Source organism: Passer montanus, unplaced genomic scaffold (assembly GCF_014805655.1).
Source record: "Passer montanus isolate IOZ18808 unplaced genomic scaffold, ASM1480565v1 scaffold12, whole genome shotgun sequence".
NCBI classification, from domain to species: domain Eukaryota; kingdom Metazoa; phylum Chordata; class Aves; order Passeriformes; family Passeridae; genus Passer; species Passer montanus.
The window spans coordinates 12,250,953-12,320,087 of record NW_024358722.1 but is presented as its reverse complement, the minus strand read 5'-3'; the positions used below and the strand labels follow the sequence as shown (position 1 = coordinate 12,320,087).

General features: G+C 42.0%; 2 protein-coding genes across 5 annotated transcripts; one reads left to right on the top strand and one right to left on the bottom strand.

Annotated features, from left to right (window-relative positions):
• Nucleotides 1–19,862: 19,862 nt before the first annotated feature.
• DTL (denticleless E3 ubiquitin protein ligase homolog) lies at nucleotides 19,863–40,828 on the bottom strand. Of its 3 annotated transcripts, XM_039697889.1 has the most exons (15): nucleotides 40,709–40,828; nucleotides 39,774–39,890; nucleotides 39,401–39,462; nucleotides 39,189–39,309; nucleotides 38,653–38,718; nucleotides 36,976–37,088; nucleotides 36,239–36,312; nucleotides 35,191–35,294; nucleotides 34,149–34,253; nucleotides 32,176–32,288; nucleotides 28,612–28,701; nucleotides 26,720–26,858; nucleotides 22,090–22,955; nucleotides 21,062–21,201; nucleotides 19,863–20,612 (listed from the first exon to the last, which is right to left on the bottom strand). In XM_039697889.1, exons 5-15 carry the CDS (start codon nucleotides 38,681–38,683, stop codon nucleotides 20,588–20,590), a joined length of 1,800 nt encoding a protein of 599 aa, XP_039553823.1. In that variant the 5' UTR covers nucleotides 38,684–38,718; nucleotides 39,189–39,309; nucleotides 39,401–39,462; nucleotides 39,774–39,890; nucleotides 40,709–40,828; the 3' UTR covers nucleotides 19,863–20,587. The 3 variants fall into 3 exon arrangements, with proteins under 3 accessions (XP_039553823.1, XP_039553822.1, XP_039553824.1); XM_039697888.1 differs by lacking the exons at nucleotides 21,062–21,201; nucleotides 40,709–40,828 and having other exon boundaries at nucleotides 39,774–39,865; XM_039697890.1 differs by lacking the exons at nucleotides 36,239–36,312; nucleotides 36,976–37,088; nucleotides 38,653–38,718; ... (2 more) ...; nucleotides 39,774–39,890; nucleotides 40,709–40,828 and adding an exon at nucleotides 36,043–36,153.
• Nucleotides 40,829–41,051: 223 nt separating this feature from the next.
• INTS7 (integrator complex subunit 7) lies at nucleotides 41,052–67,805 on the top strand. Of its 2 annotated transcripts, none has more exons than XM_039697922.1 (20): nucleotides 41,052–41,156; nucleotides 41,282–41,411; nucleotides 42,379–42,525; nucleotides 44,995–45,132; nucleotides 45,752–45,798; nucleotides 46,715–46,914; nucleotides 48,095–48,217; nucleotides 50,779–50,896; nucleotides 51,844–51,978; nucleotides 52,546–52,643; nucleotides 53,313–53,552; nucleotides 54,239–54,376; nucleotides 55,105–55,311; nucleotides 58,891–59,085; nucleotides 59,835–59,938; nucleotides 60,322–60,390; nucleotides 61,438–61,570; nucleotides 62,820–62,918; nucleotides 63,710–63,895; nucleotides 64,725–67,804. In XM_039697922.1, exons 1-20 carry the CDS (start codon nucleotides 41,066–41,068, stop codon nucleotides 65,010–65,012), a joined length of 2,886 nt encoding a protein of 961 aa, XP_039553856.1. In that variant the 5' UTR covers nucleotides 41,052–41,065; the 3' UTR covers nucleotides 65,013–67,804. The 2 variants fall into 2 exon arrangements, with proteins under 2 accessions (XP_039553856.1, XP_039553857.1); XM_039697923.1 differs by lacking the exon at nucleotides 45,752–45,798 and adding an exon at nucleotides 46,166–46,212 and having other exon boundaries at nucleotides 41,054–41,156; nucleotides 64,725–67,805.
• Nucleotides 67,806–69,135: the final 1,330 nt, after the last annotated feature.

The window sequence follows — 69,135 nt, the reverse complement described above, 5'->3', positions numbered from 1 at the left end:
GGATTCCACTTTTCCGGTCCTTCATGGCGTCTAATTTTGACGTGGAGTCTCTCTGACTGCATGGCATCCCTTGCAGTCTAGTCCCACTCACATGATAATGGAACAGGGTTTTGCAGTGGCAGCTCTCTATGAAACATTTTCTGAGCCTGAGTGCACCTGTGGCAGCCACTGATGTGGTGTCTGAATACCTCAAGCACCATTACCACCAGCTCCAACTGCTGCTGCTTGCTTAGACACAGGTTTAAGAAGTGTGGTGTATTTTGGGGCTGTCTGCAGTTTGAAGCGACCCACAACCATGTCTGACTTGCTTGTGTCATCTTCCTTCTTTGTGCAGCAGTTGGGGAGCTCAGTGTCTCGTTGGCTTTTGCTGTCAAATCCGTGTGGTAGAGGCACAGGCCTTCCTGCAGAGATTTCACATTCACCCACAGCTGCTGGTGCTGTAATTGCTCCTTTGCTAACAAGCGCTGTTAGTGCCTTATTTGCTGTCTCTGTCACTGCCAAGGAGCTGTACTAGATGCCACTTATGCTGGGATTACTGCTCTTCTCAGTAATCATTAGACTTTCTCACTGCACATGCTTGTAGGATTTTTCACTTTGCTTCTTTTATGGAAGCACCTACAAGTGCTCCATTGAAATATTAGAGTTGTGGTTTGAATCCCGTATACAAGTCCCATAAAAAGAAGTTGTCCCTGCCCCAGTTGAACAGCTTACAGTGGAAATAAATTTTTAAAAAAAAACAACAACAACCCACTGATTGGACAAAGTTAAGCCATTTCAAGCCATTTCAGTACTGCATTTCTGACATTTAGCATCCCTCTCTGAATTGTTGGCAGGATCAAGACTCTCTGAGAGTGTGAGTGCTGGTTCCGGAGAGGCTAAGAAAAAGGGGAACAAATAAATTCATCAGTTATCCAAAGAGTTCCTCTTAACTGCACATAAACCATAACCCAAGTATCACACTGTCATTAAGTCCTATCCACTTACCCACTTCATTAGTTCAGGGATTGTGTTGCTTTTAATCTTCGTGATCTGGGTCATCGCAGGATTCAGGCTGATGTTTGAGTCACTACGGAGCTTCAGTTTCCTGCTCCTGCCACTGTTTTGCAGTGTGTCTGTTCTCACTCAACTGGAGTAAATATGAAGGAAATCAGATTTTTAACCTTGGCTTTTTTTTCTGTAGTAGTCGCATCAGTTAGGTCCTTGCCTTGTTTTTTCCCCTAGGTTGTTTAAATGACTGACACGAAATAATCAGGGATCAAGCACCCACCATACTGAACACTGTGCAGCCCTTTGCTTCCCCAGCTCCCAGAGATAAAAGCTTGAGAGTGTTTCGGCAAAAATGATTTGTCTTGTCTGGAGCTGCAGATTCATTCCCTGAGTGTGTTTTACAGCAGCCTGGTACCTACCCCAGCTGCAAGGTGTACATCAGTGAAATGCAGGCAGCTTTCCAATGTCCTTCTCACGCTTCCCTTTTGGAAATACAACTGTTTCTGCAGCTGACACAACGGGCAGAGACATCATCTGCAAGTTTACAAGTCCAAAGAGTTGTAGGACTTCTTCCCAGACAGTCAGGCTGTGGCTAACATAACCAGAGAGTTCTCCATACTAATTTGTAATAGATGAGCCTGGGCTCTCAGACTTCTCATCAAATGGCCAGTGCCAGCTGTAGCAAGAAGACGTGCTCAGAGGTGGTGACTGTCTTTGCTTCAGATGGAAGACTCTCCATTTTTGCCTCCAGCTTGTGACTGCCTCAGAGAAGGAGAGGTTGATGTGTGCACAGGGCTTGAGGGGATGCTGACTCCCTTCAGGAGGCACGGAGGAGTTACTCCAGTAGTGATTTCCTGTTGTCAGTGTTGTAGTGTGTTTTTATACTTTGTAATGGTTTTGGTTTTGGTTTTGTATCCTCTTATTTTTCCCACATGGTTTACCCCTGATTTTACCTCCTCCCTTTATCTGTGTAGTCCCTCTGCTTTGTTGAGATCATCACCAAATCCCCACCCCGGCTCTCTGTCAATCACTCAGCATCCCATCCTCTCTATGTAGAACTTTTGGTCCAGGTCATCGAGTGATTAGTCAGAGGCCATGTGCTACCCCATACGCTATCCCAAATGTCCAGTCCCTAACTGTTCATCCCTGAAGTTTCTTTATGGGCCAGCAAAATTATCTACCTTTCGGTTCACACCTCCCTTTAAATGTAACCTTGGCTCCTCTCCCAGGCAGAAGCCTGGGAAGTGTGGGCGCTTCCTGAGCTCGGAATAAAACCTTGGATTAGCCTCTGCTAAGAGTCGGCCCTTTCATGCTCTACCGATGCCTCTAGCGTCTCCTGTGCTGCAAGGGTGACCAGCCTAGCTGCCTTCAGTCCCCTTGGGGCAGGGAGAGTGTCCCCCCTCTGTCTGCCGAGTCGGGGCTGGCCGGGGTCCCTGGGGGGCTCCCAGAGAGACGGAGACAGTCAGGAGTAATTATGTCGCTGTTACCACAGAAGTAGGGAAGATAGATGTACACATGTAGGTACCTTACCCAGATTTGTGGGGTGGCTGTTTATTTCTGATTCAAATGTCTGATAAATCTGAATGTGCAAGAACCTCAGAGAGAACCAACGTGGGGAAAAACAAGATCTGCACTTAGGGAAACCTCTTTGCAATGGAAAATAGGCTGGTGAGGTAGTCTGGTGGTAAGAAGAAAACTGCCTCTCTCAAACTGTGTTTGTTCCCTACCTTTCTATATGAAAATGCAGGAATAAGCAGGTAACAGTATTGCTTAACTCCCACCTGTCCTGCTGGAATAACCGGGCTCATGCTGGCCTTCTGCTCCAGCTGGTTTGTTAACCCAGCTCACAGGAATAAAGAGGAAGTGAATGTTGTCAGGAAAAATGGTATTTAGATGATCATACACATAGGTTTGATCCGAAAATGTTGCAAGTCAAGCCTGGAATCAAACCTGGGAAGAGGTTTGGCAGCTGCAGCAGCACACAGAAAATTGCAGCAGGGAAGGTAAAGGGGGTTCATGAAAAAGAGATCTCCAAAGAAAAACCCAGGAGAACTGATAGAGAAATAAGCAAGTTCAAGTAAATGTGAATTTAGTTGGGACTTCTACCTAATTGACACAGAAGTTTTATTAACAAGCATATGATTTTTCTTCTGAGATAGATAGATAGATAGATAGATAGATAGATAGATAGATAGATATACATATAGCCAGTAAAATCTGCACTCTGAATATGAAGGTATAAATAAGTATGCACTCTCCGTGTAACTGGACTAAACTGTACCAGTATACTTGCTACTGTGTCAGAAAAGCATTATGTTGCTCTGTGTTAGCATAATTAAAGTAGCAGAACTGGTAAGCATAGATGAATCCTTGAAGATCTTGGAGTGTTGTTTGGAGTCATGTGGAGCTGCTGGCCTCATTTGTATTGCATTGTTTTTTAAAAATGTTTTTCTGTTTTGGTGTTTTACCCAAAAATATTTCCTTATTGCCTTATAATCCCACTGAGAGTACTGTATGTGCTTAACAGCATATGTGGGTTTGTTTCTGAAGGGTTTCTTTTTTAATGTGCCGGGCTGCTGAAGCTTTGAAGAGAAATGCTGAATCACTTTTTTAATGAGGTGTGGAAAGTGAACTGTGGGAATAAGTGGACTTGGCTGGACTGCAACTTCCCTAAATCCCATGGGAGTTTTGAGCGTCTGGCAGATGCAAGAGTCCAATGTTAAGAATATCTCAGAAACATGAAGTTCCTGAAGGAAATACTAATCATCATCATATGCATTCTAAACCCTAGCAGCTCCTGAGTTTTTTACCCTGTACAAGCATTTACCCTGTACCTGCTGCTTCAAAGGAAGTATGCCTGAAGGGAGTAGTTTGTAGCTAGAAGGGAGTAGTACAATTTATGGACAATAAAGTCCATCAATATTATAAGGCATTAAAAATATGCTCTCAAACAATGAGTAATATTAACATTAATTACCTGTCTCAAATAGTGTAGCTTCAACAAAAATGTATAAATGTATGGGGGAAGATTCTGACCTCCCTCATCCTTTGCCAAGGCAGAAGCAAGATTCTAAACACCAGGGAGAGGAATAGCAGAGGATTGTCATGCCTCAGCGCTTGGGAAAGATAAGCCAGACTCAGAAGTTACGAGAGGCATTTCTACACACGTCAGTGCAGAGGGGGGACATTTCTCTGAAGCAGCTGAAATATTTTATCTGTTTAGGAGGAGTTATAGCAACAGTAATCAATGAGATACTGGCTAAGAAACTCGTGAAGTAATCTGGAGGATTTTAGATGGAGACAAAATATTCCTTGGGGGCCTGGAGAAATATGCACAACCATCTTTCTTTGAAGAGAATGAGAAACAGCTTTTTTTTTCCTGTGGTTCAAACAGTGCTAAAAGCAAATGGGCCTTGTCTTTGCTCCAGCTAAAAGGATCTTGCTTCTCTAAGCAGGAATATTTGGATTCTGCCTGGGAGGCTGGCACAGCTTTGCGTGCTCCGTGTGTGCTGAGTGCGCAGCTGGATACCTGCGAAGTGCTGGGTGACCACAGACTTATTTCCATGTATACTACAGCATTCCTGGGGGAGGAGAGGCTCTTAATAAGCCTTTTCATAATGGACGTGTAAGCATGCAAGCTTTATTACCTGCCAGCTCACCAGGAAAGTATGCCATTCCTGCACCAACGGATGTGTAACCAGGGCTGTCTAATTATCCTGTGCTGCCAGAAGCACTGGCTTGCTCTGTCCTTGGGCTTTTCACTGCTATACACAAAGCAGGAGCCTCTTGCTTGCTCCTCTGAATCACTTCTGGTGTTATTGCAGCCGCTGGAGAAAGGCAAGGACATAGCAGGAAAGAGCTGGGCACGCTGCTTTATGAAGAAAATTGAGGAGACGCCGATGTCAGTGGAAATCCTTGACTTAAAAAGTCTGTGCCTGCAGCGTGTATGACACTTGAGATACCCTTTAAAAAAAAATTAAAGGACTTTCTGCGAACATCGTCCATTATAGTAGTTAAATGGCAGGATTTAGACACAGAGGGTTTTTCTCTGCCTCCTCTAATGCTTGCAAACTAATGCTCTGAGACAGACCTGCAGTGTTGCCTTTTCAGAAGCTGTGCAGAAGAAATCTGATTACAGAAACACTATTAGGAGCTTGAGGAGCAAAAATAAAATACAGCAAAAGAAAGCTGAGGGATTAAGAAGAAAAAGAGAGTATAAACTACAGCCAAACCAAAGCCACAGGAAATGGAGTCTGAATGTAAGAGCAGGCTCTAGACAGAAAGGGATTTGGCAGGAGAGAAATTGTTGCAAAGAGTTGAAAGAAAAATATGAGGCCCAGTCCGGTAAAACAGTGGTCATGATGAATTCTTATCTCTGCAAATGAACCTATTTGCATGACTCTGCTATTATTTTGTAGGTCTAGGATGTCAGAAAAATATCATCTGTTACAAAAGGAAAGGTAACACTGGAAAGGTAACCGGGTAAGAAGAGGGCAATGTATAGGGTAGAGGGATTGCTTGCTTAAAACTCCCTTTGTCTGGGCAGCAAGGATCATATCCACGGAAACAGGTAGTGGCTGTTCTTTACCAGATGGATTGGGTGTTTGTTGGGAAAACAGTGCCTCTGGTTGTGACAAAAAGGGGTACATTTCACATATGCTTATTTGCCAGTTCTTCTGTTTCTGTCAGGGTACTCTTTGTGATGCTGGATTCCTTCCCAGCCTCCTGTAGATTTTGGAAAGTCTCCCAATCAGCTGCCATGTAGAAGGCTTTGAACTTAAAATGAAAACAGCCAAAATGCACCCAGAGCTGGGTGGAGCCTTCCAATCCTTGTTCCATTTCTTTCTTCCTCATTGGGACCACCAGGAAGGTGTCAGGTATCATCTGGGGACTAGCACTGTTGGCAGTGAGGAAGAGTGGGGATTGCAGCACAAGGTGAAAACTTTTGAAGATAGAGGCTTGGATGTTTAATTGTAGGCCAGTGCCTGATTAGTTTTCAGGATGAAATTAAATCTCTCTGTGGAAAGGGAGGCTCTTGCCCACAACTTGGGTCCAGCTGTGCAGGGTCTGTTGAAGGGACACCTATTTCAGAGCCATAAGAGTGTGTGTAAAGGCTGAAAAGATACTTCTCTTACTGTGGAAAAACAGGTATCATTAGAAAATTTTTGCAGAGAAATCAGCAAACTACCTTCCTTTCAAGGAACAGACACACTGCTGAAAAACATGCCATTTATGCATCAACTGCCCTCTGACAATAAATGTGTCTGAGGTCAGGAGAAATAGAACTGCAAACTATGTAGCTGATAAGGACAAGCAATTAATTTAGCTGAGGTGTGTAGTAGGTAGGTCTTACACCAGTGGAAGTTGTGTACAGTAAAAGCTGGCTCATAAAACAAAAAACTCTGGGCAGCTACTTGGTAAAGTAGCTTCATTGCCTTTGGAAGCAGTCATGGCACTGATACATAACATATTTTATTTGTTGATATGTCTGATATTTGCATAGAGGGTCTGAACTGGAAAGACAAAGAGGTACACTGAGATGTGATTAATACTGCCCTCCATATCCTTGATACAACCAGAGCTTTGTTTACTTCTCATAGTACATTTGAGATGCCATTCTCACCAGCCTGAGGAGCTCCAGCAAGTTGTTGATATGAGTGAGAGAGCACAACAACTCTCTTTCTTCACTTCCTTCCTTCCACTCTTGCATAAAGCTGTGGTTGCCAGCACAGGAATAAAAATAATGCACACTTATTTTTGGTCCTTCTTTTTAAAAACTTTATTAGGCTTTTTGCCTGATGCAACAGAATTAAGCTTCAGTTCACTGCAGGGACCCTCACAGTTGCAGTAGATGGTGCCAAGTGCTGCACCTCCCAAGGGGAGGCGTAGCCAGCCCACGTGTACCTCTCTCAGCTTGCCTTGGGATGGAGGCTAGAAGAGGTAGCAGCAGTGATATAAAAAAAATCTCCAACCATCTTATAGGGATTTCTTGCAGCTTCAAAAGTGGCTGGTCTGTGGTAAAGGATATCTCACTTAGGAGGGGTTTGAGCCACACAGGAAATTCAGACATCACAGGGATGAGCACTCCATTGTTGTTGGGTTTGTGGAATTTAAATATCCAAGATAAGAGCTTTGTTCCTCTACAAAATACAGGGAGGGGAAGCAGGGAGGGGATTTTACACAAACACAGCTACCCTCTTTTTTTTTTCTGAGTGCATTTCAAAAAATCTTTTAGTTTTGTTTAAAAATCAGGTTGTCTGTGCTAGTCAGAAAAATGCCTTGTTACTAGAATTCTATCACTTGCTAGATACAGATATCTTGCATTGAGATAATGGGCTAATTTACTGATTTTTAAGAATTCATCCTTCAGAATATATCGTTTACTGATCCAAGCCTAACTTAAGGACATATGCTCTAATCTGTCTTTTATTTCAATACTGTTGAAAGGTTTAAGATTTGTTGAGTATCAATATGTTCAATTTCAATACTGTTGAAGGATTTTTGTTGTAGATTTTAGACTTGAGATATTATGTTGCTTTCCTTGATTACACTTGTCCAGGTATCTGTGTGAGGAAAGTATATTGCTTGGCTTGGCCAATCCCAGTTTGTTGTCCTCTTTGTATCTCCTATCAGTTCATAGATGTTCCTAAAAAAGCAGACACACTCCTGGCCAGGTGGTGCAGAATTGAGGTGACAAACACAAAGCTATTCAGAAGATTCTTGGCTTAATCTCTTACTGTGCATCTTGAGGATGCATTTCACTCCATATCCTTTAGGAAATACTAAGTGTTCTACTTCAGCCACCCAGGCTGAAGTAGAACACTTTGCCAGCCTCAAACCGTAACAAGAAGCAATTTTGGCACAGTTCAGAGACGCTAAAGCAACTTGGGAAAGGAATATCACCTTCAGTAAAGTAATCAAATTCAGCAGATTACCTGGGATTTATTTTTTTCCTACTGAAGTGTCCTCTGCTTGTCACTTAGATACTGTACAGTATCCAGGAGGAGAAAAACGTCTCCACTGAAGAGATCTCTGAAATACAACAGAAGAGAAGATAATTCACTGAGAGCAGTCATGGACAGAAGCTGCAATGCAGTACTCTGTTTTACTGGTATTTAACTTCCTGTAATGTGTGTGGGCCAGGCCCTGGTGACTGTAGGGACATCCTCTGCTGCACCAACTGGGAATTGTTTGAGTCAGCAGCATTGATTACGCTTTATGTAAACACAGTAATATCACCTAATATGTCATGAGGGAGAGGATGATTTATTGATGGTAGTGATGCAACAGGAATATTTTGGTGCCACCAACCAGAGAGGAGAGCCAGACTGCTGCTGCCTCTGGACAGATGTGTCAAAAGTGCCCTTTGCTTTCCCAGCACATCTGCTCAGGAGAGAACCATCTCACTATAGGGCAGCTAATCTCACTCTCTCAAGGCTTTGTCTTAAAAACAAGTGTTAATCATATGAGAGATTTGCATACTTGGGTTGGAAAAAGTGCATAATTCAGGACTTTCTAAAGCATGCAGTGTATCTGTTTCAAACTACAAAACATTTGTAAGATCAGTGGTCAGGGATTTATGAAATTATTTATTGTGTCAATGACCATTTAGATACTTCATATCAATGGATTATTCTTCTCTGTTACAGGGGGAAGATTTGTTTTTACCCATGGCCAAAACCTGAAGTCATTATTAATTTTATTACTTAGTCAAAATTCTTATTAAAGGCTTAAGCATTTGGCTTAAGGCTCAGTATTTCAAAGGAGAATGTATTTAGAATAGAAAACAGAAGGAAGATCTTTGTAAACATCCGGATGTGTCTTTAAATTCATTCAACTGACACATTAAATCTTTTGCAATGCAAGCAGGGAACGTTAATTCAGACATAATTCCCACCCTTCTTCCCTGCCAAGAGATGGATCTGTTTACTCCTTGTGGAGATAACTTTGTTTATGCTCTCCCAAGATAGCCTTAGCCTCTCCCCTCATACCACCTTCATCAGATGTGAGCCCTGCTAGCCTGCTTTACAGACCTGTGTGATGCTTATCACCTTGGCACCCAAAGGATCTCAAATAGCCTCTAAGAAGAGAAAACTCCAGCGACAGAGGCTCTCGATTGTGCTGTCAGTGAACAAGTGATGTGGTCACTGAGGAAGCCTAAAATGAAAATAAACAGAGTACAAATTTCAGGTTGGCCCAAGGGCCCCTAGAGGAAGATTGGAGGAGCACAGTGCAAACCCATCAGCAAGCATTGCTGGTATGTACTGGGCATTCATATTCCCTCCTAAATCAGTTAGAGAAGTTGTATCTGTACAAATACAGGGTACCAGCAGATTCTGCAGGCATGTGTTCATGTCTGATTAGATACTTCTAAAATATGGAAGTGGCTTACCTGTAATAGATTATACTTTCATCAGTCAATTAGATTTGATAATTCCTTAGTGCAGGAATTGTCTTTGTTGTGGTACATATATGGATGACAATTTAAAATTTAGTAATGTGTGGTAGGAGATCTAGAAATGACTGTAATTTGCTGTGTTTTCTGAAGTCTTAAAACTTCCGCAAACTGAGACTACAGTAGCTCTACATTTGTAGAGTTGTGAGCTATTGGATTTGAGAGATCAATTTTCAGTGTTTTCTCATGTAAATTACACCACCTGCCATCCTAAAAGCACATTTTCCCTCTCCGTCCATATATCAAAGCGTAAAAAAGACATTTTCCTCTAAATTCTCAAAATTTAATTAATGAACAGGTATGGTTTAGGAAGGAGTCACCTAAATTTCACTTAGTCCAGTTTCTTGATAACAAAAACAGAGAATGGTTTTCTTCAGTATCCAAACCAGCATGAGGATGAAGCACCTTCACTTGGTGCAGTTTTAATATTTTGAATTCACACCATCCAACATGATCTATCGTCTGATTGCTCAGAATGCTATTTTATTATTCCACGGTGTATTCCCCCTATTCCAAACATCATTACCTGAACTGACACTCTTGGATGTTCAACCAGTGATAAACGTGTATAAATACTAATTTAACCTCAACTGCAGATGAATCTGAGCAGATCTCAAACACTAGTGGACAGATGTGAGGCAGATCCATCATTCAAATAAAATGTGTGTTTGTTAGGTAACCTCCTACTCAGGACCTTGTAAAAGCCATTAGCTGTGTTCAGATGAGAATTTTTGCCTCTCTCATATTCACCAAACAGTTGTTATACATATGGACAGTTGATTTACCCACAATTTATTAACCTGGACAACACTCGCATATTTCAGGTATTCCAAAATAAGTCTTTTCTATGTGATCTGGGAAAAACAGGTAGCAGAGATTAATGGTCTTCAATACACAATTGCCATTTGTAATATGCACCACACATGGAACATTTAGTGTCCTTTTACTCTCTCTTGTAAGTTGCAAGGATGAGTGCTCGGGGCTGTTGAAGTGTCAGATATTTATATTTATTTATTTATTTATTTATTTAATTTATAACTGGCTGTGATGCATAATTCTGTCTCTTTGTGCATCTATTAGCACAGCCTCCCACTGCTAGTTTTTTGGCAAGTGATTATGCATATTTTCAACATCCAGCTACACGAAAGGGATTTTCCCACTGGAGCCAAGATGAGCCTTTTGGGAGCAGGGCATGTTCCTCTGGGGCTGCCCAGTGGCCGTGTGGAGATGCCGGGCTGGCAGCTTGGCATGCCTGGGAGAGCAGTGCCAGCGGCAAGCGGGTGACCTCTGGATGCAGTAAAGGCAGCCAAGATCAGCACTCTGCCACCTCATTTGGGTCCGTGGCAGAGTCACAGGCAGAGATCCTGTAGCTCCCAAGCGTGCTGTGCCTGGCCTGTGCTGTGTCCGTGGTGGTGCCCAAAGGAGCAGCCTGTGCAGGACCCCCAGCCCGGCTCAGAGCAAACACATCCAGTGTGCTCGGTCACTGCCTCTACTGAGGGGCTTTTGCCAGCTTGGAGGAGAGATAAAAAGTGAATTTGGTTTCCAGAGCAGCCTGTAGGTCACCTGTAATAGGTCACCCTTAACAAACAGCGTTGACACGGAGCTGGAACAGGGGCAAGTGAATGAAACTTAGCTCTCTCCTATTTGAGCAATGGAATTTATTCCCAGCTCTGACCTTGTGCAAACTCTGTTACCATATTTATCGCATGGAAAGAATGACCACAGCCTCTGCCAGCGCTGTGGGCAGAAGGTCTCCAGCCAGGTCCTGGACACTGAGGAGCCAAATGACCCATGGTGGTGCTGGGAGATGGAGGAAGGAGGGATGTCCTCTGCTCTCCCACCTGCATCTGGAGATGCTGAACCCAAATGGCACACGGGGCTGTGCAGGGCCTTAGGCATTGCTGCTCCCCAGGCTTTCCCTCCTCTCTCCCTAGGTGTCTCTGGGGGCAGGAGGGCAGTGCCCCGACCTTTGCCTCCAAAAAGGCGGAGGAGAGCTGGCCCAAGGGCCTCTCTCTGCAGCTGAAAGTGGCACAGGACTGTGGTTGTGACCTTCCTTTCACCCTGACGCTTGAGCTCAGCTGCTGCATCTCTGAGGCAGGGTTTGCAACAAGAGATGCTGTGCTCACCCTTCCAGCATCTCAGGAGGCCTGAAGAGAGGGGGATTCCTGCATTGCTGGGAACTCTCCAAGTGTGGAGACGTGAGGTTTGACTCCGTATTCTTAGAAGGCTGGTTTATTATATTATGATATATATTATATTAAAATACTACCTTAAAACTATACTAAAAGAATAGAGAGAAAAGATCATCAGAAGGCTTGAAAGAACAAGAATAGAATGCATAACAAAATCTTGTGACTGCTCACAGCCTCAACACGGGTGGCTGTGATTGGTCATCAATTGAAAACAATCCACATGGACCAATGGAAGATGCACCTGTTGCATTCCACAGCAGCAGATTGTTATTGTTTGCTTTTCTTTCCTGAGGATCCTCAGGAGAAAAATCCTGGCAAAAGGATTTTTCAGAAAATATCATAGCTACACTGCATGAAAAAAAAAATATTCCCTTTGAACCCCTGTGTTGTCAGGGGCTACTTTGCTACTTATACAGAAACTGCCCATCCTGCGCTCCCTTCTCTTCTGGGAATGTAGTTTACCAGAAACAGTGACTGACTTCCCTGAGAATACAGGAAGCATCCTGCTAAAAAAAGAAGGCAGATCATGTAAACAGAGATAAACTTCCCACAAGGTGTAATTTTTGCCCATTTATTACTTTTAAATGTAAATGCATCATGGCAAAAAGATAAAGAGGAAGTATAAGAGTGTGGGGGAGAACTCTTTGAGCTCTTGGGACCTGTCTGTTTTGCATTCAGCTGTCCTGAGCCTGGAGAGACATTTGTGCTAAAGGTTATTTCAAAGTAGCTCAAAGGGGAGGCTTATTCTTACTGAGGATTTTTGTTAATCAGCTGTGACGCACCTCAAATCATTCACCTCTTGGGGCTTTATCTGAAATAAGTCCATGTTTTTCCAAGTCGCTGCAGTGGAGGAGGGAAACCTGCTTTGGTCCAAGGGTAGGTTCTGGTAAATAGCACTGAGACTAAAAGCCAAGCCCAAGGTGCAGGCTCAGCAGTGCAGCCCCAGGGACCCTGCTGGAGCCAGGCAGCCTCCTGGGAACAGGACACAGGTCTTGCTGTGGACAAGGGCTGTGGAGAGGGATTCCCTGGCCCAAGATTGCTTTTTTGGGTGGCTTATGGCATCACTGCAACAACATGCAAAGAGTGAGGAGGGCTTTTTACTGATTAAATACTTACTCATTTGGACCACATGACATTTTCTGGAGGCTTCAGCAAACTGAACCAGTATAATAAAATGTCCACCATAAAGAAATTGTCCTGTGAAGCAAATTCCTTTTATTGCTTTAGGATATTAATTTAAATATTATTTCACAGCCCTACTGTAGTGATCCTTTCCTAGGTTTTCCCACCCTTTTCCACAATGAGATGCCAGAAAGAAGGAGAGTTCACCATGAAGCCTTTTTTTTTCCCCAGCTGTGAGCCAGAAAGCCTGTAATTACATTAGCTCTGTGGATCTGGGGGGGGGCAATGTGCTTTCTCCTCATTCCACCAGTTACCCTGGAGCTGTAAAGTGCATCTCCATAGATGTCCTTCCACGCAATGATTTTAAAACGCTTTGCAGTGGGAGATGCCAACAGCATCAGATGAAATAGAGAGGAATAGCTTTACAAAGGAAGAGAAACAAAGAGAAAAATGTCAAACAACCTGCAGAGAGCTTGCTGCCAGCACGAACAGGGTTCAGCTCCAGCCTCTTGTCCTGTGGGCATCCCCAGGGGTATGGCCACCCTGCTGCCCTGGCTCGTCAGGGTGTGCCTGGCATGAAACAGCACACAGAACTTGTGCTGGGGGATCTAATGACTCATCTGCAGCCTTGCTAAGCAAAACCCACTATCTGTGATAATGCAGTTGATAGCTTCCTGCTACACACTATAGATACAGAAATGTAAGAGACTAACAAATTGCAACCATAGTAGAGCAAATTTTTGTTCTGTGTTATGGCTTGGTGAGTGAGGCTTTCCTTTTCTGTGGTTGTTTCAGTCTTGTTTCAAGGTGGGGCTGGGTGCTACTGCAAATTTCACTTCCTTGCCATCCGCTTGCATCATGATTGTGTCAAAACTGCCCAGAGAAAGTAGAAGTGCAGCTGAGATACAGCTGAGCAAGATTAAACTGCTCTTTTTGTTTGCTCTGTTTATCTTTTCCCTCACCAGTGCACTTCCCTGCATTCCTCTGGTGCACTTTAGAACAAATAAGCCTTTTGAAATTATTCTTCTAGCATACAGAGAAAGCACCTCAGGCAGTCATCAAAAACCCAGGCACAATTTAAGTGAGGCATACTGGCAAGAAAGAACAAAGGTGAAGCTTTTTGCCCTGAAAAAGTGTGAAGCTGACTGTTGCAGTGTGATGCAGAGGAGATTTTGTTAGGAAACACACACAAATATGGTCATGTAAAATATCACAGAAGATATTCACAATTCTACTGGCAGCACTTTCTTGCTAATGATGGTTTGAAGCCTAAATTGGACAAGAATTACATGTGATTATTTATCTACTGCTTTTTTGTCTATCCGTAGGCTTAATAAAGTATTGACTTCATCACTCTTCTTGATATGAGTTCCCCTCTCCATAGTGTGGCACTTCCACTTGCCCCATGTCCTGGCCCTTCAAAAGATTCATAAGAAGTTCTGTAGGTCTCTTATATTTAAAGATGAATATTGACTGCATAAAAATACATTGGTACTTAAGAGTTGAGCTGGGAAAGTATGCTTCTAAGGTATCATTATTTTGCCATGGATGGGATGCTGCAGAGTCTTACATATGAATGTTTGATTTAGCACAGCATGACTTCAGTGTGGAAAATGAGCAATGTGCAAGCACACAGCACAGGGCACTGAGAAAGCAGACAGTGTTTGCATGCATTGATCTGTCTGATGATTTGATAAATTCGTAGGTTCTGCCTTTAAAATAGCATAGGGGAGTTTCAGAGGCTAAAATTTGAAGATGCTAGTCTTTCCCTAAGTGAGATTTTTGTTCTCATTAACTCAAGCTTCATAGTTTCCTGTGGTGAAAAAGTTTCCAGTTTGATGACGACAATGCCCAGACTGGATGCCAGGCCAGGAAGGCAGGTGACAGCAGTGGGAAGCCAGCTACAGTTACACTGGGAGCTGCCACCAGTGATACCTGGGATACAAAGACCCTATGAGGAAATGATATCCCTGTGTGCTGGAACCTGCTTGGAAGTAAGTGTAGGGAAAATAAACAGCTTTGGTCGTGCCAGGTTTAGTTGGGACTGCTTCCCCTTTCAACAGCTATTCAAATGCCACTCTATTTTTAACATTCAAAATATTTTTACAGCACAGTTTTGGCATGCATTTTCATACCATAGTTTGGAAGGGCTAAGCTAAGGTTTTGCTTTTACTTTTTAGAATGAAACCAGAGGTATAATGCAGCAGCCTCTTCAGCCAAGACCCTGCCAATGAATGTGATTTACATTGTAGTGGGATAGAGAGTGAGTATAAATTAGAATCTAACACCTGAAATACAGTGAGCAACACCTTCCCTTAGCGTGAACAAGCAGAGCTGTGATGTCAGTGGAGCCTGACTGATTTATATCTGTGGGAGTCTGGCCCTTTGCCTGCATAACTCCTATTGGCCATGGCTGACAGGTCCCAAAACAGCCTCCTTTTCTGCTTCTTTCCTCTGGCTGCCATGTGGTGCTCAGAGGATATGTCTTGTAGAATCAGAGACAGCACATCAGGGGAATGTTTTCTTCTTCTGCCTTACCCTGATCCCAGCAGGTGACCTTGGCATCAAAAATCACCCATCTCTGCAGGTATGTGCAGGGCCAGATCCTCAGTGTGGATCCCTACACTTAACCCCTGCTCTGTTTAGTGAGTCAAGCTTTATGTTGAAATGTTCACTGTGCCAGAGGTCCTTGGAAGACAAACTCCTTCAAACATTGCTACAGAGCCTGCCTGGAAGCTCAGGCAATGGAGGCTCCTCAAGGGTTCAGGCACTCCTGAGGGTGAGTGGGAAGCTGGAACCAAAAGCTCCGATGTCTGACTTTGTCACATCCTGCCCACATTGCAGTGGCTGATGCTCCCCTACTTTGCTCAGTGGTAGAGCTCCATTTTGTTGTTTTATTTTTATTAGTTCACCAGGTTATAATGTGAAGCAGGCGTGATTTGAGTTGTGAGCTGCCAGCAAGCTGTCAGTCAGCTGCAATGGATGTGCTGTGCCTTGGTCTCTGTCAGCTGATCCTGAAGGAGCAACTGAAATAGTTTATTGAGGTGGTATCACTGCACCCCGACCCAGACCACAAGACTCTGTTCTGGTGTTGACAAGAACAATGTACCACAGTGAATTATGGTAAACCCTTTCACCTGGTCAATGTGAGATTGAATTAATCTTGTTCACAGCACCCAAGTGTGGCTAAGCAGTGGAAAAACTCAGATGTCAGAGAGAGAAGGGGCTTTTCTACCGAGGATAAATCATCAGCAGGGTTATAGCCTGTTTGGTAAATAGGCTGAGAAGCTGAAGAAAAGCTGAAATACCACTAAACAACCAGAGGTGTTCAGGAAACCACTGTGTGCTACACTTTGTAAAATCGAATAGCTGCCCTGTTTTGACCCAGACGTGGTTAATCTTCAGCTGCAGATGAGACACTTTGTTTGTAGCAGGCAAAGGCAGCCTGCAAGGGGCTTCAGTTAGATGCAGAACCCCTACTATCAACAAGAATAATCCTTGATTACTAAGAGCTGAAGTCCTTGCCAGGAAGAACACATCTCCAAGTTTACACTCTTATGATCAGAAGGATAATCTATCAATAATCCATTTTTTATAAGGAAGAAGAACTGGAAAAGCTGTTTGTGAGCAGCTGAGACTGCATTTTGTTGGTTGCCAGTGCTGAAAGGATGTATTATCACAGTCCTGGGCACTTAATCATTGAGTGGAGTACACAAAAATAGCCAGGAAAGTTGCAGGCTGTGCTGAATGGGTTGAAAGGTTGTGGGAACATGTTCTGGCACACCCTTGTGCTGTGGTGAGATACACGACAAGGGGGCAGGGGAGAGAGCATTTCAGCAGGCCTGAGCAAAGAGGATATACTCTTGTTTCCATATAAACCCTCTTCTCTCTTTCTCTTAGCATCATTTTGCTTCCTGGAGCAGAAATAATTTCCATTACTCATTCAGGGTAACACATTTCTAGTGCATACAATGTGGAGATGTCTTAGCAGCAAATCTAGGGTCCAGTTCAAATGCTGGGAAAAAGCTTTAGTATATTACACAATAAAATATTTGTAAACACAGATGACTTGAGTTTAAGAGGAACTTTGGTCATCTGGAAAATAAACCAACACAAAATTACAACACGACAATAAATGAGCCAAGTAGGGAACTTGCCTGTGACTCTTAAAAAACCACCACAATTGCAAGAAAAACCCAAGGCCATTGTTGGAGCAGCAGGTACCCCAAGGAAAATAGGATTAAGAAACATTTGGTTGGCTACCTGTGGTATATATTAAGAAACAGCCCATAAACCCCAGTCATTGTACCACAGTTAATATCAAGTTAGCTGCCTTGCTGCCAAACCAGCCAAGGCATGAATACTAATGCTGCCCTCAGCTGCCACAGAAATTGTCTCTTTGCATAAGAGGAGTGAAGACCTTTTGTCCTTAACTTGCTTGTGCCAGGACTAAGCCAGGAGCTCCAGCTGCATCTGCAATCAGACAGGCTCTGCTTAGCAGCATTGAACTCGCACCATTGTATTTAAAACTCACTCTTCTCCGCCTCCCAGGGAGAAGATGAGAGGCAGGCTGCACGCACGCCCTGTGGTAAGGGTGGCCCAAGGTGGTGTCCCTGCTGGGTACACAGCAAGCCCATAAAAGCACGGCCAGAAGATGGCTTTTTGAGCACTTCAGCTGTGTGAGCACAGGAGGGGACCCAGGGGCAGCAGCGGGGACAGCAGCGGGTGGCGGCTGCGGGGCAGGGCTGTGCCCGCAGAGGTGGAGGCGCAGGGATGCAGGCACAGCCCCACAGACCCTCTGGGGCCAGGAGCGGGAATATTCGCGGTTCCATGGGCCGCATACGGCAGGAAAACAGAGCAGCAGGGCTTTGTACAAACCCATAGGCAGTGCAGTTCTTTCTCGCTCGGCAGAGCGGTGAGGAGGGCTCTGCCACCAGGAAGCAGGAGCAGCAGCAGGGGTCCCTTCAGCCCTGGATGGGCAGAAACACATCGGCAGCCAAACCACAGGCTGTGTGACTCAAAACCAGAGCCCTTCTCTGTGTCATGCTTTCTAACGGGTACAGCTGGGGTGCCGAGATGAGGAAGTTAAGAAATTAATTTTCATTGACAGTTTTTCTCCTGCTGCCTTCATGCTTGAGAATATCCTTACTTTAATGTTGTACCACTCCCCCAGCACTCTCGCGTTACTTTCTTCAAGATTCACCTCCGTAGTGGAGTTACTGTAGGGCTGTTTGAATAGCTGTTCTTTCAGAATAGCTGTTTCTGAGCAACCCAGTGCAAACCCTGAAACTTATTCAGGCTTATTCTGAAACAAGAAAACCTCATTCCGATGGATCTCCATACTGTGTCATCTCAAAACTGACCTATTTTCAGGAGTTGATTGGGTTAAATCAAAACAGGTGGAAGAAGAGTGTCCACAAAGAGAAGAATCAGGAACAGCCTGCAAATTCACACCCTCTCTTAAGCAGAATGAATTGGCAAGCATGGACAACTGTCCCATTGCACAGAGGGGAAAAAAATAGGAGTATATAGATGTGAGTCTGATACAAAGGTGCAGCATGGGCCTCCCAGGCCCTGCTCTTTCTTCTAAGCATCTAACTGGATGAGTATTAGTTTCTCCAGACACTTGCCTGTCTTATGCAATGAACTTTGTTCTTTCACACTTACAGTGATTATTTTCCCCCTACTAACTTGTGCAAACATCAGCTTTCTCTTTATCACTCTTCCAGTCCTGCTTCTTCAAACAACTGGATGTGTACAAACAGCCAATTCCTTATGATGTAACAGTTCCAATTTTCATATAATTGCCTCGCTGTCAGCTACCAACAGCAAATCAGTCCATTCAAGCAAACAAGAACTCATTGCAGTTATGTCAGTCACAGGTTGTTTTCAAGAATCCAAGGGATCTCTTGATCTCAGTATACAAACTATCACTTCCTCTGTCAGTGAATCTATGAAAATCAGCAGGAAATAATGGTGGCGACACTGAATAATTCACTAATACACTCTGGCCGTATCTGCTAAACTCCTGTCAACACAGCCTACCTTGCTGTTGCTGGAGCTGGCTTTACAGTCAGACTATCAGTAGTCTGGTTTTTGGATACTTAACACCTCTGGCAAGAACGGGAATAGGAGAATAAACTGGTATTTTTTTCATAATGATGTTACAACTAGAGGGATAAAACCCCAACCAAAACAATTTGTCACAGTTATAGGCACGTGGATGTAAGAATTATCAGCTCTCCTAGGTCAGCCTTGTCTTTGCTGCTTGGGTTTGGGTCCATCTCCTCCTCTGCCTCACTCACAATACAACGTGAGAGCACACTCATGAGGCAACCAGGGAGTTACATAATTTATGACCCAAATGAAAAAATCCAGGGATGGCACAGAAGTGGGTGGTTGAAGATGCTTTGCCAAAAGATTCAGTCATTCTTCAGACAAGAGAAGTAAACCACAAATCTGAGTGAAGTAAAGACAGAGAGTGGCTTTGGTGTTAATGTAAGTGGAGCTACTACTGTGGCTCTTTAATGTGAAGGAATGAAGCACTCCAATGGCTGTTTTGGGTTTTGTATGTAGAATCTCTTTAGCTCATGAAAGAAGAGAACAAGGTGGTTGTCCTATGTTTGGGCTTTCTACAAACAGGATAGAAGATCTAATATAGTATAAATGTCTATAACCCAGACTAAAAAGTGAGTAACCTGAGCCAACAGCCAAAGGACAAAGCTAAACAAATTCAATGTCAGTCTTTTCACAGTATCTGAACTCTAGAACAATTTATGTACAACTGTAGTGGACCTGAAATCATGCAAAGCATTTAAATCAAAACTGAACAACGTCAAAAATAAGAACTGTTGTAGACTCAACAGAGTTAAAAATACTATATGGAAAAATTAAGATGGGGTATTCAGACTTCATTACACATAATGCTTTCTGATCTTGGAGTCTTTGTCTAGGTGCACAAGACTGGAGTAATGTGTCTTCCTGCTGTACTTTTAGTCCCTGGAATTTTTCCATAAAGCACCAATGAAGATGGAAAGTTAGTTATTCTGATTAGAAAAATATGGAACTCAGAATGAGGCTTAAAATTTAAAGGTTATCTTCAATTGCAATTTTGCTTTTTTTCTTCAGGGTTCATGCTGTCCTGATATCAACAATGCATTATTCTATAAAACAACTGTCATGAAATGTTTGAGTAATTTTAGAAGAAATTACATATCAACTCTTTCATGTTTGCTTTCCCCTCAACCCATGCTTTGCATTGTATTTGGCATTTTATGGAGTGCAGATGAAGACCAGTTCATTATGGGTAAAGCTGCTCTTTGAAGGACAACACATTTATTTCTTGTAGTCTGAGCCATACATAACTCAGAGGGAAAAATGAGAACCAGCAGGAGTAGTGTAGTTTGAACAGCTTTAGTAACAGTTTGAACAGATTTAGTAACATAAACTGACAACCTATACGTGCCTGTCAACAATACATAGCAGAGCTGAGTCTGTCCTTGGACCAGAACAGTTGCCATGTAGAAAATACTTTGTTTATGAAAAACCACAACCCTAACGAGAACCACAATCCTCTCAGAACGAGACCATGAGGAAGTATTGTGTAGATTTTACACACTCAACTCACTTCAACTGAAACAGCTTTAACAATGGGAAGACTAAAACCTCGACTCTATGAAGGTCTGACAACAAATTGTGTAATCCTGGTGCATTGTTGTTGGCATTGTTAAGTCTGGTCTTGATACCCTGGTGTCAACGTTCCTCAGGTGTAAGCACCACACGCTGTTTCAGTCATTCTGTGGCTTTCTGGTGAAGTATGTGCAGATCTTCCTCATGGAAACTGAAGTAGCTGCAGCCTAGCAAGAAAGAAAAGCAAAACTAGCACGAAACATTTTTAGGTGAACAGCTCATATGTTGCAGGGATCTCAAAAGTTTCCCGTCCATCATTGCCCCAGTTTGCTTGGCTTCCCAACTAAGAGAGTAAATGAAAGGTTCTTTACTACAATCTGTCTCACAGGTAAGAGTATCTACAATACTGTCTAAATCCTAGGGTTGTCCCACTGCCATGAGAAATGCACTCCAGCTGCAGTTTCAGCTTCCCTACAGCAGGTAAGAGAGCCGCAGATTTCCAAGATACAGCAAATTCAATGAATGCTGTTGGGTGTTCCTGGCATCTCCTCAGGCTATGAGAACAAGACAGGAGCATCCCAAAATCTGAACCAGAGCACACTGGGCAGGAAAGGTAATTGTTCTATAGTAATCTCTCTCCAGGGAAAATATCTCTGTCTTGTGTTTAAACACATACAGCATAAAGCACAAGTAGTCACAAGTAGTTGTAGGTTTCCTATAACCAAGCTTTCTTGGTACAACTACAACGTGAAGGGTCCAGCTGCTATGAATAATTTCAGGACCAGTGGTTTGCCCAGGTTGTATCTGGCGGAAGTGCTGGAAGGGATAAAATCAGGTAAGAAATGAGATAAGCCTCAGTGATGGCAACAACTTTTAGCATCAGATATTCAAGAGTACAACTAAGATTGGATAACTGAAAATTTACCTAACATTTACTGAAATGAGACTTGGTCAAAGACACTGGAGGACTTGGGAGTTGCAGGTATAAGTCAAGTTTGATTTGTTTTAAAAAATGTAAATGTAATATCCTAGTAAAGCCCTCATACCAATGTTTTTAGCTGCTTTATAAGCTTAACTTTAATTTCAGATCCTAGGATGAGCTCTGTCCCAGCCCTCCTGTACACCAAAATTAGGATGATGTAGGTCAAATCCTGCCCTCTCACTCTTGCACACTTCTTGCTTTCTTCTAGTTTTCCATTGAAGGAACTGAAGGCATTATTTAATGCCCCACAGTTTTAACATGGGTAACAAATTCTTTTACTACCTGAGCTGGAAGAGAACTTAGCTTTTTCTTCCAATATTTAAGTGGATTTCCAGTAACATAAACAGGCAGATGTGATGGTGAACACATAAACAGGAGATCTGCCAGGAAAGCTGTTGGCAATATTGTGCCTCTCAGAGCAGAGCTCTACTTAAGATGGTTACATCCTTCAAACATCCAGCTGGGAGCTGCAAGGATCTCTGAGCTCCTGTGTAGCTTAAGTCCCTTGAAAATGAAGGACACACCATAAAAATTCTGTTTCTGCGTGGACAGGATTAGCAGATAACAGCATTAATGTATCCAGCTTATTTAGGCCAGAAATCATCCCTTTTGTCCATAGTCAAAGGGATCAGATAATTCTTTGTGTCTGAGCAGGAGGGAACAAACAAAGGGAGAGGGGCAGCTAGGGAGAACTTATTTCAGTTGTTGGCTGCCCTACTTACAGTTTTCGGTGAAGTGGCCACTGCCACAGAGTCCTTTCTTTTGGTACCAGGACTGCAGGATGACAGGGGTCTGTCTGATGTGCTCTGGCTGCCAGCTGTGCCAGTCTGTAACTTCTCTCCCAGAGCGGACAACCAATTTTTTCTTTCAGGAGAACTGTTCTCTTTATCTACTACTTCAGGGTCTTTCCCACGTGGAGATCTGAAAAGATCAGGGGAAGTTTGAGTGCCTGATGGATTAGTAGGGGTTCCAGAAAGGGACGGCTCTTTTGGGCCGTGGCTGGAGCCTTCATGGTCGTTACACAAGTCAGCCAGGCTGAGAGCGTCTTCATCAGAAACTTTTTGGTCTGCAACCAAGTGACATAAATTCAGCTTGGATTTCTTAGCTGCATGGTCCAGCTCAGTCACGCAGCTACAGTCCTGCAGACACTTCTGCCCTGCATCAGCCTCCTTGCTGCAGTCAAGCCTTCTCTTGGCACACTTTTCAGATTGTGGGACTTGAGGAGGGCAAGCAGCTTCCAGGAGACCCTGGGTGACTTGAGTGACTTCTGCCAGGGCTTTTCTAGGAGAAGGAGCCTTTTTCTCCACTTCTGGAGGAGAAGAGCACGGAGTCTTTGTAACCCAGTGTTTGATGGACATTTTGGAGGAAGGGATCAGCTTGGGGGATGCAGAGGGGCTGGTTCCAGGTGGCTTGGCTGGGGTGGAGGCTCTGCTGGTCGGCGTTTTGAGAGCGGCAGTCGGCGTGTTGGTGGGCAGTGGACGGTCTCCAGAGTGAGTGGGAGAACAGGCAGCAGGCTGTGGTGGGGAAATGCACACACTGCCCGCTGCCAGGGCCTTGGCAGGAGTGCTGTGTGGGCTGGCTGGTGGCCCTGGGAGGGGAGAAATAAGTAGTCTGATGAGGAACACAAACCAGCAGATTAAGGACAGTCTTTTTGAAAACACCCCTTCCAACTAGGAGATGAATCAGTGCTGACCCTGTGATTCACATATACCCTTTTGAACTAAGAAGCTGTACACATCCCTCTAATTTTGGTTAAACTGGTATAAGTCCTGTATAAAATCCTGTATTACACTGATAAAGCATAATGCAGTACATTTGTGTAATGTCTGACATCTATCCCTTCAGCACTGAGTGCTCTTACATGAGCTACAGCCAAAATGAACAGACAAAACCAATCCTGAATGTTCCAAGTGTATCTAGCCTTGCTGGAGGTTTACATTTTGCTTTTCCAGACAACTGCCTGGCAAAAAGGCTGGTCCCCACCTACCCTGCATCTTTAACAGCTCCATAACTGAGCTGATGGACAAAGGTACTGCAAGCAGGTCCCACGGCTTATTACAGTACTAAGGAAGCCTTACACTGTGATGCCCTAGCACCTGAATAAAGCTCCTAGTCAGGTGTTACTGGCTGCAGATTTTAAAGACTTTTTGAAGTGAAGGACATAGTTTCATTCTCTTGTCTTTATGCTAGAGGACTTTCTGCAATGTTGTATTAGAATTGAGACAGTAGTTATTTACCACACCCAGGGAAGCTTGAGAAATTCTTCATCTACTGAACAAGGACTTAATTCCAAAGGAAATAAAATCTCTCAACAAATGATTCCCTGACAGGTATTTCACAGTGGCTTCTGAGCTCACCAGCCAAGATATAAATGCCCCTGCTTGTAAAAGAAAAATTTTGAACACTCAGAAACACCAGTCATAGGCAGGGAGATAAGGACCTCACCAACAACAGTGGGAATCATACACAGCAAGGATCTCGGTCTGCAGCAATATTAGAAAGTGTTATTTTAATTTTTTCAGATGTTTTTATTTCCAGCCCCCTCCCACAGGAACACATTAGTAGGTCTGTAAGATTCCTGCTTTCTCATTCACCTAACTCGTGGTGATACAATTAAATGGGGTAGTGCCTTAAGTTACTCTGTGCACTTCCACTGCTGGGCACAAGAGCACTACAGTTTTTGTGTATACCAGGAGTTTAATCCAAACTCCCCTCTTTGAGCACTAGTACTGCACTATAAAGCACTTCATTAGAACAATGAGAAGTCTAGTGTGAGCAACCTGCCAGTTTCTTTGCAATGCTAGGCTGTCTCACAAACAACATGTTGAGTGAGCACCTACAGGCCTGGTTACTTACTACACTAAAACTCTTCTGATCCTTTCACTGTATTATCTAACAAGTATCCAAAATACAAGTGCTGCATCAGAACAAAATTGAATAGGATCCCATATTAAAAGATCCCACTACAAATAACTTCAACACAAAAAACAGAGTTAAAGGCTCCTTTCCTGGTAAGATATGCTACTTCGTAACAACTTGCTTCAATCTGGGCAATGCAAATATAACTGCCAAGATTTCTTCTCCTAATCTTTGGTTTAATGAGCATTTACAAGACAATAATAACTCAGCTGGGAAATTAGTTGCTCACAAAAATCTAAGCTCCTAGAGGGGAAGAAAACAGCAAGCTCAGCACCTCTTGATCCATAATGACTATGACAAATTCATTCAGCAGAAATATTGCATGACTAGCTGCATATGAGCACTTTGAATCCCAAACTGGTCTGGAAGTTATGCTGCGGACACACTGGATAATGGAAAAAGAGTTATCCAGGGAGTAGGATGAGTGTCATGCCAAGAAGCAAACACAAATTTGAGATAAAGAATATGAAGATCAGGCTTTTTTTTTTTTTTTTCCCTAAGACTGCATGCATGATTCAGGTTCCTACCAAGCCAGTTTGAAGCTGTTTCCATTTATGCTGCCACTGCACATGGTACCATACTGCAAATACCTGCAGTCAACCTGCATCACACCAAAGCAGGTTATTTTGGGTGTTTCCGACCTTCTCTGCCACAAATCTTTTAGAGCAGTATTATCAATTTCCAGATTTAAGATTCACAAATTGTCTATGCACAGGCCTGCTCCAGAAATTTGGTTACACAAAACCACAGAGAAAGTAGTACAACTTAAAGAAACCACAGAAGTAATTGCCAAATAGGAAACTCTGGTTGCTACACTTGATGATATAGGTCAACAATCAATACACAACCTCAATCTCCTAATTTGTTCGTCAGAAATGGGTGGGGAACCACCTAGATTCATCCCAGCAGGTCTGAAATAGTCCTCTGCTTGCCAGCTCTGAATTAGTCTCTGCAGACAACTCCTATATTCTAACAGCACGTGTTTTGTGTTCAAGAGCCAAGGTCAGCAGGAAGCCTGCTCTTGTGTTTGCAGTGTCTGTGTACTTCCTCTTCCCTCCTGTGTTACTTTAATGCAGCAAGAGCAAGGAGAAATAAGTATTTTTTAATGGCATTATTGCCAAACCTGACTTATAAAATTTTCATGGATAAGATACTTTAGATCTCATGGTTTTGGTTTAAACCTATGCTTATTTCTGTTTTTCTGGCACTAAAACACGAAGGTATTTTTGAGCGCTCTCTGAGGGCTCAAAAAACAAAACAATTTTGCACACACAAAACAATTACCAGCTATGTAGTGGTCCTGGCACTCTCCCTCCCATTGTCCTGCAAACTTCCTGCTAGACTTGTTACTCACTGGTGAAAGGTTAGAGGTAATGTTATCCCATTAGTGGGATTTGGAAACCTTCAGCCTTTATTTGTGCTAGCCAAGACGAAATTCATTTGGAGGGTGGCTCGAAAAGATAGGTGGAATGCAGGAAGTCACAGCAGCAGCTGCTGGGAAGCTACTGTATTCTTAGTTTCAGAGCTACTCTACAGAGAAGCTCATCTTTCTTCACTTTGGGGAGAGGGCAGCTCTCCTCCTTTCACCTCTCTACTGCAACGAAATGCAGGTAACAGACAAATCAAAGTTAATATTATGATCAGGGTTCCTTTCTTCTGCTCTAAGGTACTACCTGCTTAGTGACTCCCTTCTCTACACATCTGCTTACTAGCTCAGAACATGCTGCACAACTTGTCTGAGTGCCCAGGCTTTGTAGAAAGGTACTGCATTTTTCACTAGACTTAACAGATTAATTCTGGGGCATTACAATCATCATGATTGTCTACATGTTTTTTTTAAAGTACTTTCACTACACAACATTTCATTTGGCTGTATATGGTCAGTACCATTGACTGAAGCTGAAGAAATGATAGCTGCACCTGAAAAATTACTCTGTGCACAGTTCAACTATACGCAGAAGCAAACAGGTCAGAGTTCCAAGGCTCTCCATATGCTGTCAGCCCTTTGCTGGGTAAACTACCAAACTAGAAAAAGCATATGATCTTACTGCTCTCAGTTAGTATTTGACAGGGAAATAAAAAAAAAAAAGTGAGTTGTTGCTACAGTGACATCTCCTTAGGCTGTTCAATTATCAAACTCTGCTGAAACCCACTGAAGATCTGGCTGCCCAACAAGCTGTGTCAATGAATATTTGCTTTGCAGTCTGGCCATACAGACTTTGCCACGCTTGTAAGCCACTTCAGCCAGCTTGTCCTGTTGATGGCAGAAGTATTCACAAGTAGAAGTTCTTGTCTGGCTATATGAGTAATTGCCTAATATGAGACAAACCTCAGAAGGCTAATAAGACAAGCCAAAGGCTTTTGTTGGTACAGAGAACCAACAGACAAAATTCAGCAGCCATGTTGCAGAGCAAGATAGCTCAGGGGGCTTACCTGCTCCATGTTGCTCTTCTGGTTTCTTCTGAACCACCCAGCCCACCAAGTTGGCTTTCCTTGATACTGATTTCTCTTCCTTAGGACAACGTTGTAAACGCCAAATCCTCACAGTGTTGTCATCAGAGCATGTGGCAATCTAAGTATAAATTTGTGTGTTAGAGTAACCAGGGCACATTCTATGGATCACTGGCTGAGTGAACCAGAGCAGCTCCATCCAACACACAACACCAGTATGAATGATGGTGAAGCTTGACTGAAGGGGTACAAGACTGACCATTAAACAATGAAAACAACCCAACTTTGTTTCATTACTGCACCAGGCACCAGTATTTGTTTTAAAGCAGGCAAGGCTGCTGCACCCATATCTTTCTGCTACAGAAATCTCAGCCACCAGCAACCATTTGCTTTGCATGGCTATGTCAGAAACACTGCTCTGCTCAGGGTATGGCACATTTTGGGATTTCAAACCCTCGTTAGACAAAAGCAGCCATGATCCTTTGTGCACCTGCATCTTAATCTGCCTCTTTTGCTGAGGACCTCTTCTGCTTGGGGACAAACATTTGCAGTACACCAAGAGGGTGACATTGGATGGCTGCTGCATGAGCTGTGCTATCTCTTCAGTCAAATGTCAGCACAATCTGACAGAGAACCCAACTCTGCCAGGAACACAGCTCCAGAGCCCCACTGCAGCATCACGTGCTCCAAAAAGATCTCTGGAATCCTGGCCAAAGGAGCAGCACCCATCTAACCCACACTTTATGGCTGTCTTTAGGCAGATTAGCTGGCGACTCAGCAAGAAATCAATAAGTAGAAAGAAAAAGGAAATGCTGTAGTGAAAGTTCACAGCAATCAGAATGGGGCAAGTGTCTCTACTCTGACTTTTGTCACACTAATGTTGTCCCTACCAAAAGCAACCTTGCTCCTCAAATCACATGAAGCAGCTTCCTGATCTGTCTTAGCTCCATAGTTTTCACTTTTCCTCATGCTTTGGCATCTGAACAATGGCTGACTATTTCTTTCCTGTGTCAGTAGCAATGTGAAAGGCTGAATTGGTCTGCATTTCCAACACATCACAATCAGGATGCTGGGCTACCTCTAGATCACAGATTTCATCTGAAATGCCAGTTCTCATATTGTGCATCTTACACAATGAGAACAATTCCTGATGTTTCCCTGCAAGACTCCCACCTTCCTACACTGTAATGCTTTTCTGAAGCTCTGCTGCAATGGAAACTAGGGAAAGAAGCTGACTTCTTCAACATCGTGGGGTGGAAGAAACTCTGGCTATCTGGCTATCATTAGGACACTGCTTGGGATTTTTCAGGGTTATTTCTAGTTTTGAGCTAGGCCAAACATTTGAACTAACTTCCTACTTCAGTTGTTTTCCTTTCAGTGACACCTGGTGCATAACTACTGACCCAATTTCACTGGAGGCTCTTTTTGCCATAAAAGGAGCTCTGATTTTGAAAAGAGGTCACAATGAAAAGTGTTCATATGTTTTTAAAGGGCATTCAAAACTTCTTGCCACTCTGTACAAGACTAGCAGATGGTGGTCAGAGGGAAAGGAAGATGTGAATATGGAACAAAAAACCAAGTCTTTGGCTTATGAAAGCCCTGATTAAATTATTTCATAGTCTTGTCTCTTATAGGTAGTATCAAACTCTCATCAGGAGAGGTCTTTTCTCATTTTCAATTTCTTAGGATTTCTCAATTAGCCAAAATTATCTGAAAATATCTGATACATTGTACTAATATGACAAGGTTGGATTTCTGTCTCCTAAATGAACATTTTAGAACTGATTGACTAAAGTTTTCCTCCCCCCCAAAAAATGCTGTTGTCACCTCACATCTACTGTTTTCCAGTAAAAACCATTTTGCAGAAGACAAACCTTAGTGAAGTCTGAAGGACACCAAGCAATGGAGGTAACTTCCTGAGAGTGACCAAGGAGCATCCATGGAGGAAGGCTGGGCTCAGAAACCTTAAAAATTTCACAGAAAAACAAGCAAACAGTCAGAAGGGACACAGCCTAATATACGTCTTCAAGAAAAGCCCCATGTCCCACCTGTAAAGCATGTGGATACTTCCCATCTTTCCTGTCTTGAAATGCATAAATCAAATGCTCTCAGCCTGTCATCATGAGGCAACAACTGAGGAACTCCTCAGCAGCAGTTCATGGAAACACTTGTTCAAGTCCTGCTACACACAGGAATTCTGCCTCCAGAGCTGACAGCCCAGAACATGAGACAAGCATTTTAAGTACCTCTACCTGTTCCAGGTGAGATGCTGGGAGGCTCATATTCTGAATTGGGTTAGGCAAATATATTCTGCTACAATTTTACCAATGTCCCAATCACAGGTCAATGGTTTATTAAAAAATTGAAACCACTGCCAACAAAATCTCATAGATGACCCTCCACTAGCTTCAGAACTGGCATTTATGAAACTGCAAGTGCCTGTTCCTTCTCCAACCAGCCAGCTGCAGCAGAGACCCTCTTAAGAGTCCATAGGAAAGTTCTCTCAATCACATTCATTCAACTGATCTCCATTTCTCTCACACTCTTCATAAAAATCTTTCTCCTGTTCTACAGTATTGCTACTTATCTTTGACTTCTGCTCCTGTAAGTGACAGACAGAGCTGAAGCCAGCATTAAGTGGCCCAAAGGAGAAAACACACACACACACTCTGATTCTATCCAAGTCAATCCTTTCTGGAGCTGAGAGTCACCATCATTGATGTGACATTATAAGGGAGATTTATCAAGGGGATTTAGATAAGGTTTAGATAAGGGAATGAACAGATCCTTTACTGTCTGGGGAAAGGAGTAGACATTACATATAGGTTCCAAAGGAAGATGCAAGACTTTGGGGAAGGCTACTGATTTACATTTTTCTCTTGTAGATCATCCACAACAGCCTGCAAAACTGCAGCTTCAGAACTTAAGTTGTTTTGATACAAATATGGTCATCTTAACAGGACCCTTTTTTCCCCCTGGTATGATAGAGGCAATTACTTGACTAAATATCCACTAAATGCCTTGGTCAGAGCATTCCTTTCACTGCCAAAACATGCAATAGAAATTAAATCCTTATTTAGGGAATAAACAGGAGATCTTTGTGCAGAGAACACCTTCACTTACAGTTAATAGCAGTCTTGCTAATATACATTCATAACAGCCAAAACAGTGGTCCAGTAGCCACTGATTGCTGGAAGGAAAGCAGAGGAAGGGAATTACTCTTTCTAGGACACGGTGGTTTTACACTATAGCAGTGTACATTAAAGGAACTATACCCAATTTATATTCCTGTGAAGTGAAGAAGAGTGCAGAGTTATGGCTGTGTCCACTGTGTTTGGCAGAAGACTGTCAGGCAGTCTGCATGTTAAGTCAGGATTACCCACAGCACAGGCTGCTTTTTGTGCCTGAATTGACAGGATATTGTTGGGGAAGTGAGGCCTATTGTGGCAAGGTTAAAAAGAGAAACCTAGGTAATGAGACCTTTTTTAGTTACTCCTCACTGGAAACAGCTGTTACATCAATTTTCAAGATGCAGCCTAAAATGGTGTCTATGGTTTTGTGCACCATATGATACAGAATCCCCTCCATTCCAGGGCTGGGACACACCAAAGCAAAACTTGATACAGTTTCCTGAGAGTGATCCACATCAAAGGATTGAAAGAACAATGGAAGCACAAATCCACAAATGGCATTGTTTTATTACCAGGAAGGTACCTCAGATAGGCACCATCTTTATGAAGAAAAACCTCTTTGCTCTTCAGCTTGTATAACCTTATGGTTGTTCAAGAGTGAGAGTTCATTAATTGATGAACTTTTAATTAAAAGAAAAACCAAACCAAACACAATAAAATAAGTGTTCATTGCCTGGAAGTGACTTGTATATGAAAACAGACTGAAACAGCATCCTTGTCAGCAATAACTTCCATCCACAGTGTTTCTCACCCAAACACAAACGTAGCACTGCTGTAAAAGTTTCTCAAAGACATCATCTAAGTAGAAAAGGTCTTCCTCTGCATTTTATTCCTCTCTAGATACAGAAAGAGCTCTTCATTAAGGTCATTATAACATTATAACATATAACTACTCATGCATAATCTAATCACGGTTTTATTCACAGCATAAGAAATCCTCATGCCATGAAAAGATACGATACGTTTCAGAGTTAAATCTGTCAACATTTAAATTAAGAAGTCTCTGAATACGACAGATCTTGAAAGAGACAAATGCACTGGAAGTCCCACTTTCTAATATGACTATGGTACTAAAATAAAAAAAATTGATAATTCATTTTATAAATATGCAATACAATCTGTCACTCATATGTGATAGCAACAGAAGCCTTCTGTACATGAGTACATTTTAAATGTGCTCAAATGCTTAAATTTTGAGGTATAATGACATCCTTGAATACCCTCAACTGAGTCCCAGCCTAGTTCCAAGAAAGTATCAAAACACGTGAATGCAAAAGGCACAACTCAAGCTCACACAGGCATTTTTGCTGAATTTGCACAGAACACAAAGAAGGTTAAAATTACACCATTTGGCACAGTAATCCTGCTACCACACTCCTGCCTCCACTGAGTGAGCAACCCAGCTGCTTCCAAGTGTTCTCCAAAATAAAGAAGCTACGTGCTCCAGCCACAACCTCAGCAGGCTGACCCTCTCCTCTGAGAGGTTTGTATTTTGCTTTCAAACTCATTGTGAAATGGATGGACAAATCAACATTCCCTAAAAGTTATTCCAAAACTTTAAGAGGCAGTCGCCTGTGGTTTCTGTCTGTTCTACTTCAGTAAGGGCACTCTGTTCCCATATGAGGAACATGAAGAACAGAACTTGAGGCATGCCTTATTCTGAGGTGCCTGCTACTATCTTGGTGACATTTGCATTTCCTACACGTCATGGCAAGATGTTAAGTGACAAAGGCCCTGAGCTGTCAGACAGTGCTTTGGAATTTTGCTGAAGGCTCTGGCTGAGCCCTTGCTGTAATACAAAGGCTTTAACTACTGTAAATTAAGCATGAGATAAAGCTATGTCTGAAGCAGGAGCTGGAAAAAAGAGGTGGAGGGAAAGAGTGCCCTTTAAAACAATTAAACTTTTAGGTTTCTGCTAACGTGCTCCACTGCTAACTATGAAACGAGAACTGTCTGTCTACTTGTCATAGCTGCCTGAATCAACAGGACTGAAAAAGGATTTTAATGCCCATTAAAACCAGATTAAGAACAGCAATTTGCAATAAGCAGCAGTGATGAGAGACGTACTGATGGCAGGAGGTTAGCTCTGTTTTACATTAAGCAATTACATGAAGCCTTGACAGCAACATACACAGTCCAGGCACAACACGCCAGGAGCTAGCCCCATGCTGCTTTGGGTAGGATTGGGAAGCAGGGAGTGTTCTATGTGAACATGAAAAGCAAAAGCAGCTCCCCCCATTGCCTCACCTTCCAGATGTACGTGTTGCAGTCACTCGAGCCACTGACCAGGAACTGGTCATCTGGGCTGGTGCTGGATTTGACGTAAAAGGTCGAATTCTGGTGTCCACTGAAAACTGCCACTGTGAAGAGAAAATAAAATACAAAAGTAAGTAAACTCCCCACTAAATGCATAGCCCTGGAGTCAGCTGTGCAAGGAAGGCTGATCTTACAGGCTTTTCCTGCCTAGCCACATATCCTTTGGAGAAAGTGGTTGCACTGCTCCTTTGCTCTGAGGCCCTGGCAGCAGGAAGTTTTTATTATTCATCTGGAGCCCTTAAGGCTTCCCAAACAAACCAATGGCAGTTTCATTAAAGCTCTACCTGACCCACATCACAAGCAGGCTCAGCCCTCACCTGGGCTGCCCCACTCCTCTGGTTCAGGTTCCCTGCCTCTTCCTCCCCCAGCCGCCATCACCAGTCCCGCTCCATCAACAAGGGCAGTCCTGCAGCAAGAGCCTTCTTCCACACAGGGGGCAACAAAGGCACTGGCTGCTCCTTCCTCTCACTGCCAGGAGCTTTGTTTAGTCAGTAAAACTTGTATTTCATCAGTCACGTTCTCCTGTATTTAAAGCCTTAGTAGTGTTTGCTAAAGCCTTGAAACCATCACCCTAAATGGCCAACATTCCCCTACCACAATGGCCTTCCGCTGGCACGAGAGCCGAGTGTCATCTGGAGTGCTTGGCTGCACCATGTCCTGTCCTCTCATGGGGCACAAAGCACAAGTTTCCCAGGGCAGCCCCAGGCTGGGCTGGCACTTCAGCCCTGTTTAGTAGCGGCTTTCACAGAGGAAATACCCCACAGACCAAGAGGACACGTGGCCACCTTCAGTGGCCTTTAAAGAGTTGCAAAATACCCTTTGATTCTTTTTGCCCACAGCTCTCCCAGTGCAGTGACCATAAGACAGCGAATGCCTTGCTAGACCAGGCAGCAAGTGCTGTTACAGGAGGATTTCCCGACCAACTAGAGCTGCCTCAGTGCTGGATGAGAGCAGCTGCAGCCGCGGTGAGGGCGGCCCAAGGGCGGGCAGGCGCTGCCCTCTGCGGGAGCTGCACGCCGCGCTCCGAGGAGCCACGGCACAGGAGCTCCATCCATCCTGGCTGCACACACAAGGCAAGAGCTCCGTGACAATGGCCAGAGCCTGCTCCTGTGAGGGACAGGCCAGGCAGCCCACCCCCACAGAGCAGCCAGCGGCACCCGGGGTTAACCTCAACAACCAAGCTATTAATATTTACTACTCGCAGCACTTCTGCACTCTGGAAGCATTCCCACCCACCAGACTGCCTTCCTGAAGAGCAGACAGAAGGACACATTGTTCATTTAATTTCAGTTAACTGAGACACTGAGAAAAGGCAATGGAAAATAAATTATGTGTCTGGCTGGAATGCATCTAACAAGTTTTGCCACCGGCCTGTGGCAAAGCAGCTTCGTGCACCAAAGGCTCAGGGCCATCTTGTGCATGTAAAGGTCACAGCTGCAGAGCTGAAGGAATCCAAAAGGATAAAGCACCTCAATATGCTGGGGATCCTTTCTTCCAGAAACTGTGGTATAAGTTAAACTGAAAAGACACCTTAAAATATCTGAAATCATCAGGTGATCACTTTCAGTGGATTCATATCTAAAAGTCTGACAAATCAGTGACTGCCAGCAAGCAGAGGATTCAAACTTGCTTCAGGCTGGAGAGCAGCCATTCCTCACTGGATAACTAGAGCTAACATGCAAACTACCATCAGTCTCTGTCTGGGTAAACCAGTATCTGCTATTAATTTCATGTGGATAGCTTAACACAAAATGTGGATCTGTCCTGCATAGCTTTAGAGACAGGAACATGGAATAGGTTTCCTTCATGTTAAACCTGGTCCCTGTCTCTGTCAGAGGGAGTGCCTTTCTACACTCTGTAACATCTACACTTTTAGCAGCTATTTCCACAGATATCATGCTTACCTGGAGTGGTCCTTAAACTTGTCATATTGAACATGTAGATATTGTCATCAGTGCAGTTAGCAAACAGATTGGTACCAGTGGAATCCAAAACCAGGCTAGAATATCCTACAGAGAAAGAGAGAAGTTCTTCAGAAGAGAAAAAATTCGAAAAGAGACATTCTCAAAAAAATGCCCAGAGAAGGAAATTTGGAAAGGATCTGTAAAATGTATGAGATTGTAATGGTAAAGTTTCTATGTTTGACAGAGCGTTTGCTGAAGAAGAAATGTTTCTAGAATAACATCTACATTTTCTCATGAGAATTCAGGGTGGTATTTAGAAAGGAATTGCACCTTCAGAACAGGCAAGTGATTTATTTGATAGTTTCAAACAGATAACAGGAACAACCTCTTTATTTTTGGTCACTGCTTGTAGAAGCAGTGACCAAAAATAAAGAGAAACCCTCATGCCTTGATAGAACACGCCATTCTCTGATTTGCTAGTGATTCAGATTCAATAAAAATCTTTCCCTGCAGGCAAATTATTTCACAACTACCTTCCTGGGAGTGACACTGACTATTACCACATTGATCAGACAAATCAGGAATTACTGCGTTGCATCAGGGCATTGTAAGGCATTAAAGATACAAAGAAGACAGAGAAACATGAACAAGCGTGCTATCATTTTTGCTAACAGTTTCAAGAGGTGATAATATAAAAACACAGTCTATTCTGTTGTCTTTGGAAGATACAATGCAAAGAAAGTTCAATATGAATTTTACTCATGTATAGAAATGACTAGCTAAATTCCTCATCAAGAGCTCTACTGTTCCTCCACTGTTTATGAAAATGCACTGCTGAAGCTTCTGCACATTATTATCATTGGTGCAGTGATATTAAAGTGAGGCATGTTCACTCTTCAACTTGAAAATTTGATATTGGCAATCAAAATACCCTGCAGAGTTTGCCAGTCTGATCAACAATTGGCTATAAAGATAAGAAATGTCACTGATAGTACTTCTTAAATTCACTCTGCACTGTAACAAATCCATGTCCAGTGCTTACCAAGCTTGCGAGTGCTGGTTCCAGGGTAGCAGAAGGACCTGACGGGCAGCGGGTCCTGACGGAAAGCAGTGTAGTTCCTGCGCAAGTCCCACACTTTGATCACACTGGAATAGAAAAGCACGAGTGTCTTCAGCTTCCTAATTTCCCTTTCCATGCTGATAAAGCCTTTTAAGAGCACAGAAATCGGGTTGCTGTTGACTGAGGAGTATCCAGTGCTAAGGAGACAACAGCTGAGCAGGAGCAGAGCAGAGCCGTGCAGAAAGCCAAACAATTGCTCTGCTGGCCATGGGTGAGGAGGCAGCACTGCCTTCTGTAACTAACACAAGACAAGACAAAAGCCTAGAAGCCAACTTCCTTCAACTAGTAAAAGGAAACACATGGGTGCATTTATACTTCTGACAAGTAGTTTTAGTTTGTAGTTTTAAGAATTAAGTCTTCCAATTTTTTTACTTGCTCTTTGGGAGCAAGTCTCTGTCATGAACCATAGGTAGGACGATCAATCTTATCTGCCTCAGAAAGGCTCTGACCACATGGAACCTGCTAAAAAATCAAGTCCAAGAGGATCATTTCCATGCTGATAATTAAGACAGTTTGCTCAAGCTCCAAGATGCTGCAAGGGATCTGGCACCTAAGAGAATGCATCTTTTGTAACTCAAAGCAACATTTTCTCAGGCACGCCTACACATGTCCAGGCTCTGACCACCCACCCACTCACATCCATAAAGGCTGTCTAACAATAGTCTGTCTATGTGTGGTCTCATAGGTTCATGAGAATAGAGTGAGAGAGAGAGAGGGAAGAATTGCTCTCATTCTGCCCCATAGCTAAGACTAAAATGAGCATTTACCACATACCAGAGTTTGTCAAGCACTGCGGTCTCCAGTAAGGAAGCAAAGCCAATGCAAGCTGGCAGCATAGCTGTTGAGTCCACCTAGGAGTAGCTCTAGGCCTTGCTGGCCACTGAGTGATCTTAGAGAGAAAAATCTCCCAATCTTTTTATGCCACTGCGCACACAGAATAGACAGGAAAGCAGGCATCTCCCCTCCTTACCCATCAACAGCTCCTGCAGAGATAAGAGTATGCTCGTCCTGAAGCAGCACCACAGTTACACTCTGCTGGAAATCCTTAAAAAGAAGAAAAAAGAACTTTATTTTCTTTTAAGGTCAGCAAGATCTTGCTGCTTAGTTCAAGGCCATGTGAATGCCAGTAAAACCTCCTCCTAGCCAGACAGCAGAACATAGAAACAGCAGATGTCATTTAGGACACAACAATGCTTTGAACACTCCCACCAGTGAAATTGCTGAGACGTAAGTGTTTGGGCAGCAGTTTGAGATTACACCTTTCAGCTCACAGATAAGAGAGCTGCCTTCATCCAAAAGTTTAACAGATTAAAAATGATCAGGTCTTACTCCAGTAAGGCAGTAATGTGCCTGATCAAATTAAGGGGGGTAAAAAGGACAGAAAAAAAAATGTACAACTCTCCATATCTCTCCCCTCAAAAAGGGAATGCTGGCCACTCCATTCCTCCAGGAGGGGTGGAAGAAGATGTATTTTCACAATGCATTTGCCCAAAGTTGGCTTTTATGGCACGTGGGTTGTTAGGCAACTAAATAATGTCTAAAATTAGCCATTGCAAATGACCATGACAAAAAACCCTACCTGTGCAAATATAAATGGAAGCATTTACACACACAAGCCACATATTTCTCACTATATTTACTTAGGAAGAATTCTGTGAATAACACTGTCCCCAGAAGAGACATTTTGTTTGTTGCCCAGATACCCACCACCAAGGGAGCAAGTCCTCTCAGGTTCTGCCTCTTCTTTAGTTTGGAAGGAGTCTGCCTGTCAGCCACGTTGTGTGCTCCATTGATTTGATTCACCTGCCTGTAAAAGCCATCTGAAAGAAATCAAATGCAGTATTGCATTTTATTTAAATGGTATGCTCTGTCTCACCCCTCCAAAATGTACGGTATATTCTAAGCCTGTGGTCCTGCCCTGAACCATCCTGTGTCTGTAATCCCATTGGCACAAGTCTGATTCCACACCCATTTTCATTCTCCCTCTTAAGCCTTGCGAGCAAGACCAGCCGCCCTTTTAGCCTTTTCCCCCCTCTCAGCCTTCCTCCCCTCTTGTCCCTTCTCTCCCCTAGGCTCCCCCTCCTTCTTTCCCCTCAGTAACCATGCTGTTCCCGGGAATGGGATCCCCAATAAACCCCCATCTAATCAGCGCCCTCAGAGGCCATGTGGAGTCTCCTTGCCTGCCTGCTGCTGCCAGTGCACTCTCAGCCTAGGGGGCCCTCTGGGGACTCCCTGGGATGCTCCCCTCCAAAACGAACCCCAACAATCAAAGACATCTCAATTAGAAGTTTACTTGCAATTTTGCTGTCGCTTTAATAAAACAGGCATCAGCTTGGAATGAGACCTAAAAGGTGGCTTAGGTTAACCTTTAAAATCATTACTGTATTCTGAAAACAAAAATTACTTACATACAAAACCAGTGAGAAGAACACAGTGCAAAAAACTAGAAGTCAGCGTAGCATGGACAATGAAACCAAAACGGATCTGGGCAGGCTGCCTTTGGAAATTGTTACCCCTTGGTCTGTTTTTCACATGCATCCTGGTCTGGAGTGTTCAACCCACCTCATCCCAAGCAGAACTGTGCTCACTGGAAGATTTCCAGTGCTTTTCTACTCTATTTTATAATTTCCTGTTTGGCTTTTTTTCTTGTTACCTTATGAAATGTACTGCCTTACTGGAGTAAGGCAACTTTTCTACTTTTTTTCCCCTACACCTTCCACCTCAATCATGTGGAGTCAGTCAACTTTTCCTTCACTTGCCTGTTTGAAAAGCCAGGGAACCTGATACAGATGGAAGAGCAAGACATTGTTCAGGCAAAGAAACTGCTGTGGCAGAGCAGAGAACTGGGAAATGGCATAAGGGGAGGGACTGGAGAAGGAAAAGCTCCAGGAAGCAGAAGAGTAGAATGAGCTCACATATTTATAGGAGGTGCTTCCACAATATATTGAGCTGCTACCAGCACCCACAAGCTCTTTTTTTCTACGCTTTCTGCCTTCCTTCCTAATCTGGCAGGAGCCTTTCCAGCTTTTCCTCACCCCTCTGGATGTCTGTGACCTAAGCAATCTCTCCTATCTCATCTGCTTTTGCACTGCCCTAGCAGAATGCATTCTGTCCAGCCACACCTCCTGACCTACACACAATTATCAAACCAGCCTGTGGTTTGATGCTGCACATCTGGGACTGCTGAAAAGTGGAGAAATGTATTACACACAGATAGCAGAGATACCTATTCCATCCTCTTACAGTACCTAAAGCACTACAGTTATCTGAGAATCCTCTGCTGCCTACATTGTAATCAAAAGCACCAGCCCAAAAAGCCCATCTGAGCAGTCCTTTTACATGAGATTCCAAGCTTTTTTGATACATATCTGAAAGTTCACTTACCTTTCTTGTTGCACCTGGTATCCCAAACCATGATGTTTCCATCTCTTCCTCCAGTACAGAAAACAGCTGAGAGAAAAGAATGTTATTAGCTTCCAAAAGCATTTATTTAATTAACTGAATGCAGTACAATGCCATCTATGTACTTCTGGCTCTTCTGTCCCAACACCTGGGATGCCAGTCCTGGAAATACAAAACTCAGGCCATTGTTTTGCCATGCTTTTTGACTAGTTTCCTTACTCTTACTATCCTTTTCTTATTCCCACTAGAGAAACCAGCTTATGGAAAGCATATTCACACACTTGGGTATGGAAGCAGATATCCTATCTTATCTTTGCCTAAGATCAGAAATGTGCAGATTTTAGCATCAGGACACCATCAAATTCCAACTAGACAGTTTTGCTTTCCTGGCTGGATCACTGCTCAGACCTGTGCTATTGGTACCTCTCAGTTTCCAAAGCCCTTTTTTAGCCCTTAAAGTACTTTGCCAGGGGTAAAGAAGAAGGGAAAAACATACAACAGGCAATATCAACATTTACCTTTCTCAAATCTAGAAAAGGCAACTGACTTGAGGCTGCACTGGTGACCTTTGCATATGCCAAGAAGCTCGCCAGATCGCACATCCCACACCTTGGCTGTCTGATCTCCTGAAGCAGTGACCTTCAGAGGCAAAAATAAAAAGCTTAAGTCATTTTCTGTACACAGTTGCCAAAGCATTAAAAAAAAAGTCAGATGGCAAAAGACTGCTTACAATCCTGTGTTCCCCTGGCACCCAGGCAAGGTCAAATACAGCATTTGAGTGAGCCTGCCATTCTAACAAGAAAACAAAAACCGAGATTAGTTCAGTGCATCAGAGCATGGTATTTTGCAGAAGATAAGTGGCATCAGACATTAAAATCAGAAATCTTGTCAACAGTTTGCCTTAGCCATGAAAGACAACACAGAACAATTCACCTGCTACTGTTGATTTAAAAGAGTGCATTCAGGCTGCTGCTTTGTAAAGAAGACTCGGCAAAGTATGTGGAAGGAATAAAGTACTGCCTACAATTTATGTTTTAAGGACTTGCAAAAAGCTCTCTTTGATTCCAGCAAATCCCACATTTGCCACATCAAACGATGATAACCTTCTATACAACATTCACCCTTAATGATGAGCTTGCTGGTGGTCTGTGCTTCAGTATCATACAGTCTGACAAACCCTTCTTCATTTGCAACTGCCAGGACGTGCTCCAAATTTGGGGCTGAAAAGAAATTAAAACATATTATGTTATGTAGCTAACACAAAATCATGCTCAAGCTCTTTGTGAAAGCACAGATGCTTTAAATAGGGAATGCAGCAAACATAAAACTGTGAAATAAACAGCATTTACATAGTAACCTAAGTGTTAAAATACAGAAATACTGGCAAGAATTTTTTTCCTAGATGCTCCATTCAGGAATGACTATACATGGGCAACCAAAGGGCTCCAGAAGCAACTTTTGAGATGATCCCTCTTTTACCCACTATAATAGTTTTCTGTATCTAGAGTACCTATCATCTACAGCCTCCAGCATTTTCTGTTATCTGACTTGAAAAAGCAGGAAGTCACCTTAGAGAAATGTAAAATGTCATGCCAAAACTAGAGAACAATGAATGAAGAAGAAGTTTTGCCCTAAAGATCCGGGAGCTTCATTGCTTACTCCTTTCTCCCATCATGGGGAAATGCTGTGTGTAACTGCCTGGTAACATCCATCCACCTCTGATTTCTACCTAATGCTCTCCACCCTATTACAGCTTTCATATATTTTGAACAATGCCCAGTTTGTCACCTCACTGACAGTGTAGCCTCACACTGTCACCAAGAGGACAGACCTTGAAACACACACAGATGAGACACTAAAATAAGTGCTTGACAGTTGCTTCTTTGAGGGAATACTTTCCATCAGTATCTAGGTGCACCACGATGCGAAGTTTACCACAAGCACACGGCAGGAGTAAGCTCACTTTAAAACAAGGAACTGCAGACAACAGAGCCCATACCCTGGGCCCCACCAAAGGTCTTTCAGGAGGCGACTTTACCTGTAGAAAAGGTGCAGCCGAAAGGAGGCACCGGCTTTCCCGTCTCCCCGTAGGACAGGTGGTCATCTTCTTGGCTGCACTGGAAGCTCTCCAAGACATGCTGCAGGGGAAGCGCTGAGCACCAACCTACAAGGAGACAGACATCCCCGTAAGCGCCCCACGAGCCCCGAGGCGGCGGGGCGCGGCGGGGCACGTTGGGTTCGGGGGGCACGGCGGGTTCAGGGGGTTCGGGGGGCGCCGCGCCGCGACAGCTCCCGCCAAACCGCCGAGCCCGCCGCGCGCTCTCATTGGTCAGCGGCGAGCGCGCCGCGCCCGCCTCCTCCGACTGGGCGGGGCGGGGCGGGGCCGGCGGCAGCAATGGCGGCCAGCGGCAAGTCCTTCCTGGCCGACGCGGGCTACGGCGAGCAGGAGCTGGACGCCAACTCCGCCCTCATGGAGCTGGACAAAGGTGAGCCCGCGCGGGCTCGGAGCTGTCGCCGGCCCGGGCAGCGGGGCCGGGGTGGGCGCTTCGCTTGGCGCCGCTTTATCCAGGAGCCGGGGCTGGAGTGCGGTAATTCCTGCTGTCTCCTTTAGGCCTCAGGTCTGGCAAGCTCGGGGAGCAGTGCGAAGCCGTCGTTCGTTTTCCCAGGCTCTTCCAGAAATACCCGTTCCCCATTCTCATCAACTCGGCGTTCCTAAAGCTGGCCGATGTTTTCAGAGTGGGGTGAGTAGTGCCCCAGGGTCTGCTCCTGCCCGTTCGAGTCTGATCCTGGGAGCGCACCGTGCCTCGGAGTGCCCTGGAGCCTGGCGTGTCGTGTGGCCTGACACCGCTGTGGCACCCGGTCTGTTGCGCCTGTACAGGGTCTGCTCCTGCCCGTTCGAGTCTGATCCTGGGAGCGCACCGTGCCTCGGAGTGCCCTGGAGCCTGGCGTGTCGTGTGGCCTGTGGCACCCGGTCTGTTGCGCCTGTGCTTGACTGGAACTTGATTTCCACTCCTTTAGTGGGCTGGAGTGGCTGTGAGTGGTAACGACACAGTTCCTTTCCATCTGTCCTGGTTTGAGGATTCTCTCCCTGACTGGTTTAAGTTCACTGGTGTAAGTTTTGCTTGTTTTGAATAAGCACACCCAAATCGTAACTGATAAATGGATGGATGATCACACGTGCAAATGTTATCTCTAACAAAGCTCAAAGTGTAGCTTTTCCAAGTGACTGCTGTCTAAGTGATGTGTATGATGCTTATGTATACGAATCAAAGCTGCTTCTTAAAAGCTTACAAAGGTGAACACTGATGCTGTGGAATCTTCACTCTCATCTTCAGGAAGGAAAATAAATTTGCTCAGCACTTGACAGTGGTAATTAAGTCTTCTCTGTCTTAGTCTTGAATGTGTTTTTCCAGTGTATTTGAATCTGTATGTGTGCACAAAACAGGCATTTGCTTACACCCCTCCTCACTGGTGTCAGCAGGTTCATTTCCCTGGAAATGGGCTTTAGTTTGACATTACGTGAACTAGAAAATACAACAATGGTATGTTAATATTTTACTCTATCAGTCTACTCAAATGTTTCTAAAGCACAGATATCTCCTTGTTTTAATTTGTTCCAAAAGTTGCAGTTAAATAATTTAGTATTTAAAGTACTTGAATTTTTGTTTCAAAATAGCCTGACAAAGAAATGTGTGTATTTTCTAACAGGAACAACTTCCTGAGGCTGTGTGTGCTGAAAGTTACTCAGCAGAGTGAGAAGCACTTGGAGAAGATCCTAAATGTGGATGAATTTGTCAAGAGAGTTTTCTCAGTAATCCACAGCAATGATCCGGTTGCTCGGGCTATTACGCTCCGGTATGTATGGCATGAGTGGTCCTGATTGACTTCAAATCTGATGAATTATTCTGATTCACTTCAGACCTGTAGGTAGCTCTCAATGTGGTTGTCTGGAATAACAAGACCAAGTGCAAGGTATTGCATCTGGGCCAGGGCAGTGCCTGGTATCAGTCCAGGCTGGGGATGAACAGACCAAGAGCAGCCCTGCCCAAAAGGACTTGGGGGTGCTGGTGGATGAAAAGCTGGACATGACCCAGCAATGTTCACTGGCAGCCCAGAAAGCCAAATGTGTTTTGGGCTACATCAAAAGGAGCCTGGGCAGCAGGCCAAGGAAGGGGATTCTGCCTCTCTGTTCCCCTGTGGTGAGACCCCTCCTGCAGTGCTGTGTCCAGCTCTGGGGTCCCCAGCACAGGGAGGACATGGACCTGTTGGAGGGAGTCCAGAGGAGGCAACTGAGATGGTTAAAGGGATGGAGCACCTCTCCTGTGAGGAAATGCTGAGAGAGTTGGGATTGTTCAGCCTGGAGAAGAGAAGGCTTCAGGGTGCTCTAATTGTGGCCTTCCAGTACCTCAGGGAAGCCTACAAGGGCAATGGAGAGCCTGTAGTGACAGGACAAGGGGGAATGGCTTCAAACTGAAAGAAAGTAAATTTAGATAAGATATTGGGAAAAAAATTCTTTATTGTGAGTCTGGTGAAGCACTGCAACTTCTGTGGTTGCCCAGATAATTATAGATGCCTCATCCATGAAAGTGTTCAAGGCCAAGTTGGATGGGACTTTCAGCAGCCTGGTGAAGTGGAAGGTGTCCCTGCCTATGGCAAGGGGTTTGGAACTAGATGGTCTTTAAAGTCTCTTCCAACCCAGGCCATTCTGTGATTCTGTGAGTGAAATAAAGGGAGGCTTTTTATACATTCCTCATAGAGTTAGAAACAGAGACATCTGTCTTGAAAAGGCATGAATGATAAGGATTAGTGATAACAAGAACAAGGTTATTAACCCCTTATGAAGAGAATTTGGTGGATGGTCCCAGAGAAGACAGAATTTGCAGTGTTGAAATGTTGTGTACACCAGAGAAGAAAACTGAATCTGTTGTATGCATAAACCAGACAGTAGCTATATGCAATATATCATATCTTGCCTAGGGTATTTTTAGACCAAGTGAAAGTGCTTCCTTTTGTGTCAGAATGGTTTTTGCTAACTTGCAGCCAAAACTTACATGAACTTTGTTATGCTTGCACCTATTTTTCATTTAGCCTTGTCCTAGCTGGGACTGGTAGTTGATCTCTGATCAATAACTTCTAAGGAAATGCTCATATATTATGGATTGCTTTGAACTTCTGGGAATCAAGTGGGAAAATAAATAAAATTAATCTGTCTTTCATGTCACTGTCCTGTTGGTTTGGTGTCTGTGTCTCTAATGCTATCCAACATGATCCTCTTAACTGCATCTTCCAGCAGGTGAATTCAAATGTGAAGAGAGCATTTGTATTTCTCTCTTTATGTTCTTTTTGTACTTCCATCTAGAACTGTTACTGATTTCACTAGTGGGAGATGGGAGGTGTTAACAGGCCTTTGATCGATTAGGTCATATGTCCCTTTCTTTTTTCCTTGGTATTTCATTTGAGATTTTGCTTTCTTGCCTTCGTGTCTCAGAAATCTGTAAATACAATAGGTCTGCATGGTTTTTTGTAGTTCCTGTTCAGTGCTCTAATATAAGATTGCAATTGTTGACTGGCATTGAGGGTTATCTTCACAGATTGCTACAAGTCTCAGGAATCCTCTCAGTTTACAAAAATACTTAAATTACTCAATTCACAGGATACATCAAATAAAATGTTAAAATAGCTGTTGGTTCAGCAGTTTCAGTTTAAAATCTTCTGTTGATTTTTTTTTTTCCTCTTTGAATAGTGTCAATAAGGAAGAACATGTTGAAAGAGAGCTGCTTAAACAAAACTTTGTGGAATGTTATTGCTAGATAACTATGTAAATATTTGCACAGAACTCTAGCTAAAATTACCATCAGTATAAATCCCACATTTAGTCTTCCTTTAACAGGATTATGCTAAATATGTCTGAAAGGTATCTTTGAAATATTTTTGGCAAAGTATAGGCTTTTTTAGCAGTTACACAAGAAGTGTTGCACTTTTTTCACTAATAACCATCAGTGAAAGATGTTGGAAATAAATCATGCTGTAGTGAACTCTTAATTTTAAAAGAATTTTCGGTAAGTTTCTCACTGTGCCAATTTCAAGCTAAAAGGTATCAAAATATATTTAAATTTTTATCAAAGCACTGATTAAACCCACAGACAAAACCTGTTACATTTAGCTACATATTTTTAGTATTTGTTTATTTCTGTAGCTGTCATGAAAGAGCACATATCTATACCAACATAGCCTTTTAGCCAGTCTTTTCTGCATTTTTATTTGGTTTCATAATTTCTTCATGATCACTGTTTGTCCTGATTTTGCTGTGATTTGTTTCTGTAGGATGTTGGGCAGCATGGCATCTATCATTCCGGAAAGGAAGAATGCACATCACAGCATTCGCCAGAGTTTGGATTCCCATGATAATGTGGAAGTTGAAGCTGCTATATTTGCTGCTGCCAACTTTTCTGCACAATCTAAGTAAGAACTGGTTTTTTTCACTTTCTCATATTACAGAGAATGGAAACTCCATTAACACTGACATTCATAAGCCTTACTATTTTCTGTTGTGCTGTCCTTTATAGCAAAACAATTATGTGCAATAACGATCTAGGGAGATCTGAATACAGGTTCAGAAGATTTCTTTTTTTCTAAAATGGAAAGCTCAAATATGAGATTGAGAACTGGAATAGCAGCTTTAATCATTAATTATTTGACAGAAATTATATTAGCAAAATCTAGTGCTGCTTGTCAGTTTTTGAAAGCTTTCATTTTCTCATTTGGTCATGCCTGTGTGCAGGGGTTCTGAAAAGACTCAGGTTTTGGCAGGCACTCTTTTGTGTAAAAATAATTATTTGACAGAAATTATATTAGCAAAATCTAGTGCTGCTTGTCAGTTTTTGAAAACTTTCATTTTCTCATTTGGTCATGCCTGTATGCAGGGGTTCTGAAAAGACTGAGGTTTGGCAGGCACTCTTTTGTGTAAAAACTTTTAATTGTTAAAACACAGTGTTTAGTAGTTTGTTTGATTTTTTTTTTCTATTTTTAATGACTTCATTTTTTATTTTTCATTTCAGTTAGTACTTTCTTTTCTCCACAGGGATTTTGCTGTTGGAATATGTAATAAAATCAGCGAGATGATTCAAGGTACATGTGTATGTTGAGTGATAAAGAGGAAAAACTTTAATGTCTCTGAAAATTCTTTGTTATTCATATTTATACATTAGATATCAGAATGCTGTTGCCCTTAGATGATTCGAGTTTTTAAATTAGCTGACCAATAATCTGTCAGGTTATCTTAAATCTTCCTAAAATTTAAGTTTTTGAAGTGCCTGTTTGGTTAAGAATATAAGCCCATCTATAGTGTGATGAATAAACTTGCATAGACTCTCATAGGTTTCTTCAATTTAATTGTTAAAACACAGTGTTTAGTAGTTTGTTTGAATTTTTTTTCTATTTTTAATGACTTCATTTTTTATTTTTCATTTCAGTTAGTACTTTCTTTTCTCCACAGGGATTTTGCTGTTGGAATATGTAATAAAATCAGCGAGATGATTCAAGGTACATGTGTATGTTGAGTGATAAAGAGGAAAAACTTTAATGTCTCTGAAAATTCTTTGTTATTCATATTTATACATTAGATATCAGAATGCTGTTGCCCTTAGATGATTCGAGTTTTTAAATTAGCTGACCAATAATCTGTCAGGTTATCTTAAATCTTCCTAAAATTTAAGATTTTGAAGTGCCTGATTGGTTAAGAATATAAGCCCATCTATAGCGTGATGAATAAACTAGCATAGACTCTCATAGGTTGCTTCTGATGAGTTAATTTGTGTGTTACCTGCTGGGAAGCAAAGAGTAGCTTTCTCAAACAACCATGAAAGTGCTTGATAGTGTTGTCATTTCACACCTAGCTAGAATATGAGTTATTTGAAGCCACTGCAGGTGTTTGGACAATTGTCTTTCAGCAGTGGTAGTAATCCAGGCATACTCTGTGCCTCAGAACTGCCAAAAAAAGCCAGCCCAAGGACTAACTCTGTTTGTGTTTCTTTCCTTAATGCAGGTTTGGCCACACCTGTGGACTTGAAGCTGAAGTTGATCCCTATTTTGCAGCACATGCACCACGATGCCAGCCTGGCCTCCAGCTCCCGGCAGCTGCTGCAGCAGTTGGTGACATCCTACCCCTCCACCAAGATGGTCATTGTCACTCTGCACACCTTTACTCTGCTTGCTGCATCTTCTTTGGTTGACATTCCCAAGCAGGTAACTCTTCCTGAGTCATGCCTTTGCCTTGAAGTACACAGTGCATTTTAAAAGCCCTCACATTCTGCCTGCTGATCAGAATAAACAGTGATGGCTGTGCTGGGTTGGTTGCTCCTGTGTGCTGTCGAGGAAGAATACCCTGAAAACTGCGGCTGCTTTCATATTTTTTGCCTTTTCTGGTTCCATTTCCAGGTGACTGTATCAAACACACTACACCTTTTCTAGGGTTCATCACATGTCTTGTTCTAAATCAGGGATTCAGATCAACAGTGGAATTCAAATCAGCAAGGATAGATCAGCATACAGGAAAATAAACACCCTGACTTTTTCTGAAAAGACTTCAACTTGCCTGTGGAAGCCAGGCTTCACTTTGCACTTCTGTATATTGTCTTGGGTTGTGAGTGTGCCTTTTGCCTTTCTTTAATGTAAGCACATGAATATTTAATGCGTTTAAAGTGTATTTCTTGGAGAATTTTGAGGAATTTCAATTGGTTCCTTAAATTCAGGACTATAAACGAAGTAATGGGAACAGTGATGGAAAAATACAATGCTTTTTATGCTCTGATAATGAGCTTTGTGGATGTGATTTATAGAGCAGGTCTGAACACAATGTCACTTGAGACTCATCCAGCTAATCTTTGTAAAGGAGTCACAAAAATATATTTGCTTTCTTTCAGCCCTGTATAGCCGTGCAAGGCTACTGTCTGTGGCTGTTAGATAATGGCATTGATCTGTCTGAAACTCTCTGCTGTTGCTCACTTCTGTATTTCAGATGATGCTTCTGATGGAGCTGAACCTAAGTCTACTGAAACAACATTAGAACACTTAATGTGCTTTTTTTTTTTTTTTTAAATGGCAGTAAACATGGAGATTTAGGCTGTATTTCTGCAGCACAACAGCCAATACTCCATAAAACTGATGTTGCCAGGGTGGAGATGGAGACTAAAACCATGGCTAACATGTTCAGACTTTTTCAAGTTAGTTTTGGCTCTGTGTGCTCAACGTTTCTTCCTGAGTGCTTTTGAAAATACTTCTTTAGAAAATACTTCCTTAGAAAATACTTCTGGTAGCGATTTGGCTCTGTGTGGTCAACATTTCTTCCTGAGTGCTTTTGAAAATACTTCCTTAGAAAATACTTCTAGTAGTATCACTCTTAAACAATGAATTTATTTTCTTGCAGATTCAACTTTTGTTGCAGTACTTGAAAAATGACCCCAGGAAGGCTGTGAAGAGGCTTGCAATCCAGGATTTGAAGTTGTTGGCCAACAAGACACCACATACATGGAGCAGAGAAAATATTCAGGTCTGTATGTTTTTTAAAGCTAAAGTTTATTATGAAACTTTAGAATTCTTTCCAGAGGAATGATTTGGGAGGTAAAGAAAGGAATAACATGCATCTCCATACCATTAAATTAGGTTACTCTCCAAGCAGACTAGCCAGGCATTAATGAGCAACTCATAGAATGTCTTCAGTTGGATAAGGTGACACTCAAGGATTAAAGTTGAAGCATTATTACAGAGAGAAGGCATGTGCCATGTAGGAGGCTTTTGTACTGTGAGGAAATAGCTTTTCCATCTGACAAACCTGTTTCAGGTAACAGAATGGGTTACAAACTGGATGTTTACACTTGTCTTACCACAATGAGTACACACCAATGCTCTGGTGCAAAACAGAGCCTTTGGGATTTGTCAAAGCATGTCATCCAGCAAGGTGTACTTGAAAGGACAAATGGAATTTTGATTTCATTTCTTAGAATTAATGTGGTTTTTGCAATAGTAGCCTTGTGATTCCTGTTGTATCAATGAGAAGGTGTTTATAGTGCACCTGTGCTGTTTGGAGAAACTTGTGTTATGTTGTAGGTATTAGTGCTGCCTTCTTTCAATCACAGTTGCATATGAATTTTTTCTCCTTCCCCTTTTTCTGGTAGAAGTCACTATGGAAAATAACTTCAGTTTAGATTAATGGGAAAGTAAATATTTCAAGACTTTAATACAGAGGGTTACAGATCTACTTTTTCCTGGGTCATTTTTTCTTTGCTTTTGTTACTCTTGGAAGCTACTTGGATCCTGTTCTGTTGGAACATAAGGCAGCTGGGAGGAAAAACTATGCAGGTTTTTATTAACAATCATGTGAGAAATAAAACAGGTTCTGCTTTGTCCCCAGTTCTTGGAGATGATGGTTTGGTGTGTGCAGAGCTTTTTGCTGTAGTGAACTGCTTTATTCTTAATGGGTTAACTCCAGAAATTTATTTCTTTTTAGGAATTTTAAGGAATTATGGATTTATGGATTTTTTGTGGAGAAAATGCTACTTTATCCCATATTTCAATAGTAATCTCAGTACAAGTGAGAGGCATTGATAATGTGCCTTTAGTTGTCGTGTAGTGTTTTGAAGTAAAGTGGATGTCCTGATGATTGAAATGCATAAGGAAAAGTTCCACTGATGTCAGAACTCAACCAGTGACTAGGTGGAAACAAAACTGATTGTCTGAAGCTTGCTGCTGCTAGCTGAATGGCATGCAGAAATAAGAGTTTTTCTGACTTCTGAAATAACAGGTTGACATTTTGAGTTGAGAAGTTGTTCTCCCAAAAATTGGAGATAATATAAACAAAAGAATATGTTTATACAGCAAGGACTGGAGCAGACCCTCGTTTTCTCATAGCAAGGCCTGCCTCTTGTACCTTTATACCAACAAACATTGGTTAGTTTCTTCAGCATTTTAAGTCTGCCCTGTGTAGGTCAGTTGGGAAGTTTGGTCTTTGCACTGGGGAGGCTTCACTGATTTCTAGACATCAGCTTCAGAAGCTGTTGCTGCCTAGAGCAGTCCATCCTGCCAGCTCCTCTATGCTCCTGGCAGTGTTCACAGTCAGTGTTTGAGATATGCCCTGAGAGCTGCTCTGATAGCACTGGAGTTAAGCATCAGTGTCATCAAGACTCAAGACTTGAGACATCAAGAGATCATTAGATCTTCCTCTGTCTGTTGATGCCATTCTATTCAGTGGATTTGCAAAATACTAATTGATACAAATCACAGATATGTTTAGAATTTAACCCTTACACAATACATATACCTGATAAAAACACTGTGGGGTTATTTTTATGTTCTGTGGAACTAATTGTGTTGTTTTTCTTTATTCCATTACTGGCTCTTTGTCATTCAGTTTTGGCATACTCTAAAGAGGAATATACTTATATTTTCTATTTATGTCTCTTATTACTGTCCCTCCTGTTTACTAAAAAAGCATCCAAAACCACTGAATGACTAAATGGTGAGCAATGCTGGCATAAGGAATTGAGAACAATGTGCATTTGAAGAGTTATTCAAACCTAAATGTGAGAAGACCTGTGATAAGATCTGTAAAAGGCAAAAAAATAAGACATGCTACTACAAATGAGTTAAAACATAAAATACACTTTAATTTATTTGTCAAGAACCTTACTCCTGTTGGACACAGTACTGCTAAAGGAAAGGACATTTGAAATCTTGCTCTTCAGAGACATATATTTATATAGAACCTTGCAGATTGTTACAATGCAAGATAATCAGTATGCCTGAAACTGTCTTAAAATCTTTTACAGTGTTGGATCAATGAGGCCAGATAATGTTTTTGCCACTGATTTTTAATTAATGAATGACATAAAATTGATGTTTCCTAGCATATAGAACCCACTGTCACTTTTCTGCAAGCCACATCCTCAGTCCTTTAAACCAGATGCTTGAGGACTTGGCTGTTGATTTTAGTACAGTATTTTCTGTGGGATAAATCTTGATTCTTAAAACTTCCGAGAGAAGTGCAACTAAATTTTTCATACAGATAGCTCATGCTACTTCTTATCTCTGTATTTTTTCCCTGCTGATTTTTAGGCACTCTGTGAATCTGCTCTTAACACTCCTTATGACAGCTTGAAAATGGGCATGTTATCTGTTCTTTCCACATTATCAGGGACCATTGCCATTAAACAGTACTTCAGCAGTGCTCCAGGTAAGAAAACTGGATTAGATGGTTACCTTTGGCATTTTAATAGTTTGGTTTTCTGCTGCTGATCAGTTTCATCTCAACAGTTTGTAACATTTTCTAAAACTACTTTTGAACTTTATAACCCTTAGAGTCAGACAGTGTTCATCATATATCAGCTTAAAATGGGACACTGTATAGTCATGAATAATGATGGTTTGGTTTGGTTTTGTTTTGTGTGATATATGAAAAGGGTTTTTTCCTTTGGGTCTTCAAGTTTTGTTCATTTTGTGAAGAAACTTATTGCCTCTCAAGTGGCTGACCTGCATTCTGCTAAAGGTGCTTTGAAACCATGGATTTGCATAATTTTTGAGTACTAGGGAGGTTTCATGGTGTAAGAGTGGACTGGCATGTCAGTCTTCCACCCTTATGGGCTTCACCTGCAGCAATACCAGGTGTCACCAAAATATTGTGACAATATGCTGGAGAAATTGTAGAAAAAGTAGACATTTAAAAGTGATTCCAGATATCTTGTTCTCAAAATTATCACGCTCTTTTTTCTTCTTGACAGCCAAACTGCCTAATGAGTGTTCTGAACTCAAATACATGGGCTTCAGAAATGGAAAAAAAAATAGTGCATCCTCTTCAGTCATTCTGGCAAGGCTTAATAATTAATAGACTTACCAGCTCTTTTTTTAATCAGACATAATATTTCTTCAGGCAATATTTCTCTGAGTCTTGAAACATTAGCCTTAGCTCCAAATGTTCTTTCTCATGTGCCTTAACTTGTGTGGTGCTCAAGAATGAGAGGGTCTCTGGGTTTGTCTGAAGAGAGAAAAATATTTTAATCCAATTGTTTAAACATAAGAAAAACCCCCAAATCAATATAATAGTTTGCAGAAATGTACTTAAAGATCTGTGGTATATTTATGGGCTGCACAGTTTTATGTTCCATTTGCTTTGCTTTTATTTAGGAGCAGCTGCTACAACTGCCAGGTCATTTGATTTGGTAAAACTAGCACAGGAATGCTGTTACCATACTAACCGTGGCATTGCTGCTCATGGAGTGAGAATTCTGACCAATATTTCAGCCTCTTGCCAGGAAAAAGGTAAGGGAAAGCAAGGGCAGTGAAGTGGCTCTATTCACAGTCAGGCTGATGCACTTAACATGGATTAACTCGTCCTGTCTGTGAACCTGGCTGTAAATCTGTCTGATCCCTCATGCTGGTTAGGGAGAATGGGGACTGTAATCTAGTAGGGAGTACTTTGTATGACCTCATGAATGGTTGGGAAGGGTCTATCTTTGTGTCATTTAGAGAAAATGACTGCCCACAATAGACCTCGTGCTAGATGAATTCTTGTTTTACCTTTGCTGTAAGACTAGTGAATTGTTGGTCAACCCTTGAAAGCCCTTTGCACAGAGTCTGTTGCAAAATAATAGCAGGGCATTTAGAAGTCTTAGTCCCAAGATTAATGCATGCTTTGCACGTGTCAGTGAGGCTGCTGAATAGTTACCCAAGATATGGAATGGCAGAATTGTTTGTCATCAAAGTAAGGCAAAGCAGAAGTGTTAGGAAGATTCTTAATTGTCATGACTGCAACAGCAGTGCAAGCATTACACCAGCTATGGTCAGAGAACAGAACAGAGAAGAAACTAACTCTTTTTCTTTTTGTAGATCTTCTGCCTTTGGAGCAAGATGCAGTTTTTGGCTTAGAAGCTCTTCTTGTTCTCTGTAGTCAAGATGACAGCCCAGGAGCTCAGGCAACCTTAAAGGTGACATTAGTGTTGTCTTCCCCCTCACAGCTGTTAGTTATAATAACAGCTTGTATAACAGAGAGGCTGGAGTGCACCAGATCCTTTCTGGTGGAAGCATAACAGACTGGAGGGAAAAGAAGATTTTTCTGGTTTGCCCATCATCACAGTTCAGAGCAGTAGAGAAACTGAGCTTAGCCATAGTACAACTCCTCTCAGCTCTAGGATAAGAGGATTGTTGCAGGTGTTGGGAGCATTCCTCTCAGAGGAACAGCTGTAATAAAACATGAACATTGGATGGAGGTTTCTGTGGAGGACAAAGAGAATCTTGGAGACCACTTGCTTTTTGGAGATGGAGATGCAATGTACATTACCACAACATTTTTATAAATTATTATTCTTATTTTCCCACTTCAGAAGCTATCAGTAATTTTTCTAGTTATTTACCTTAAAGGCTGATGGTGTGAGGGGCTACTAATGTTTCTTGAATTTGTGATGTTTTTTAGTGCTGGTAGCTCGGGGACAAAGCTTGGGCTATTAGAAAAATCTCATCTTTGGTAGAGTACATAGTTCTGAAAATCCCAGATCTGTGTTTCTGCAGTCCTGCTTGCAGCCAAGTAAGCATGCCTAGCTTTTTGGGTTTGAGGCCATTGTGTTGATGATGGTACCTGTGGATTGTGTGAGTTGCAGATCACGCTGACCTGCATGGTGAAGCTGGTGAAGTGCCGCCCTCACCTGAGCCAGTCTGTGGTGGAATCCCTGCTGGCACAGCTGCACAGTGCCCAGGACAATGCCAGGATCCTCATGTGCCACTGCCTGGCAGCCATTGCCATGCAGCTGCCTGTCTTGGCAGATGGGATGCTAGGAGACCTAATGGACCTCTATAAATTAATTGGACAATCTGCTACAGATAAAAAGCAGGAACTCTTGGTAAGGCTTCCCTTGATGGATAAAGTCTGTATAGACAGTTGGGGATGGGTTGTATTTTAAAGGCAGATGAGGCATTTATGTGTCCAGGTTGATGTGCCAGTCTGTAGCCACTAGTTTCAATTTTCTTTTAACTTCTGACTCTTTATGTCAGTGTTCAGTGTAGAAATATCTACTAGATGGAGCTGTACTGTGCAGTGTATTCCATTAGTTTTTCCAGCAGATGGCACTGCTTAGGCAAACCTGGCTATTGGAATTATTGGGGTACTTCTAAAGTAGTGTTTAAAGGCCATATGGCAGCTAGCTCCATTTATACAGGGTGCTCTGAGGCAAATGATTTAATATTTTGTAAGAGAGAAAAATACTTTCATCACATATACTTGGAAAGGAATTTGAATTTTAAAATATAAATTACAAGCTTTCTGTTAATTTTCTTGGAGCATTTGAAATATTTCAGCTAAAAGGCAGGGTAGAGATTCTTTAAATGAAAGTTACTTTTATCTACAAGAAATACTTGGATTGCTGTAACTATTTAAAAGATATATGACTGAGAAGTTTTGCAATTAAAAATATATATGTAATCTTCTATGTAGTTTTGAGCCCAAAATAAAACAGAAATGGCTTTTTTTTCTTCTTTTCTTTAGTTACTGAAATATAACTTTCTTTCTCACTCCTCTACTCTCTGCTAGGTTTCTCTTGCCACGGTGATATTTGTTTCCAGTCAGAAAGCTTTGTCCACAGAAATCAAAACTGTTATCAAACAGCAGCTTGAGAATGCCTCCAATGGGTGGACAGCCTACAGGATAGCCAGGCAGGCTTCCAGGATGGTAAGTGAAAATACCTGGAGAAAAATTATTTGCTGTGATTGAAGGAATGCCAGAGAGTTCTTTGAATTGGATAAGGGAATAAGGAAAATTGTAGGACTTGGGAGGAGAAAGTGAATGGGGGGAAAAAATAAAAATAACTTTCCCTCCTAATTCCCTGGAATGCAGATTCAGATATGAATATATATATTTGGGACATTCATCCCATCACAATGTTTTTCTTACTTATCCTTTTGAAGTATTTGAGAAGGAAGTAAGTCATGTCCTGGCACTTTCTTGAGCACATACTAATCTGTATTGTCTGACTGCTCTTCAGAATGTGAAGGTCATCCTGAGGTATGGTTCTCTTTCTTCAATGTGAAGAAAGGAAGAAAAATATACTGTTTCCCTTTTCCCTTAAGTAAATTCACAGTTGGGATTAGAATTACACAGAAACCCTAGTATGAGATGCTGAGGTAAATTTCCATGGGTTTTTTTTTCTCATCTTATTGAATTATCTTGTGTAAATAGATACTATACTTTTTACAGGCTGGTATTTCTATAAAGAAAGCACTTGTGCTTTTATTTATTATAGCATTGCCACAATCAAATAATTGGAAAAAGTTTCACTATTTCTGTTTCAAAGCTGGGAGTAGTTCTGGAGATGTTCCTGTTTTCTTATTTGTGTACTTTTTGTAGAAATCCCCAGCCTTCTTTCACGTCCCCTTTCAGAAACATTCTTGTCATTACAGGGCAACCACGACATGGCCAGAGAGCTGTACCAGAGCCTGCTGACCCAAGTGGCTTCAGAGCACTTCTACTTCTGGCTGAACAGCCTGAAGGAGTTCTCCCATGCAGAGCAGTGCCTGGCAGGCCTGCAGGAGGACAACTACAGCTCCGCGCTCTCCTGCATCGCCGAAGCCTTGAAGTCCTACCACAAAGGAATAGCGTCACTGACGGTCAGCACACATCTCTAGTGGTGATGTTTCTGGCTGCTGCAGCATGGCTCTTTGCATTCTGTTCTTAACTCTCTGGAAAGTTCTTACATGTGTCTGGCTTCTGCCAGTCTCTGTTTGGTTCTACTCTGTAGGCATCTCAGTGGTAACACACTGCATCTTGAGAGAAAAGATCCTGTAACTCAGCCAAGTGTGATTAGCTAGATATCTCTTTGCTTTTTCTTCTCTCTCCACCCCTCATTTCCTGCCTTGATCAGATCAAATGAAATGTGACAGATCTTGTTTAATTAAAGTTATGATACAATACTACAATTTTCCACTCCTTGCTTTGGGTGAATAAAAGCCATTGTAATAGTCAAGCCTGGGAATTGGCCTAAATTGGCTGCTGTCTTCTTGAAATATAGAGAAGGATTCAATTGTCTTCCTCCCTCCTGCTGAGTTCATGTTGCCTTCTATTTGACAATGTGATCTCATGGAATCCTAAAAACAATCTAGTAAGAAGGGGAAAGACAATTCAGTTTCATCAAATCCAACTGGTACCTGCTTTTATGCAAATACTTTCTGCTTCTCTGAAGTGGTAAAAATACCAGGAAGCTGTGTGATGTCTGTTAACAAAAAAAAGCATTAACGATTAGGGACCTTCAGTTCCTACAGTAAAGTTGCTTCTTCAGCAAAGAAGATCCAGCTTCACACAATTCTTTCTTTCATATTTTAGTTTCCATGAAGCAATATTTACATACAGTTTGTGTATGCCTTTTGAAGCTGCTTTGTTGTTTTAGTCACTGGACAGTTAGGGTCATGACAATTCAGACATTACTGTTTAATAAAGTTTAGATATTACTATTTTTTAATAAAATGTCCCTGAATAAGCTGCAATGGCATAAATTTCTACTTTTGTCCTCTGAAAGACCCATCATTGCTGAAGTGTTTAACTGTTGGCTGAGTGAATCAGGCTTTTAATTCAACACTTCAAGATTTCTCTAACATCAAGAAGACATTGAGAGGAGGACCTCAACTAATTAGATGTCAATATTTAATACAGGCAGGAAAATAACATACTTAAATCGGTCATACTGTGATCCAGTAATTTAATTACCCCTTCCATGGAGTTTGGGCCTTTTTTTCTGTTGAAGGATTCCTGTCTTCATCTCTTCTGCTGACTTCAGTTCCTGTTGCACATAGTGCTTTTCTGGGCACAGTGCCCTCCTTAGGGATGGTTGTGGTCCAGAGGAGTAAGTACAGGTTTTGTAGGTTAGAGGGGAGGAAATTGTGTTTTAGTGCTGGTTGTTGCTGACTTGTTGCATCACTCTGGACAATGTCCCAGTCATGCTTGAGGGTATCAGCTATAAAAAGAGACACTCACTGGTTCTCTGTAGAACTCAGCCTCTCCAAGGGAGCAAAATGCCATGAAATGCACGTGACAGTCTTGATGCTGAAGGCTTTTGCTCTCTTTTCTCTGACTTGAGCTCTCCTGTTGCTGCTGTTTCAGTGCAGGGCATGACTCAGCACTGCTGGTACCACAGACCAGTGGTGCATGTGATGAGCCTTGTGTAGCTGCTCCACTTTGTAGCTGGAAAACACAGTGTCAGTAAATCTCTTGCAGATGTTCAGCCAGCCTGGTTTGGAAGTGATGAAATGTTCAGACAGCGCCTTGTCAGAAAATTTCTCAATTCCTCCTTGATAAACATAAAATTCTGTCTTGCACTGCAGAGTGTTCTTTCATAGGAGTGCACTTGAGGGAAAGAAGTCCCTCTGCTTTGTGGATAAGAGGTTCTCCCTGTGGGAGGACAGGGACTTGTCAGTGAGTCCCTGACATTGACCACAGTCCCCATCTGTCTTGCTGTGTGCTTGGTTGCAGAGTTAGCAAAGGTTTTGAGTGGGTCCTGCTCTTTCTGGCACAGATCATGTGTCTCATTGGAAGCATTGGATTTATTTTCCACTGCTGGTAATCTAAAGATACAAAACTTGAACAAAGCAGTTATAGAGCCTTTGGTTAGCACCAATTCCAAATATGTCAAGTGGTGGTGTTTGAAGAACTTGGCTGAGCCAAAGAAATACTTCTGTCACTTTCAGAAAGAATTGTAACTCACTTACTGCCCATGGCAGTTAAGGTGAATTGCAGTATTAATGAGACAAGCTTATATTTCCATTTACAAGATTCAAGTCCAATTTGTGCTACTAAAAATGTCTGGACTTTCTGATATGAGTACTTTACTCTTTAAAAGCATGTAGTCTCTGTAGAGCAATTACAGTGCAGTGTAGCCCTCTTCCACAGAGGGTTTTCTGAAGCCATCCTTACAAAATAAACTGAACAATTCCAGTTCAAAAGTTGGGGTTTTTTTGTGCCCTTGGAGAAGGAAAAGCAAAGTGATAGATAAGAGAGGCTTAACTTTTCTGAAGCCATCCTTACAAAATAAACTGAACAATTCCAGTTCAAAAGTGGGTTTTTTGTGCCCTTGGAGAAGGAAAAGTAAAGTGATAGATAAGAGAAGCTTAATGGTTTAATTATGAAATAGTCTTATTTTTTCAGTTGAAATCTAATTCAGTAGTTTAAAGTGGTTGCAGTGGGCTGAAGTTTCCCCACTTTAGCCAGTTCTCGCTGATGTTTCCCCACTTTAGCCAGTTCTTAGATGATGTGATGCTTTGTGAGAAACCAGTTAGCTGGTTTTCTGCCAGCAAATAAATGGTTCTTAGTAAGGTTTTGGGGTAGATTATAACTTCTTTCTTTGAGAAGTGACCTGGTGAGGAATAACAAGCGCTGGGGAAGACAGGGATGAGTCTAAGAACAAGTCCTAGTGCTTTGTTTTTGGAGAGGGCTTGTTCTTCTCAAAATCTGAAGAAAAATAAGTAGTGGGTTTTTGGCTTAACTAGTATCAAACCTCAAGTACTGCAGTTTCCCCCCTCCTGGGTGTCCTAAGCTGTCACAGATGGTTCTAGAAGTCAGATAAGCTATTAGGGAACAAAGCTTCATAGAACTGTATTTTCTGAACAATAGCAGCTTGTCTGCCCTCCTGGAATTCTGTTATTTACTCGTCTTAGTTATCGCTAGACTGTCTCTTGCCTTCATCAATTGCCAGGTTCAGTGCCTTCATAATGTTCCCATCCATTTCACAGTTCCAAAAAAATCACCCCTTCCTCTTGCTGTGGGTAACTTGAGGCAATTCCTTCTCTTCTGGCTGATGCAGAGAATCACTTTTTCAGTCCCTGTGTTTCTTGTTTTCCATCCAATTCAGTGTAGTTTTTGTTATGGTAAAGACTATATGGCCTAATGTCATTTGAAGCCTAATGGCTTGGCCTTGGAAAAAGAGGAAATAGGTGCCCTAACAGTATTTTAACTGCTTAAGTCACATCTGTTACAAGGGTGACATGCTTGGAATATGACTTAGTAATTATGTAACTTCTATGTAATTTATATTTAGTATGATTGAGCAAACCTGTTAAATGTAATTTTTAAAAAAACAGCTTTCAGAATTGAACTTGAGGACTCAGTTTTCTGATGAGACTGTTCAGTGACACTGCAGTGTAATTTTATAGTTTTTGCTTTTGACCTAGTTTGCCAACATTCCTATTACTGTGTTCCAGGCTGCTAGTACGCCACTTAATCCTCTGAGCTTTCAATGTGGATTTGTGAAACTCAGGATTGACCTTCTGCAAGCTTTTTCTCAACTTATTTGTACCTGCAACAGCCTCAAAACAAGTCCACCCCCAGCTATTGCCACAACGATCGCTATGACGTCGGGAAATGATCTCCAGAGGTGTGGCCGCATCTCCAACCAGGCATGTGCTCCCCTTCCACTCTTGTGCAGTTATGTTTGTGACTCTGGTATGAATTTTGCTTCTCAGCAAACATATTTAACAAAAGAAATTAAAAGTAGTTGTGAAGTGGGTTTTTTTTGAATTGTGGACTTTGGTTTTTACCTGTAGCTCTGAAAACACCTGCCTGTAGCAGGCTGTGTTTTGAAGCTGAACGTGCACGTGTGTTTTCTCCTCCCGTCAAGCACACAGCTGCCAAGGATATGCAAGTAGCAAGTCACTTGCTACACTCAAACTTGCAGCAAGGCTTTTCACACCTTGCTTTGAAACACCTCAGACGCTCTGAGTACACTAAGGAAGAATATATGTACCTGAGGATGATTCTGCAACTCCTTTCGCTGAGAGTTGGCAACTGCCTTGGTACCATAAGGAGCACCAAGGATGTTTGTTCTAAATCCAGCCAGCAGGTGGTCATTGAAAGACAGAGCAGTTTGATTTACCAGTAGGGGATGGAGGACGTTGTTGATGGAGTTTTTTTCTTTTTTCTTTTAACCCAAGGAGATTTTGTTGGTGCAGGAAAAACACCTGTTTAATACCTGTTTAAGTGACAGTCTGTCACTTTGGTAATCATAATCTGAGTGAAGAAGCACTTCACCTTCTTCCTACTGCCTTATTCCTTCAGTGTTGTATGTTACAGTGTAGGGGTTTTCTGGATGTGTGGGGTTTTGTTTTGCTTTGCTTTGTGTTTTTGCTTAGTAACATTGTGTCTGCAGATGAAACACTCAATGGAGGAATTCCGAAACTTGGCTACACGGTATGGAGATCTCTATCAGTCATCTTTTGATGCAGACTCAGCAACTCTAAGGAATGTAGAACTGTATCCTTTAAAAATCCTAGTGTTTGTCCGCTTTCCTTCTCACATGCACAGCATGAAGCATAAGAATCCTCTTTTCTTTGAAGACTGCCACAAAATAATTTTGAAAGTTAATAACATAAAAATTAGCTGTCAATTGCTTAAAACCTATTTGAAAATAAACATTACCATATTGTTGTTTGGAATTACTTGATAAACAAGTTATGACACAAAACTTGGTATCATACTTCTAACTTGGTATTTTCACAGTTCTTCTCTGTTCACTAAATGAGTAATGACTGTAGGACTACTTCATAGAAGCAAGGAAAAGTGCCACCGAATATACTGCATTTCTTGCTTTAGGTGACAACTTCAAAAGTCTTTTAACTCCTTAGTATTAATATCAGACAACAGCAGAGCTGCCTGCTGATTTCACATGCAATAGAAGCTCTGATTTTGGATCCAGAATCTGCAAGGTAGGTTTGATAGTTAACTGCATACTCCTTTTCTGCTTATTAATAAATCCTTGGAGCTTTAAACCTAGGAATTCAAGGAATGTCCAGAAAGTTTCTCAGTATACATTTCTAATTGTATTCTGAGCATGCTTGAAGATCTGTTGCTGATGTGCTGTACCTGGCAGATTGGGGACTCTCTTTTAGGTTCTGCTTTTCATATTGATTTTGCTCTTGAGATCACTATACTGGAGTTATCTTAAATATAGACTTGAACTTCTAATCTCTCCTTTAGCTACTTAATTTGTGTTGTTATGTGTTAGATCCCATACCTGTTGCTTGCACTTGTAAGTGCACCTTAGCTTCCTTCAAAGTCGTGAAAATACACGCACTACATTAGTTCAAATTTTTAATGTAAAGCCATCACTTCTGGCTGTTTTTCTAACAGTGAACTTAAATCCACTAGAAAACAATGTTGAAGTACTGATGAATTGAATCAGTGTTTTAAAATCCCAGGCTGAGATTAAATGGAAAATCCTGTGGATAAAATCTCTCAGTGATTTTATAGCTAATAAAAGTGAACATCCTCTTAAGTGACTGCAGTACTCATTGTGAATTAAGCATTGCTTAGAAGGTGTATTAGTCAAATTTGTATGAAGCTGGGTGTCTACGAGATGGAATTCTATTCAAAGGAGAAGATTATAAAATTGGAGATTTAGTTTTAATTCTGACTAGCATTCTTGCTTTGTGTTGTGAGATTTTCATGACTGTTATAAACACTGCAGGCTTAAGTAAAAGCCCAGGGAAGTAAGTATGCTGAGGTTATTAGACCTGTCAGTGCTTCAGCTGAGAGGGTGGGGACAGAAGTGGTGAATAAGTGGTAGTTAAGAAGGATTTAAATGCAAAGGGAAAATGTTATAGTGGAAAAATAATTTAAAGAACAGAGTAAACAGTTTGAAAGACATTTCTTAATGGATTTCATGTTGTAATGTCTTGTGACATCTGTTTGGTAGTGTGCCTTCCAGGTTATGATGAGGAAAGTAAGTTAGACATAATGTTGGTTTTTTTTAGTTTCCAGGAATATAGCTCAAATGGAACAGCTCATGTTGAAAGTGAATATGAAAGAAGAATGATGTCTGTATTTAATCATGTACTAGAGGAAGTGGAATCCCTCAACAGGAAGTATGCTCCTGTGTCTTACTTGGCAAGTAACAGTTTTAAATGTATATTGTGTAGAGAAAGGGGCCAAAACCCTAGAACTCCATGTAACTGTGGTTGGCAAGAAAGTGGGAAGCATTCTCAGTTAACTAACATTACTGACTCAAATGGTCTCTACAGAGACACTCTTGTTTAAAAATACTTCAAGAACCATTTTGCTAAAACATCTGTAACCTTACTGGTCTGATTAAAAATAATACTTCTAAAATTCCCATCCTAAGAGCACAGCAGTTGCTGATAGGGTAACTACAAGTACTGTCAGGTCTCTGTCACACCCCTCACCACACACATGCAAACACTGGAGCACGTTCATGTTCTTGCTGTGATAACTACAAGTACTGTCAGGTCTCTGTCACACCCCTCACCACACTCACATGCAAACACTGGAGTACGTTCATGTTCTTGCTGTGGAGGAATTCTCCCCCTCCCACCCAGCAGCTGGGCTTTGGTCCCTGGTGGTGAGCACTGTGCTTGGTGAGTGTAGCATTTCTCTTATCAGTGCAGGGCATCAGGGAGCACAGTGTGCAGTGTGCTGGTGCAAACAGTGAGCTGATAATGCTCTCCTTTGCAGGGCTGCTGCCTTTGGCTCTTGCTGCTCATGAGCATCCTGAAGCTGAAGTGCATGTTAGTGGGAACAAGGTGGTTTGGCATGGTTGCCATTTATTTGCCTGGTTTCTAAATCAAACAGTCCTTACCAGTTCCACACAGAATAGAGGAGTAAATCATTTAAGCCACAGCAAAGGTAAACCCTGTAAACTTGGTTGTGGCTGGCTGCACACCAAGGCACTGCTTGTGTTCATCTGAGCCAGAGGCATGGTGCAGCAGGGAAAGGAAGAGTAGACAAGAGGCTTAAAACTTAACTATTGCATTAAGTTGTGATAGATGCCAGTCTTTTTGCTTGTAAGGGAGTTTTTGAGAGTTTGTGTGTAGGAGTGTTTCACGCAGATCCTGCTCTGTCAACTCTAACACTAGGGCTGGAAAGATTTGTATTTTTCTTTTACTTGACCTCCTTGTTTTTTTCCAGAGCAGAATACCTCCTTCAATAAGGGGCAGAGCATAAAAGAGAGGTTGAATATAGTCACTGTAATCTTAGTGGCTATAATTCTATGACTGTACTAATATATTTTTGGACTTGAAATAGAAATTCCTGCTGTTTCAGTACCTCAGGTACATGTCTTTTGCCTGTGTCATGAATGATATTTTTTCTTAGTTGTTTTGGCTCTTGTTTCTTGCAGCATACAGCTTGTCTGTGCAATGCTGTCATTGCCTTGTTGAAGGTGCCCCTTTCATTTCAGAGGTACTTTTTCCAAAAGCTGCAATCTACAAGTATTAAGGTAAGTACTGCTCAAATATGGCCTCAAATTTCTTTAGGAAGTCCTTATTTCATGAGAAAAGCCATACTGAAGGCACAGAGCTTAAGGATTTTTAGTGAAGATACATAACTGCAAATGGCACTTGGGTTATAGCATGTATGTATGGTTGTTCAGAAGCACTAGACTGTCACTTAGGCAAGTAAGATTCAGTTCTTTGATTGCAAAGCCTTAAAGGTAAAATGTAGCTGGAATTTTTGTTGATTCTGAGTCTGCAAAGATAAATAATGCTAGTCCTGGGAGGGCAGCTTTTACAGACTTGTGTTTGTTTTTTTTCTTTTTCCTTTAAAAAGCAATGTTCACTATCTTGGAAGAAAATTGTCCTATATATCAGCTCACTGACTAAGAATGACTATATATGACTAAGGTTGTGGGGTTTTTTTGTTTTACTCAAGTGCTTCTTTTTTTCTGGGAAAAGTGAAAGCTTAAGTTTTAAATATTTACTCTTATTGCATTTTGCTTCTTTGTTCAGCTTAATATACCTACAGCTGTTCTGTGGAAGATTTTTTTTTCCACATCTCTTGAAGAAGTAAAGTAAATGAAACTGATACAAAGATAATATCTAGTATTGCTGACGATGTTTATTAAATAATACAGTAATGAGTCTCTGATAATGTCTGTGTTTCCATTTGCTGATTTTCTTACCCAACCTCTCCTTGGAAGTTTTTCTATAACGTGTCCTGTTTCATCCTTGAATTCTGTTTGCTTTTCTGGAGTCATATAATTGCACTCTTATCTGTTTACTTGTGTTCCAGCTCGCTCTATCCCCATCTCCAAGGAACCCAGCAGAGCCTATAGCAGTACAGAACAACCAGCAGCTGGCCCTCAAGGTGGAAGGAGTGGTTCAGCACGGATCTAAACCAGGCCTTTTCCGTAAAATCCAGTCTGTCTGTCTGAATGTCTCTTCAGTGCTGCAGAGCAAATCTGGACAAGACTATAAGGTGTGGATAGAATAGAGAGTCTTAAGCTTTTTTGCTGTGTTGTGCTGTTCTTTTGTTTGTCTCTGGGTAGCAGAATTCCCAGGATGAGATGAATGGGGGTGGTTCTGTAATCCTTTCACTCCTGCCAGTTGACATTCAAGCACTGGCCAGAGCCAAGCATAACTTGTGGAGGGGATCTGGGATTTTTAAGTCTGCAAGATGTCAATACCTTTTTGTAACAGCTCTTCTTCCAAACAAAGAGGCTTTGTGATGTTTGGAACAAGTCATTAGGAGTCTGCCTGAGATGAGGAAAACTCACCCTAGTTATGTATTGTATAAAACTCCACAGGGGAAAAAAAAAAACCAAACAAACCAAGAGTAGATTATTCTCTACCATATAGTCTCTAGAATTTTTGATAGTCATTTTAAGGTTCTTTTATTTTGTTTGTGGAACTTAAGTCAACAGTATTATCAAAAGTTGCATGCCTGAGGTTTAGGTTCTGCTAACATGTGATACTTGGTGACAGGCCCATTTTGGTGGGTTTTGGGGTAGGTTTTTGTCAGTTTTGTTGTTTGGGTTTTTGAGGGAGAATAGGAGAAAGTCAATGGCTTGTAAAAGAACAGAACTAGGAAGTGTGTGATGTTTGACTCACATTACTTTGTGGAAAAGTAGAACCTCAGGTGGAAGATGACTTGATAGCTTGTCAAGCTGTGTCAAGTATGCACTTGTATTAGTTTAGGAGAATTGTGAGCAGATTTTTCCTTTTTTCTCCTCTTTCCTTCAAGTGGAGACCTGAAAACTTAGTTTTGGCAGGTTTATGGTGTTTTAACCTTCCATCTGTGTTCTCAGATTCCTCTTGACAACATGACCAATGAAATGGAGCAGAGGGTGGAACCGCACAACGACTACTTCAGCACTCAGTTCCTGCTAAATTTTGTGATCCTTGGCACCCACAACATCACCGTGGAGTCCTCTGTGATAGATTCAAATGGTATCGTCTGGAAAACTGGGCCTAAAACAACTATTTTTGTGAAGTCTCTTGAGGATCCATACTCCCAGCAGGTTCGTCTCCAGCAGCAGCAGGGCCAGCCTCCGTCGCAGCAGCAGCAGCAGAGAACCGCGTACTCGCGCTTCTGATTCCACCAGTGACTCCAGCAGGTCAACTGGTACTGCCGGTTTTTTGGACACTTCTTTTTTAAATGTTTTTTGAAGATTTTGTATTGCAGCCTTCTCCTAGAAAGTCACAGATGCCAGTTTGTTGCTTCTTGAATTATCTGGAGTAAATTTGAACTTGATTCAGCAGAGGCAGCTGTTTAAATTTGGAGGTGTGCTCTTAGTATAAGAACTTCTGCCTGATCTCTAACTTTGGTTTACAAACCTGTTCCAGCAGGCTCCACAAACTGCAATGGCAGGGGACACTAGGCTTCTTGACTGGTACTTTCTGTGCTGTTGTTTTTTGAAGCACATAGGTTCTAATGTCAGGTTTACAGGACATAGGGAAGCACTTCTGTTTGGCTGGTTACACACACTTGGTATTACACTCATTTCTGTGTCTTTTAATGTGAAGGAATTGGCAGGAATATCCAGAGATTCTTTTTCTGACATTTTATTTGCAAGTTCCAGTATTTGGCTGGTGTATGTATGTTATTAAAATTCTTCAGCACAACTTAGTGCATGCAGCTGGAAGAAAAAAAATTGCAGTTCACTTGTGATACCCAGTCGCTGCAGGGAGAGGAGACTGCTTGAGGGTTTGCTGTCTGGGGAGTCTTGCAAGAGGCAGAGTTTTACAGGTGGGAATAATCACTGTGTCTTAGATTATATGGAAGCTATTACCATGTTGTTTTTTAAAATTTTCATGCATCTGTATTTCTGAAAACTTTTGTAGGGTTTTTTTTAATTTGCTCTTTTAAGAGGGAAATTAAAATGAATGACACCTTACACGTTGACAGCTCTTTTTTAAAATGAGTCCTTTATACCAAAACTTTGTATCTTACGTGTTCTTTGACCAACTTGCGAAGCTTAACTGTTAATTTTACAAGATGACTGACTTGGAATAGAATTTTGCCAATTCTAGAAATTGATCCAGAATAATTTTGGAAATACACTGCTTCATACATAATTTTCACACTTCCTTTGTGATATAAAAGGCTGAACTGTATCCAGACTCACAGGCAGTAGATCACATAACATGACCTTCACCTGCTCTTCATAAATAGTCTCTGCTTATCACTCTGTAGGAAAGCAGGATCCACTTGAGTGAGGAGGAGGAGGGTTGGCACTTCTTACATACTTCAGCTTGTTAATCCCTATCTCTTGTAGCAGAAATTTCTCTTGTTATTTTCTCAGCAAAATCCCATGCTACTGTCATTTCTTCAATCTGATTTCATTCTAGAGTTGACTAGAGTTTACAGATTTTGCTTGCTTCAAGTTCAGAGAATATGATAATGAATTGCTGTAAGCTGAGGCTTCTTTTGCATAGCAGGATGAAGAATTTTTTGCTGTGTTTTCCCATAGTAGTTCTTCTTGGCTGGAGATTATCCAAAAAAAACCAAACAAATTGGAAGTGATGATGCTAGATATCATACCTTGGTCAGGCTGTAATCCTAACTAGAAATGGTAACTGGGAGGCAAGATTGAAATAGAAGACACAAAATTGGTGAAACATTGAGCAGCATCCTCTGAAAATTATTTTCCTTTTGAGCAAGAGACACAAAGTGCCACCACCTTTCAAGCTGACTGAGGAAAGTGGTGGTTTCTGTCCCACTTTTGTGGTTCCTTGGCCATAGTTTGGTGTGTGTGTATACATGCAGCTGTGTGTGCACACATGCATATATGTACCTGTAGCTACAGCTCATTAAATGGTCCAGAAAGAGGTGATTGACCTGCTGCTGTCTAGGCTTTCTGTCAGATTGAAGATCTGAACTCTTTGTGGTCAGTTGGGTTTTTTCATTAAAGCCATAGATCAGTGTCTTTACCACAAAAGTCTCTGTATTTAAAAAAAAAAAAAGACTTCGAGATCAAAGAGGTTTTTTTATCCTGCATAATGAATGTGTGTTTCTTGCTCTTATTGACCAGTATGTTGGTGGAAACCTTTGACAGTGCCTTTCCAAAACAACTCAGAAATTACAAGACATTTCCATGCTGGAAATGTGATGTTCAGTCATAAGTCATGTGATGTTCAGAGTGGGAAAGCCCTGCTCTGGCCTGAGCTTAACTGTCTGTGAGCTGGTGAGATTAACCCTACTACAGCTGAACAAAGTGTTCCTTCTTTAAACATGTCTGCTTGCCTGATCTGAGAGGCCTCTAGAACTCCAAGAACTTATAGCAGTTTTAAAGCCCAGCAAATAATACTTGAAGCCTGAGAATCTGGATGCTAGGTGTGGGAGATTGCAGGGGAAGGAAAATTGCAATTGCTACTTTATTGGAAATTACCTTATATAGGAAGGTGGCTTGCTGTACAAATACCTGTATTTCTAACAAACTCTGAAGAGTTTCTCGTGCTCATTCATTTGCAGGTTAGTTATATGTGTGTTCTGATCAGGAAAGACCCTGTACCTGTTAGTAAGTTCTCCTTTTATACAAGCACAGTGTTTTATGTTTTGGTGGATTTGTAGTGAGTTTATTTAGTGTGTGTGTGTTTTGTTTGTTTTCTAACGTGGTGTATTTTTTATTCCTAATAAGCTGGGAAATACACCTGTCAAACAGAAACCATTTTATGGCACACAATGTCTCAAAATACCTAAAGAGAAGTGAGGAAGAGTGTTAAAGTTACAGCAATATACAGAAAGCTGCTGTTGGAACTATCAGCAGTGAATGTGATCCTTGACTATTAGTGGAAGCAAGGAGGTTATTCTTATTTGAGTCCTGCATTCAGTTTCTGGTGCCTGTACTTGAAGATGTGCAACAAAGAATTTGGAAGGCACTTCTAAGACATGGACCCAACTTAAATCTCTTTAGTGTTTCTCAGTAAACAAAGCAGTAACTTGATTAATATGCATAGCTGCACACTGATAATGGAAGACAGTTCAGATCTGTTTCACTTACTGGCAGAAGAAAGAAAATATTCAGTGGCTAGACATTGGTCCTTAGCTGCTAAGAATTCAAACAACAGAAGGGCTTATGCAGACAGCTGCGTCATGATCTGTTCCTAATCATTGAGATATGCCTTCCTCTAGCTTGGATAAATTGTTGGGCTGAGCAGGAGGAGATGATGGAATGGAGATGACTGGAGGTGCTGATAACATGTGCAGTGCAGCATTAAGACAACAGTGTTTGGTGCTTAGGCTCTATAATTTGACCTGACTTCTCCACAGATGGTGTAGCCAGTTACTCTCAGAAGTACTTGCCACTCTCATTCCTGTGAACATGTGCTCAGGCATGTGTCCAGAAAGTGTCATTTCTGGATTCCTGGCTGATCCCTTGCTCCAGGCAATATGGAACTGAATGCAGGGCAGGGAAGGAATGTCCGCTGTCAGATTCTGCCTTCCCCTGGAATTTGGAGTGTAATCTCCTGCTAAGGTCATTCAAGTGTATTTCAGAAGTGATTCCTGAAGTTGCACTCATCATGGGTATTCATGGAATCTTAGACTTCCTTTCCTATTTTTGTTTCCTTGGATATGCCCTCATTTTACCCAAGGACTGATATGCCTTAATATAGCTGAAGTTTTTGTATTTGATAGGGGATGTATTTCAACTTAAATCCTGTGAAACTACAGGAATTGCACAGGTCTAGAAGCAAGTGCAATGGTTGTTTAAACATCTGCATAAACTTTTAAGAATTTTTTTTTTAGTGATACCACAACTTTAGTTAAAAACCCTGCTAACCTACTGAAAGAATTCATAGGATTTTAGGCATTTCCTTGCATTCCTAAAATATCTTTTGAGTGATATTCAGTGTGTGTGTGTGTGTGTATGCATATAGAGAAAGAGAGATCTCATACAGCACAGTATTGAGGCATCTTACCTTCAGATTAACTTCATTTCTTTTCTGGTTTGTTGTCTTTCTGTTTGCCTCAAGTGCTTGCTGTGTCCTTGGTCAGCATATTTACACACGTGTCCTTTTAGCTCCTGACAGCATCTTCTCTGAACAATCTGTTCCTTTTGTGGCAGTGCAGGTGTACTCAGGTGTCTGCATTGTGCAAACCAAGACAGCAGGGGGGAAAAATTGAGGGTAGAGGGGGGTAACTTGGGAGCCCTGCCAGCTCTCAAAGCAGTTCTGAGTTGAGTAAAGCCCAAGAACTGGTAGTTCTCTCTGCTTGAC

What these genes read in the sequence shown, in the direction of transcription:
- INTS7 (XM_039697923.1), top strand. Translation starts at nt 41,066, where the DNA reads ATGGCGGCCAGCGGCAAGTCCTTCCTGGCCGACGCGGGCTACGGCGAG. An exon ending in GCCGATGTTTTCAGAGTGGG is followed by an intron (nt 41,412 to 42,378) that starts GTGAGTAGTGCC and finishes ATTTTCTAACAG; the next exon opens with GAACAACTTCCTGAGGCTGT. An exon ending in AAGGAATAGCGTCACTGACG is followed by an intron (nt 55,312 to 58,890) that starts GTCAGCACACAT and finishes ACTGTGTTCCAG; the next exon opens with GCTGCTAGTACGCCACTTAA.
- DTL (XM_039697889.1), bottom strand. Translation starts at nt 38,683, where the DNA reads ATGGTTTGGGATACCAGGTGCAACAAGAAAG. An exon ending in AAGTTTAAGGACCACTCCAG is followed by an intron (nt 32,289 to 34,148) that starts GTAAGCATGATA and finishes TTCTCTTCACAG; the next exon opens with TGGCAGTTTTCAGTGGACAC. An exon ending in GCAACACGTACATCTGGAAG is followed by an intron (nt 28,702 to 32,175) that starts GTGAGGCAATGG and finishes GAAATTTTTAAG; the next exon opens with GTTTCTGAGCCCAGCCTTCC.